A 72,089-nucleotide genomic window follows, 5' to 3' on the forward strand; every position below is an offset into this window, starting at 1 on the left:
CCATTATATAGTATTGAGCATCATGTGGGGCCATTATAAAGTATGGAGCAATGTGTAGCCATTATACAGTATTGAGCATCATGTGTGGTCATTGTACAGTATGGAGCACTGTGTGGCCATTATACAGTATTGAGCATCATGTGTGATCATTGTACAGTATGGAGCATCATGTGTGGCCATTATACAGTATGGAGGATCATGTGTGGCCATTATACAGTGTGGCCATTATACAGTATGGAGCACTGTGTGGCCATTATACAGTATGTAGCATCATGTGTGGCCATTATATAGTATGGAGCATCATGTGTGGCCATTATACAATATGGAGCAGTGTGTGGCCATTATACAGTATAGAGCATCATGTGTTGCCATTATACAATATGGAGCACTACGTGGCCATTATACAGTATGGACCATCATGTGGGGCCATTATTCAGTATGGAGCACTGTGTGGCCATTATACAGTATAGAGCATCATGTGTGGCCATTATACAGTATGGAGCACTGTGTGGCCATATTTTTTTGTTTATAATTACTGTTTATGAAACAGTGTGATCAGCAGTGCTAAATGGGTGTGGTTGGGGCGTGGATATGGGTGTGACTAGTTGTAAAATTGGTGTGGTCAGAGGAGTGGCCTAAAATTTCTCCCTCTTTGCCTTCTTCAAAAGTTGGGAGGTATGCGATGGGGACAGGCGTTGCAGCGTTGAGAATCTCTCCCCCCCATGTGCTCACCCACCTATCCACTCTCTCTCTTTCCACATGTGCTGACTTCTCCCCTCTGTTGCTCTCTTCTTTGACCTGTCTACCCCATGTGCTATCCCCTGTGTCTGCTGTCTTTTTAGGAGGAGCCATGTTGACATTGATATTTGTTTTTAAAGGAGTTTTCTCAAGAACGAAAGTTAATTTTAAAAATTGTCTGTGTCTGATCGTGTACAGGATATACCACAGCTCCTGGGTAGGGGAGGAAGCAAAAGACAATACTGACATTACAGCAGGAGATCGCAGAGGATATATTTTGTGAGGTAAAATATTGTTTAAAAACAGTCAGTGAAATATTTTACCTGAGAAAATGAATCCTCTGTGATCCCCTGCTGTAATGTCAGTATTGTGTTTTGCTTCCTCCCCTGCCAAGGAGATGTGGTATGCTCCGTACAGGGTCAGACACAGACAATTTTTAAAATGAACTTTCGTTTGTGGGAAAACCCCTTTAATGTGCCCGGCTTCCTCTGCCTGTAGACACGGTACACATCTGCTGCCGGGATGAGCCGAATGATTCACTGTGCCTGCGTGGAATTCGCGCAGTAAATCAGACTGCAGCCATGTTTGTGCAGAAAGATAGAGGCAGTCACATCAAAACTGCACATGCACTCCTCCTGTACAAAGATGGCGGTGGTCAGTGAATCATTTGGCTAATCCCGGAGGAGGCGTGTTCGCGATGGTGTTCCGCTGGTGGTACTGCGCAAGAGGCTGCGTACAGTGTATACAGTGTGTGTGTATTGCGTGTGGCATATACAGTGTGTGTGTTGTGCATACGGCATATACAGTGTGTGTGTGTGGTGTATACATCATATACAGTGTGTTTGTGTATGTGTGTGGTGCGTACGGCGTATACAGTGTGAGTATGTGTGTGTGTGTGTGTGGTGGGACGGTGTTTCGCTGGTGGTCCTGTGCAAGAGGCTGGTACCACCAGCAGTTTCCATATTGAGACACCCATCACTTGGGTTTCCCAATCCGCCGCATGGAATTCTGGGATCCGGACACATCTTGACAGAACAGGATGTGAAGACATTACAAGATAAGTATATATTAAGATAAGGCTCCTTTTAAAGTGAACCTCTAAACTATTTTGTATGAAGAACTTTACTTTAAACATGACAGCTGATACATACTGCCTGATCCACTTTAGAAGCTGCTGGAAACCAGTTGGACAGGAGGGCTTCAGAGGCTTCTCCCCGCTCGCTTCCCTGAAAAGACAGATCTCTACCTACGTGAGCGTAAAGTGTTGTGAATTCTGCTCTTGGGCTCCCTCCGGTGGTTGTAAGTGGCACTTTTGTGAGTTCTGCTCTTGGGCTCCCTCCGGTGGTTTTAAGTGGTATGGCTGCTCCTTGGATTTAGCAGTCTGCAGCTGCTTCCACTGATTGTCTTTCTGCTCGGCTATTTATGCCTGGCTCTTCCCTTCAGCCAGTGCCACTTGTCAATGGTTCCTGGTTGGATTCACATCTCTCTTGGATTTCCCTGATATCCTGAACAGTTCAGCAAAGATAAGTCCTTTCTTTGCTCTTTTCTGTCCACACGTTGTGGACTTATTCGTTCTGTGCATTCTATGTTTTGTCCAGCTTATCAGTATGGATTAATCCAGTTAAGCTGGAAGCTCTGGGAAGCAGATTTACCCTCCACACCTTTAGTCAGGTGTGGAGATTTTTGTAAACTCTGTGTGGATTTTTTGTAGTTTTTAATACTGACCGCACAGTATTCCGCCCTGTCCTATCTATCTAGCTAGACTGGCCTCCTGTGCTACATCCTGGTTTCATTCTACGTATGTCTATTCCCTCTCCACTCACAGTCATTACTTGTGGGGGGCTATCTATCCTTTGGAGATTTTCTCTGAGGCAAGATAGTTTTCCTGTTTCTATCTTTAGGGGTAGTTAGTTCTCAGGCTGTGACGAGGTGCCTAGGGAGTGACAGGAGCATCCCACGGCTACTTCTAGTGTTGCGTTGAGCTTAGGGACTGCGGTCAGTACAGGTACCACCTCCTTCAGAGCTCGTCCCATGTTGCTCCTAAACCACCAGATCATAACAGTACAAGTGGCCAAAAATGAATTAAATGCATCTCAAAAGAAGGAAAAAAAAATTCTGAGCTATTTTTTTTTTTGTGCTCTGTTTTGTCTTTTTTTTCCTCTTGATCTCTGGGTGGTTCAGGATTTATGCTCTGGCATGAATGTTCAGGGTTTGTTTTCTCGTGTGGATCAACTTGCTGCAAGAGTACAGAGTATCCAAGATTATGTTGTCCAGACTCCAGCTTTGGAGCCTAAAATTCCTACTCCTGATGTTTTTTGGGGACAGATCCAAGTTTTTGAACTTTAAAAATAACTGCAAATTGTTTTTTGCTTTGAAACCCCGTTCTTCTGGTGATCCCATTCAGCAAGTTAAAATCATATCCTTGCTGCGTGGTGACCCTCAGGACTGGGCATTCTCCCTTGAATCAGGGGATCCGGCATTGCTGAATGTAGACGCATTTTTTCAAGCGCTCGGATTATTGTATGATGAACCTAATTCTGTGGATCATGCAGAAAAAACCCTGTTGGCCCTGTGTCAAGGTCAGGAAGCAGCAGAATTATACTGCCAGAAATTTAGGAAATGGTCTGTGCTCACTAAATGGAATGAGGATGCTCTGGCTGCTATTTTCAGAAAAGGTCTTTCTGAAGCCCTTAAAGATGTTATAGTGGGCTTCCCTACGCCTGCTGGTTTGAGCGAATCTATGTCTCTAGCCATTCAGATTGATCGGCGTCTGCGCGAGCACAAAGCTGTGCACCATATGGCAGTGTCCTCTGAGCAGAGTCCTGAGCCTATGCAATGTGATAGGATTTTGACTAGAACAGAACGGCAGGAATTCAGACGTCAGAATAGGCTGTGTTTTTACTGTGGTGATTCTGCTCATGTTATTTCTGATTGCCCTAAGCGTACTAGGAGGGTCGCTAGGTCTGTTACCATCAGTACTGTACAGCCTAAATTTCTTTTATCTGTGACCCTGATTTGCTCATTGTTGTCCTTTTCTGTCATGGCATTTGTGGATTCAGGCGCTGCCCTGAACTTAATGGACTTAGAATTCGCCAGGCGCTGTGGTTTTTCCTTGCAGCCTTTGCAGAGCCCTATTCCTTTGAGGGGCATTGATGATACACCATTGGCCAAGGATAAACCTCAGTACTGGACGCAGATGACCATGTACATGGCTGCAGCACTTCAGGAAGATTGCCGTTTTCTGGTGTTGCATAACCTGCATGATGTTGTTGTACTGGGTTTTCCATGGTTACAGGAACATAATCCTGTGCTGGATTGGAAAACTATGTCTGTGACTAGTTGGGGTTGTCAAGGGGTACATAGTGACGTTCCTTTAATGTCAATTTCCTCTTCCCCCTCTTCTGAGGTCCCTGAGTTTTTGTCAGATTTCCAGGATGTATTTGATGAGCCCAAGTCCAGTTCCCTTCCTCCACATAGGGACTGTGATTGTGCTATTAACTTGATTCCAGGTTGTAAGTTCCCTAAGGGCCGACTTTTCAATCTGTCTGTGCCAGAGCATGCCGCCATGTGGAGTTACGTTAAGGAATCTTTGGAGAAGGGGCATATTCGGCCGTCTTCGTCACCATTGGGAGCGGGTTTCTTTTTTGTTGCTAAGAAGGATGGCTCCTTGAGACCCTGTATAGATTATCGTCTTCTTAATAAGATCACGGTCAAATTCCAATACCCCTTGCCTTTGCTTTCTGATTTGTTTGCTCAGATTAAGAGGGCTAGTTGGTTACTAAGATTGACCTTCGAGGGGCATATAATCTTGTTCGTATTAAACAGGGTGACGAATGGAAAACTGCATTTAATACGCCCGAAGGCCATTTTGAATACCTCGTGATGCCATTCAGGCTCTCTAATGCTCCATCTGTGTTCCAATCTTTCATGCATGATATTTTCCGCAATTATCTTGATAAATTCATAGTTGTATATTTGGATGATATTTTGATTTTTTCTGATGATTGGGAGTCTCATGTGAAGCAGGTCAGGATGGTATTCCAGATCCTTCGTGATAATGCTTTATTTGTGAAGGGGTCTAAGTGCCTATTCGGAGTTCAGAAGGTCTCTTTTTTGGGTTTTATTTTTTTCTCCCTCGTCTATGGAAATGGATCCTGTTAAGGTCCAAGCTATTCATGACTGGATTCAACCCACATCTGTGAAGAGCCTTCAAACATTTTTGGGCTTTGATAATTTCTTTCGCTATTTCATTGCCAACTTTTCCAGTGTGGTTAAGCCCCTTACTGATTTGACGAAGAAAGGTGCTGATGTGACGAATTGGTCCTCTGCGGCTGTTGAGGCCTTTCGGGAGCTTAAACGCCGATTTACTTCTGCCCCTGTGTTGTGTCAGCTGGATGTTTCTCTTCCTTTTCAGGTTGAGGTTGACGCTTCTGAGATTGGGGCAGGGGCCGTTTTGTCTCAGAGGGATTCTGATGGTTCTTTGATGAAACCGTGTGCTTTTTTTTCCAGAAAGTTTTCGCCTGCGGAACGCAATTATGATGTCGTCAATCGGGAGTTGTTGGCTATGAAGTGGGCATTTGAGGAGTGGCGACATTGGCTTGAGGGAGCTAAGCATCGCGTTGTGGTCTTGACTGATCATAAGAATCTGATTTACCTCGAGTCGGTGATCTAAGAATGTTAAGGCTGATGCCCTCTCTAGGAGTTTTTTGCCTGATTCTCCTGGAGTCCTTGAGCCGGTTGGCATTCTTAAGGAAGGGGTGATTCTTTCTGCCATCTCCCCTGATTTTCGGCTTGGGCTTCGGGAATTTCAGGCTGATAAGCCTGACCGCTGTCCAGTGGGGAAGCTGTTTGTTCCTGATAGATGGACAAGTAAGGTAATTTCTGAGGTTCATTGTTCAGTGTTGGCTGGTCATCCTGGGATTTTTGGTACCAGAGATTTGGTTGCTAGGTCCTTTTGGTGGCCTTCTTTGTCATGGGATGTGCGTGCTTTTGTGCAGTCCTGTGGGACTTGCGCCCGGGCCAAGCCTTGCTGTTCCCGCGCTAGTGGGTTGCTTTTGCCTTTGCCGGTCCCTGAGAGGCCCTGGACGCATATTTCCATGGATTTTATTTCGGATCTTCCTGTTTCCCAGAAGATGTCTGTTATCTGGGATGTTTGTGAACGGTTTTCTAAAATGGTCCATCTGGTACCTTTGCCTAAGTTGCCTTCCTCCTCAGATTTGGTTCCATTGTTTTTTCAGCATGTGGTTCGTTTGCATGGCATTCCGGAGAATATTGTGTCTGACAGAGGTTCTCAGTTTGTCTCTAGGTTTTGGCGGACCTTTTGTGCTAGGATGGGCATTGATTTGTCTTTTTCTTCGGCGTTTCATCCTCAGACTAATGGCCAAACTGAGCGAACTAATCAGACCTTGGAAACCTATTTGAGATGCTTTGTGTCTTCTGATCAGGATGATTGGGTGGCTTTCTTGCCGTTGGCCGAGTTTGCCCTTAATAATAGGGCTAGTTCGGCTACTTTGGTTTCACCTTTCTTTTGTAATTTTGGTTTTCATCCTCGTTTTTCTTCAGGGCAGGTTGAGCCTTCTGATTGTCCTGGTGTGGATTCTGTGGTGGACAGGCTGCAGCAGATTTGGACTCATGTGGTGGACAATTTGACGTTGTCTCAGGAAAAGGCTCAATGCTTTGCTAACCGCCGTCGGTGTGTTGGTCCCCGGCTTCGTGTGGGGGATTTGGTTTGGTTGTCTTCTCGTCATATTCCTATGAAGGTTTCTTCCCCTAAGTTTAAGCCTCGGTTTATTGGTCCTTATAAGATTTCTGAAATTATCAATCCGGTGTCTTTTCGTTTGGCTCTTCCAGCCTCTTTTGCCATTCATAATGTTTTCCATAGATCTTTGTTGCGGAGATATGTGGTGCCCGTTGTTCCCTCGGTTGATCCTCCGGCCCCGGTGTTGGTTGAGGGAGAGTTGGAATATGAGGTTGAGAAAATTTTGGATTCTCGTTTTTCGAGGCGGAGGCTTCAGTATCTTGTCAAGTGGAAGGGTTTTGGCCAGGAGGATAATTCTTGGGTTGTTGCCTCCGATGTCCATGCCGCCGATTTGGTTCGTGCTTTTCACTTGGCTCGTCCTGATCGGCCTGGGAGCTCTGGTAAGGGTTCGGTGACCCCTCCTCAAGGGGGGGTACTGTTGTGAATTCCGCTCTTGGGCTCCCTCCGGTGGTTGTAAGTGGTATGGCTGCTCCTTGAATTTAGCAGTCTGCAGCTGTTTCTACTGATTGTCTTTCTGCTCGGCTATTTATGCCTGGCTCTTCCCTTCAGCCAGTGCCACTTGTCAATGGTTCCTAGTTGGATTCACATCTCTCTTGGATTTCCCTGATATCCTGACCAGTTCAGCAAAGATAAGTCCTTTCTTTGCTCTTTTCTGTCCACACGTTGTGGACTTATTCGTTCTGTGCATTCTATGTTTTGTCCAGCTTATCAGTATGGATTAATCCAGTTAAGCTGGAAGCTCTGGGAAGAAGATTTACCCTCCACACCTTTAGTCAGGTGTGGAGATTTTTGTAAACTCTGTGTGGATTTTTTGTAGTTTTTAATACTGACCGCACAGTATTCCGTCCTGTCCTATCTATCTAGCTAGACTGGCCTCCTGTGCTACATCCTGGTTTCATTCTACGTATGTCTATTCCCTCTCCACTCACAGTCATTACTTGTGGGGGGCTATCTATCCTTTTGGGGATTTTCTCTGAGGCAAGATAGTTTTCCTGTTTCTATCTTTAGGGGTAGTTAGTTCTCAGGCTGTGACGAGGTGCCTAGGGAGTGACAGGAGCATCCCACGGCTACTTCTAGTGTTGTGTTGAGCTTAGGGACTGCGGTCAGTACAGGTACCACCTCCTTCAGAGCTCATCCCATGTTGCTCCTAAACCACCAGATCATAACAGTAAAGGGTCTTAAAAGTATATTTTCCTCCAAAACTCTGTAGAATTACAGAGATGAAAATACTTGGTTGAGATCATACAGCCAGTTTCTGATACATGCTGACTGTAGATCAGGTAGCATATATCAGCTGAGAGGTTTACTTTACTAGAAAGATATGCATACACCAATGCAGGGTAATTATATTTTTCCGAACGTGAACATTTTCTTGAAAATAATGTTTTACATTGTGAACAACTTTCATGGATAAAATCTAAGATAAAAACAAAATTAACAAAAACCCTGCAGTAAATAAATAGCAGTAGTGCATAAAAATAATACAGGGGTACTTGGTTAGCATAATTTGGATCAAAAAAGCGTAATGGCTTTATGAAAAGATATGGGAAGGAATATGTTGGGATGACCCAATACTGAGGTTTTATGTTCATCACATAGATAGATAGTTAGATAGATATGGGATTGATAGATAGATAGATAGATAGATAGATAGATAGATAGATAGATAACATGAGAGAGAAGGCATAAATACAAGGAAGAAATTTGGGTATCAAGGTAATGTCATGCAAGTAATCACTGTACAGGAAAATAATGTTTTTTCTTGTTTTTTAAATACCAGTTTCAATCTTACATGCCAGCTGGATCTCAACAAACTAGTTATTGTTTATATATGAGTTACCTTAGTTTCTAAGAAATAATTTAAAGGCTTTCAATTTCATTTGTATGAATGCTGTTTTTGGCTCTGTTTCTACCAGCTCATGCAAAAGTGTTCTGTTATTCACTCATAACCTAAATATTACAATGTAATAATAATGTAGTTTTTATATAGCACCATCAACTAAAAAACAGTCTTGAGCATTGTGGACTAGTATATTCCACTTTCCAACATATGATGTACTATTCCATCATGCAGGACTGCCACCAGGAATTTTAGGACATTTTTTGGGGCCCTTGAGACTCCGCCCAGGCTCCAGCCCAGTTCTGCCACCACCCCACAAACCTTCCACAGTCCCACCACCCACTCTTGAAAATACTTCACTTCTGTACTTGTTTTCACCAAACACACATTAACAGTTCCCCTTGAACCCACTATCACTATCACATACATAGCCATCAGTTTTTGTTTAAGCCAAAAGTTTTTTTTTTAAGCCTGCCACCACGATAAGTTAGACTAATTTGGCCACTCCCTACTCTACTGTAATAAATATTTTTTAAACTATCCAATACTCTCTTTCAGTATATTTTTATTTATTTTTCTTTAAGGGAATGTGTCACATACATTTTTAAAATACCATAGATATAATACCATATACAAGGAACAAATACTGACCCACCGTGGCCAGACCACATATTACCACCACATAGTGACCAAATAATATTACATATAAGGGATAAATACCACCACACAATGACCAGACTACATATTACCACCACATAGTGCCCGAATAATACCACATACAAGGAACAAATACTGCCACACCATGACCAGACCACATATTACCACCATATAGTGACCGAATAATACCACATACAAGGAACAAATACCGTCACACCATGACCAGACCACATATTACCACCACATAGTGACCGACTACTACAATACCAATCATTAATAAAAAACAACCACAATATTAATATTACCATAAGTGCCATTATACACAAGAGCTCTGTACACAGTATATAGTGTATAGTGTCAGTGTATAGGTAATACAGTGATCACCAGTGACATTACACGCAGGAGATCTGTACATGTCATATAGTGTATAAGTAATTCAGTGATCACCAGTGCCATTATACATATGAGCTCTGGGCTGGATGTCTCACTTGGCATTACTGCACCTGTGCAGCCGCCATCTTTACTTGGGCCCACTGCACAATGATAGTGCATTTGATTTGAGGCCTGGACAGGTAAGCACCTTTGCCTGTTTTTTCTGTGGTGTTTTCTCTAGAATAGTGGAGGTTTTTTCCTTCTGTTGCGGTTTTTGCTGTTAGAGTAGGACTGGCAAGCGTGAGGCCCCGTGACGTGGGTTGCCATCTTATGTATTGTGGCCATAATATTAACTAATGCCTTACATATTTTGATATGTTCTTGTGCACTTTTTTATTTTTACTTTTTGAGGTGCAGTTAGGCCTGATGGCTTTATAAGTTGTGGCCTCTGTTCACACGGGACGCATTACAGTTAGCACAACAAGACAATGATCTCAAACATAAAGTAAAATCTACAATGGAATGGTTCACAAATAAACGTATCCAGGTGTTAGAATGGCCAAGTCAAAGTCCAGACCTCAATCCAATCGAGAATTTGTGGAAAGAGCTGAAAACTGTTCACAAACGATCTCCATCAAACCTCACTGAGCTTGATACATATGCTGGTAATTATTCCCTTTATTTAACTATATATTATCTTGCATGAACTCACAGAGATGTATAGTGATCAAATTATCACTAATTTAATTGCACTATTTTTAATCACTATATATCCGAGATATACGCACTCATTTGGTAGCAATTGATACATATGCTGTTCATTTGTAGAAATCTCTTGATCTTGTGGCAATTACGTATGTCCCGTTCTGTATTCCTGGGTCATTGATTGTATCCATGGATGTAGTCACAATTTTATTGTAAACCATATACTGTATTGTATACTTTTTTTGTAATATCATGAATTCTTATGCGGATGCTAGTGACAGATTTTTCAATAAATAATGTTGTTTTGTAATTTATTATTTTTTGACTCTTTTGTTTTTATTTTTTTATTATTATTATGATTATACATTTTTATAGCGCCATTTATTCCATGGCGCTTTACATGTGAACGGGGCAAATATAGACAAGTACAATAAACATGAGTAAAACAAGGCACACACAAGTACAGGAGGAGAGAGGACCCTGCCCGCGAGGGCTCACAGTCTACAGGAGATGGGTGAGGATACACTAGGAGAGGGTAGAGCTGGTCATGCGGTGGTTCAGTAGACAGGGGATCACTGCAGGTTGTAGGCTTGTCGGAGAGGTGGGTCTTCAGGTTCCTTTTGAAGGTTTCTGAGGTAGGTGAGAGCCTGATGTGTTGGAGTAGAGAGTTCCAGAGTATAGGGGAAGCACGGGAGAAGTATTGGATGCAGTTGTGGGAGGAAGAAATGAGAGAGTAGAGAAGGAGATCATGAGACGATCGAAGGTTGCGTGTAGGTAGGCATCGGGAGACCATGTCACAGATGTATGGAGAAGTCAGGTTGTGAATGGCTTTGTATGTCATTGTTAGTGTTTTGAACTGTAGCCTCTGGGCAATAGGAAGCCAGTGAAGGGCCTGGCAGAGAGGATAGGCTTGGGAGTAATGGGGAGACAGGTGGATTAGTCGGGCAGCACAGTTTAGGATGGATTGGAGTGGTGCCAGAGTGCTAGAGGGGAGGCCAGAGAGAAGGAGGTTGCAGTAGTCGAGGCAGGAGATGATAAGGGCATGTACTAGTGTTTTTGTGGTTTCATGGTCAAGGAATGCACGGATCCAGGAAATGTTTTTGAGTTGGAATCAGAAAAAGGAGGCAAGGGCTTGGATATGTGGCTTGAAAGAGAGGGTAGAGTCAAGGTTCACCCCGGGGCACCAAGCGTGTGAGACCGGGGAAAGTGAGCAGCCATTGACATTGATGGATAGGTCAGGTGGAGGGGTAGAGTGAGGTGGGGGAAAGATGATGAATTCTGTTTTGTCTATGTTCAGTTTTAGAAAATGAGCAGAAAAGAAGGATGAAATAGCAGACAGACATTGTGGGATTTTGGTCAGTAAGGGAGTGAGGTCGGGTCCAGATAGGTAGATCTGCGTGTCATCATCGTAGAGATGATATTGTAAACCGTGGGATTCTATGAGCTGTCCCAGGCTGAAGGTGTAGATGGAGAAGAGTAGGGGTCCTAGAACTGAGCCTTGGGGAACACCGACAGACAGGGGCGAGATGAGGAGGTGGTGTGGGAGAGGGAGACACTGAATGTCCGGTCTGTTAGATATGATGAGATCTAGGATAGGGCCAAGTCTGTGATGCCAAGACATGAGAGAATCTGTAACAGGAGGGAGTGGTCCACAGTGTCGAAGGCAGAAGACAGGTCCAGGAGGAAGAGGACAGAGTAGTGTCGCTTGCTCTTGGCAGTTAGTAGGTCATTAATCACTTTAGTTAGGGAGGTTTCAGTTGAGTGATGTGGTCGGAAACCAGATTGTAACCGGTCAAAGAGGGAGCAGGAGGAGAGGTGGGAGTACAGTTCAAGATGGACATGCTGTTCCAGTAGTTTTGAGGCATAAGGGAGAAGGGATATCGGGCGATAGCTGGACACAGAGGATGGGTCGAGGGAGCGTTTTTTGAGGATAGGTGTGATTGATGCATGTTTGAAGGATGAGGGTAAGACAACGTTTGAAAGTGAGAGGTTGAGGAGTTGTGTTAGTGTTGGGATGAAGACTTCTGCGAGGTTAGGGATGAGGTGGGACAGGAGCGGGTCAAGCGTGCAAGTGGTGAGCTGTGATCTTGACAAAAGGATGGAGAGCTGATCGTCTGTTATGGTGGAGAAGCTGGCTTAAGAACAGGGCTGAGTTCACTCACTGAGCTTGAGCTGTTTGCCAAGGAAGAATGGGCAAGAATTTCAGTCTCTCGATGTAGAAAACTGATAGAGACATACCCCAAGCGACTTGCAGCTGTAAGCGCAGCAAAACGTGGTGCAACAAAGTACTGTATATACTCGAGTATAAGCCGAGATTTTCAGTCCAAAATTTTGGGCTGAAAGTGCCCCTCTCGGCTTATACTCGAGTCACGGTGGGCGGCAGGGTCGGCGGGTGAGGGGGAGAGGGCGCTGAGGCATACTCACCTAGTCCTGGCGATCCTGACGCTGCCCCTGCCTGTCACACTGTATTCGTTGTTCCAGTTCTTCCCCTCTTCAGCGGTCACGTGGGACCGCTCATTAGAGAAATGAATACGCGGCTCCACCTCCCATAGGGGTGGAGCCGCATATTCATTTCTCTAATCAGCGGTGCCGGTGACCGCTGATAGAGGAAGAGGCTGCGGCACCGAAGACCGTGTGACAGGCAGAGGGAGCGGGACGCCGGGAGCAGGTAAGTATGTAATATTCACCTGTCCCCGTTCCACCCGCCGGGCGCCGCTCTGTCTTCGCATCCTCTTGCACTGACTGTTCAGGTCAGAGGGCGCGATGACGCATATAGTGTGCGCGGCGCCCTCTGCCTGATCAGTCAGTGCAGAGAGACGCCGGGACCGGACGCTGGGAGCTGCAAGCAAGAGAGGTGAGTATGGCATTTTTTTTTTTATTGCAGCAGCAGCAATGGCACAGCTTTCTATGGCACAGCTATGGGACAATACCGAACGGCGCAGAGCACTATATGGCAGCTATGGGGCAATAATGAACGGCGCAGAGCACTATATGGCAGCTATGGGGCAATAATGAACGGCGCAGAGCAATATATGGCACATCTATGGGGCAATACTGAACGGCGCAGAGCACTATATGGCAGCTATGGGGCAATAATGAACGGCGCAGAGCACTATATGGCAGCTGTGGGGCAATAATGAACGGTGCAGAGCACTATATGGCACATCTATGGGGCAATACTGAACGGCGCAGAGCACTATATGGCAGCTATGGGGCAATAATGAACGGCGCAGAGCACTATATGGCAGCTATGGGGCAATAATGAACGGCGCAGAGCACTATATGGCACATCTATGGGGCAATACTGAAAGGCGCAGAGCACTATATGGCAGCTATGGGGCAATAATGAACGGCACAGAGCACTATATGGCAGCTATGGGGCAATAATGAACGGCGCAGAGCACTATATGGCACAGCTATGGGGCAATAATGAACTGGGCAGAGCACTATATGGCACAGCTATGGGGCAATAATGAACGGTGCAGAGCACTATATGGCACAGCTATGGGGCAATAATGAACGTCGCAGAGCACTATATGGCACATCTATGGGGCAATAATGAACGGCGCAGAGCACTATATGGCACATCTATGGGGCAATAATGAACAGTGCAGAGCACTATATGGCACAGCTTTATATGGCACATCTATGGGGCAATAATGAATGGTGCAGAGCACTATATGGCACAGCTTTATATGGAACATCTATGGGGCAATAATGAACGGTGCAGAGCACTATATGGCACAGCTTTATATGGCACATCTATGGGGCAATAATGAACGGTGCAGAGGACTATATGGCAGTTTTATATGGCACATCTATGGGGCAATAATGAACGGTGCAGAGCACTATATGGCAGAGCTTTCTATGGCACATCTATGGGGCAATAATGAACAGTATGGAGCATTATATGTGGCACAGCTTTATATGGAGCATCTTATGGGGCAATAATGAACGATATGGAGCATCTATTTTTATTTTTGAAATTCACCGGAAGCTGCTGCATTTCCCACCCTAGGCTTATACTCGAGTCAATAAGTTTTCCCAGTTTTTTGTGGCAAAATTAGGGGGGTCGGCTTATACTCGGGTCGGCTTATACTCGAGTATATACGGTATTAAGATAAAGGGGCCAAATAGTATTGCACGCCCCACTTTTCAGTTTTTGAATTTCCACAAAAATTTAAAATAACCAATACATTTCGTTCAACTTCACAATTGTGTTCCACTTGTTGTTGATTCTTCACCAAAAATTTACATTTGGTATCTTTATGTTTTGAAGCATGATATGTGGGAAAAGGTTGAAAAGTTCCAGGGAGCCGAATACTTTCGCAAGGCACTGTATGTGCCAATGTCATCTGCCGGCCTCTGATTGACTGGTGGCTCCTATTGCAGTGCAGGAAGCAAGTCCTGCATGGCATTAGATTTCAACTGAATGTGTGTATTCAAACGCACGTTCAGTTACTGAACCTGAATCCTGCCCCTGAAGTATCCACTCACTGTATATGAACTATGTATAGTTAAAGCTATATTTTATTATATTGGTAATAGTAGTGGACATTGGAGGCCATTGCTTATTTCATCCACTTACGAGCGTATATGTGTGTGTGTGTGTATATATATATATATATATATATACAGTTGTGCTCAAATAGTTTAAATTTTTGCTTTCTTGGCCTTTTTTTCAGAAAATATGAATGGTAACTAGTGATGAGCGAATATACTCGTTACTCGAGATTTCTCGAGCATGCTCAGGGGTTCAGGGGTCCTCTGAGTATTTTTTAGTGCTCGGAGTTTTAGTTTTTATTGCCGCAGCTGAATGACTTACATTTGTTAGCCAGCATAAGTACATGTGGGGGTCGCCTGGTTGCTAGGGAATCCCCACATGTACTTATGCTGGCTAACAGATGTAAATCATTGAGCTGCAGCGCTAAAAACTAAAACTCCGAGCACTAAAAAATACTCGGAGGACCACCCGATCATGCTCGAGAAATCTTGAGTAACGAGTATATTCGCTCATCACTAATGGTAACACCGAAACTTTTTCTCCACTCACGGGTAGTGGTTGGGTGAAGCCATTTATTGTCAAACTACTGTGTTTTCTTTCTTAAATCATAATGACAACCCAAAACATTCAAATGACCCTGATTAAAAGTTCACATACCCTGGTGATTTGGGCCTGATAACATGCACAGAAGTTGACACAAATGGGTCTGAATAACTACTAAAGGTAACATCCTCACATGTTGGCTTGTAATTCATGTGTGTGCATAAAACCTGAGTATCTGGGATCCAGGCAGACTCTTGCATCTTTCATCCAGCCACTGACGTTTCTGGATTGATATGTATTCAAGCTGTGAGAACGCCGAAATACTTAGAGACCACCCAAGCATGTTCAGACAAACTCGAGTAACGAGCATACTCGCTCATCACTAGATATGTATACTACTTTTTGATCACTTTCCATTTCCTGTAGAAAAGGTGAATAAAATTTATCAAGTTTGGCATTGTATGATTCTTTTGACTTTCATGGTGCTGGTTTAATTGTATTATATTTTATTTGTTTGCACTTTTACAAACATGGTTAAACCAACTATTTTTTATTATTCATATTTTATATTTAATAATCACTCAAAATTGTTTTGAAGGTGTTTAATGTTTGAACATTTTTTTAACATTTTATTGTACTTTTTTAACTTTTTTATTTGTTCAACTGAGGAACTAAAACACGTCATAGATAGGTCACCTGTAAAATACACTCACTGCAAAACTTCAGGATTGCAATATATTGTCCTGTCAAAATTATCTTATTAATCTCTACTTTTGGGACGTAATAGGATTACCAACATGGCAGAGCACTGAGCCTTGATTGCATTGCAGAGAACAATCAAGTGACAGAAGGCAATGATTGATTTTCTCTAACCCAGGCCATTGCAATAACAGTGGCAGACAGATAATACCCCTTGCTTAAATATTGTCCCCTTATAGTACCTCACAGTAATAGAAATCCTTTTTGTGAAACACACATTAATAATGCACACCTATAGCCCCACACATTTTGATAGTGCCATTTTTGTGTGGCACACAGTAATAGTTGTCCCCAAACAGAACTGATGGTCCTTAAGTGCCTTCCTCTCAGTAATGATGCACCTTTGTGTTCTCTACTTCAACCTTTCGTTCTCCACATAGTAATAAAGCCCACCATTATGCTACACACATTATTAGTGCAGCAATACAGTAATAGTGCACCCATATGTGCTCATATTTAGTGATAGTGCTCACATTGTGCCACATACAGTATTTGTGCCCATGCTGTAATGGTGACCTCATTTGTGGCCACACATAATACAGAGAGAAGAGCTTGTGCTGCACCTGAGCTGGTGGTACCTGATACTGATGAACTGATGGTTTTCCTTCTCTTATATGCTCCCCTCAGTGCAGCTCTTATCACCACACTTTCTCTTTCTTGCCATTTGCACACCCTGGGTAAATAGTTATTTTACTGTTCTGTAAATGTGATATGATATGTAACATATGTATAGTCATTTGTAATGTTTTATATTTGATTGCTGCTATTGTTCATAGGGAAAGTTTAGAACCCTAGTTTTGCCATAAAATGGGGTACAGCATAGTTTTAGCTATAGCACTGTGGATAGTTAACTGTAGGTGGGGTCACTGTAGTAAGAGGAAGGGAGCTTCCTGATTAGAGGTAGTAGGATCTGTGTTCCCATAGAGCTCAGATGGGCTTCTAGCCCGAGCAACATAGATACCCCACAACGTTGAGCTTACGTAAAGTGCCTAGCCATCCACAACTAGAGGATCAGCATAGCCCCAGCAACGTTAGCGTCTTCAGCCTTCAGGAACGAAGGCTACATTGAGTGGACACGGCAGGAAAGACGGGCAGGATGCTCAACATGTGATGATAGCATGGGCTGACACCCTCAGAATCAGGGCAAAATATCTGAGGGAACCACTAAATGGGGGAAATCTGGACAGGGAGGACGCTGGGATACCATGTGATACGGTAGGACCCGGGCTCGAGCCGTGTGACAAGGAGAGGAGTGAAGGGAGAGCTGAAGCAACATATAATGTGAAATCTGATGTTAGCGATGTACAGTAACTGATTGGATGTGCTGCGAAGAAGTGAGAGTAAAGTTTTGCACTTTGAGTTGTACCTGGACTGTGTCTCTGTTTATTCACAAGCGCCCGGGGGAGACCCTACGGCCACTTTCACACTACGTCGGACTCGGCCCGTCGCAGTGCGTCGGGCTGAGATTCCGACGCTAGCAGTGAATGCGCCGCACAACGGAGGCAGCAGATGCATTTTTCCAGTGCATCCGCTGCCCCATTCTGAGGTGCGGGGAGGTGGGGGGCGGAGTTCCGGCCACGCATGCTCGGTCGGAAAAAGCGGTCCGTCGGCAGCAAAAACTTTACATATAACATTTTTTGCTCCCGGCGGACCGCCACAACACAGCGCAACCGTCGCACGACGGTTGCGACGTGTGTCAATGTCGCAATGCGTCGCCAATGTTAGTCTATGGGGCAAAAACGCATCCTGCAGACAACTTTGCAGGATGCGTTTTTTCCCCTAAACAACGCATTGCGACGTATTGAAAAAAACGCTAGTGTGAAAGTAGCCTAAGGAACAGAAGAGGGGCCCTCCAGGGCAGAAAATGGAGAGGCAAGTAAGCTGCCAGGGAGATTTGAATTTTATGTGGAGGGAGGCCAGGGCACGCAAAGTCCGAAAAGCTCAGACACGACTACGGCCCTGGCCGACCTCTACACCTGCTCCACTCCAAGCAAGCTGTTCTGTCTCCGCCATCTAATATTGTTACCCTGATTATTTGCTTGCATAATTGCAGTTTCCTCAGTATACAGTATTGATATATTCATGCCTTTATTCATCTGTGATGCTTTGGCTCCCTCTAGCGGCCAGAGTTATGTTGGCAGTTCAATCTTGTTTTTGTATTATCCATGTCTGATTCTCCTCCTCCTTTGCAATGCATTATGGTAGCTCAGCCTCCATTTCCCTCCATTTTTCCTTTCACTTTCTTCGGTTTGCCTTCAAGGAAAGACGCTTCACTTCATCCCCCTTGCGATTGCATTGCCGGTATGTCTTTATGCTTCCTATAGATATTTCTGCTCTATATTAGCTTAGTTTAACCAGTTGTACTCCAAGTTTAGTCACTAGCTTTCTAAATGTTATGCATAATGTATATCATGTGTATTATGTATCTTCTATGCCATGCACTGATTCTATGTATATCATTGTTCACAGTTTCACCGCATCAATATACCACTACGTTTAATAAAGCACAGACTCAACCACAGTCTCCTTATTGGACCCCGGTATAGCGGTTTAGCTGACTGTATAGCTACGTATGAGCCTGCCTCAGCTAGTGAGGACAGAACAGTGAAACGGCAGCCATCCAGCTAGTGGGATTCAAGTCACCGGCTATACAGAGACTGAATACAGCTGCAGCAATCTCTGCACAGCCAAGCACTTTCCCAAGACACCATGTCTCACGAATCACATAGGACAAGATCTGTTACTTCCGTCTCCTCAAAGACAACATCCATCAGCAGCGCGGTCGCCATTGCCCGCGTAAATGCTGAAGCCGCCAAAATACGAGCGAGCTTTGCTGACCAAGAGATGCAACTTAAATTAGAAAAAGCACGCCTAGATGATGAAGAGAGAAGGTTGCGCTTAGAGAGAGACGAGCAAGAGAGAAGGTCACGCTTAGAGAGAGCCGACCAAGAGAGAAGAACGCAGTTAGAGAAGGCACGTGTGGATGCCGCCTTAGAAAGCCTAGCAGCAAAAAGGGAAGCTGCTGCAGCCCTCGCCGAAGCAGAATCGCTAGAAGCCGCGCAAAATCCCAAGCTGCATAGCCAAAGCAGTACGTCGAGTCTGGAGTTTCCACTGCAAGACTCACCACAACGCACATCTCAGTATGTTAATGACCTTCCTGATCCAAACTATAACCCTGAACCAGTACCAAAACCAGAATACGACACCTCCAGCGAATTGAGCGAGAGTCGTCACGAGGCTCAGGACAGAAACAAACTTGAAAATGTGAGGCAAAACAACTCTGCTAATGACTACCTTGCCCCTCATCAGGTAACCAACGTGGATCACCCTGCTGACACACCGTACATCAGGCCGAAGCAATACGACACCGGCTGGCGCCACCATGAGGACACTAACAGGTACGAACGCACCTCACATTACTATCAGGGCGACCCATCACCAGTATACTCTGCTGACAACCGGTTCACGACAGAATTTGCCAAGTTCTTCACACGACGTGAACTGGTTGCCAAGGGACTCATGAAATTCACTGACCGAGCTGAAGGTTACAGAGCTTGGAAAGCTTCTTTCCAAAATGTCATTAGAGACTTGGGGCTACAACACAGGGAAGAGATAGACCTGTTAGTCAAATACCTGGGAGAAGAGTCAGTCAAACACGCAGTAAGGATCAGAGACATTAATATAAACCGCCCTGAGACTGGCCTCAAAGAGATCTGGAAAAGGCTGGATGAGTGTTACGGCTCAGCAGAAGTAATAGAAAGAGCCTTGTTCAAAAGAATCGATGACTTCCCTAAAATATCTAACAAAGGTCTCCAGAAACTTAGAGAGCTAAGCGACTTGCTAAAGGAAGTCCAAGTTGCCAAATACGAGGACGACCTACAGGGACTTGCATTTCTCGACACAGCCAGAGGTGTTAACCCTATAGTCCAGAAGTTGCCCTACAATCTACAGGAGAGGTGGCTCACACATGGTTCCACGTACAAATACAAACACAGCGTTCCATTCCCTCCCTTCTCCGTTTTTGTTGACTTCATACACCAACAAGCAAGAATTAGAAACGATCCCAGCTTTGACTTTGCAATACCATATGCCACACCGTCACCACCTGCAAATCCACGCAGAACATCTGTGGAAGTACACAAGACTTATGTTTCTTCTCCAGGTTCTAATTACAGGTCTGCTGGCTGCTCCCAATCAGAGACAAAGGTGCAGGACCCTGACAAGCAGTGCCCACTTCATCAGAAGCCTCATCCTCTCCTGAAATGCAGAGCCTTCAGAGGAAAATCTATGCCAGATCGCAGAAGCTTCCTGAAAGAAAATGGTATCTGCTACAAGTGCTGCTCGTCCACAGCTCATCTCGCCAAGGATTGCAAAGTCAGTGTAAAATGCACAGAATGTGGCACCACAGATCATAACACCGTTCTACACCCTGGCCCAGCTCCATGGAGTACACAAAACACGCCCGCTGACAGTGAGCATGGCGGGGAGGAAAGGAACACTGATACAGCTACGCCAGAGATCACTTCACAATGCACCGAGGTCTGCAAAGGGACAATAGACAGTAGGTCCTGTTCAAAAATATGCCTCGTCAAAGTATACCCGAAGGGCCATAGAGACCAAGCTGTAAGACTGTATGCTATCTTAGATGACCAAAGTAATCGATCCTTGGCTAGATCAACGTTCTTTGACCTATTCAACATCAAAGGGCCAAGCACTCCCTACTCCTTAAAGACGTGTGCAGGTACTGTGACAACAGCAGGCAGGAAAGCTACTGACTGCCAGATCGAGTCTTTAGACGGACAATTCTGCCTACCACTACCTACGATCATCGAATGTAACCAGATCCCAGACAACAGATCTGAAATCCCTACGCCAGATGTAGCAATCCATCACGCTCACTTAAAACAAATAGCACACCTCATACCGGAACTCGACCATCAGGCCCAGATAATTCTGCTGTTGGGGAGAGATATCCTACAGGTTCATAAAGTGAGACGTCATATCAACGGACTCCACAATGCTCCCTATGCCCAAAGGCTAGACCTAGGATGGGTCATAATTGGCAACGTATGCTTGGGACACATGCACGCCCCATCTTCTGTGACAAGCATGCTGACAAATACATTGGAGAAAGGACGTCCATCTCTGTTTCAACCTTGTAACAATGAGTTCCATGTCAGGGAACTGCCACACAGCATCCAACTACCTGATCATTTAATAGACTTTACTCACGACAGCAGTATAGTGTCGGGAAGCTATGAGGATCAATTAGGGGGCACAGTCTTCCAGAGAACTAAGCAGGACAACCAAGTGGCAATGTCGGTAGAGGACAAGTTGTTCTTAGAGGTAATGGACAAGGGACTCGTTAAAGATGAGACCAACAGCTGGGTCGCACCTCTTCCCTTCAAAACCCACAGACCACGTCTACCGAACAACAGAAATCAGGCATTACAACGTTTCTCCTCTCTCATTCGTAATCTGCAAAAGAAACCAAAGATGAAAGATCACTTTTTCTCCTTCATGTCAAAGATTTTTGAAAACCGTCACGCAGAACTAGCTCCCACTCTCAAAGACTCTGAAGAATGCTGGTTCCTACCCATGTTCGGAGTATACCACCCTAAGAAACCAGGCCAGATCAGAGTCGTGTTTGATTCCAGTGCTAAGTTTAATGATGTCTCCCTGAATGACGTTCTACTGACAGGACCAGACCTCAATGACAAACTACTGGGTGTACTTATGCGCTTCCGTAAGGATTCCATTGCCTTCATCGCTGACATCCAGCAAATGCTCCATTGTTTCCTTGTGAGAGAGAGAGACAGGAACTTCCTAAGATTCTTCTGGTACAGAGACAATGATCCTACTAAAGAAGTCACAGATTATCGCATGAGAGTGCACATCTTTGGCAACAGTCCTTCACCTGCAGTCGCCATTTACGGACTCAAAAGGTCGGCTCAGGAAGGAGAAGCAGAATACGGAGCAGATGTCAGACAATTCATAGAAAAGGACTTTTATGTCGACGACTGTCTAAAAGCCATGCCTTCAAATGAGACTGCCATCAGTCTTCTCAGGAGAGCCCAGGACATGCTTGCCTGCTCGAACCTTAGGCTTCATAAAATAGCCTCAAACAGCCAAGAACTCATGGAAGCGTTCCCATCTCAGGACCTATGTAATGGTCTCAGAGACCTGGACCTTGGGTCAGACCCCGCACCAATGCAACGCAGCCTCGGGCTTCTCTGGAATCTACAATCTGACACTTTCACCTTTCAGGTCAGCCAGGAAGAAAGGCCTTTCACACGTAGAGGCGTCCTGTCTACCATCAACAGTCTGTACGATCCCTTGGGTTTCGCAGCTCCTGTTACTATACAAGGCAAGGCCCTACTAAGAGACTTAACTAGGGAAACATCTGACTGGGATGCACCTCTGCCACCTGATAAGAGGATCCAGTGGGAAGAGTGGAAGAACTCGTTAGCGGCACTCTCCAACCTGCATGTGCCAAGACCATACACCCCTGTGCCATCTACTGAGATACAGAGCCAAAGACATAGTAACATAGTAACATAGTTAGTAAGGCCGAAAAAATACATTTGTCCATCCAGTTCAGCCTATATTCCATCATAATAAATACCCAGATCTACGTCCTTCTACAGAACCTAATAATTGTATGATACAATATTGTTCTGCTCCAGGAAGACATCCAGGCCTCTCTTGAACCCCTCGACTGAGTTCGCCATCACCACCTCCTCAGGCAAGCAATTCCAGATTCTCACTGCCCTAACAGTAAAGAATCCTCTTCTATGTTGGTGGAAAAACCTTCTCTCCTCCAGACGCAAAGAATGCCCCCTTGTGCCCGTCACCTTCCTTGGTATAAACAGATCCTCAGCGAGATATTTGTATTGTCCCCTTATATACTTATACATGGTTATTAGATCGCCCCTCAGTCGTCTTTTTTCTAGACTAAATAATCCTAATTTCGCTAATCTATCTGGGTATTGTAGTTCTCCCATCCCCTTTATTAATTTTGTTGCCCTCCTTTGTACTCTCTCTAGTTCCATTATATCCTTCCTGAGCACCGGTGCCCAAAACTGGACACAGTACTCCATGTGCGGTCTAACTAGGGATTTGTACAGAGGCAGTATAATGCTCTCATCATGTGTATCCAGACCTCTTTTAATGCACCCCATGATCCTGTTTGCCTTGGCAGCTGCTGCCTGGCACTGGCTGCTCCAGGTAAGTTTATCATTAACTAGGATCCCCAAGTCCTTCTCCCTGTCAGATTTACCCAGTGGTTTCCCATTCAGTGTGTAATGGTGACATTGATTCCTTCTTCCCATGTGTATAACCTTACATTTATCATTGTTAAACCTCATCTGCCACCTTTCAGCCCAAGTTTCCAACTTATCCAGATCCATCTGTAGCAGAATACTATCTTCTATTGTATTAACTGCTTTACATAGTTTTGTATCATCTGCAAATATCGATATTTTACTGTGTAAACCTTCTACCAGATCATTAATGAATATGTTGAAGAGAACAGGTCCCAATACTGACCCCTGCGGTACCCCACTGGTCACAGCGACCCAGTTAGAGACTATACCATTTATAACCACCCTCTGCTTTCTATCACTAAGCCAGTTACTAACCCATTTACACACATTTTCCCCCAGACCAAGCATTCTCATTTTGTGTACCAACCTCTTGTGCGGCACGGTATCAAACGCTTTGGAAAAATCGAGATATACCACGTCCAATGACTCACCGTGGTCCAGTCTATAGCTTACCTCTTCATAAAAACTGATTAGATTGGTTTGACAGGAGCGATTTCTCATAAACCCATGCTGATATGGAGTTAAACAGTTATTCTCATTGAGATAATCCAGAATAACATCCCTCAGAAACCCTTCAAATATTTTACCAACAATAGAGGTTAGACTTACTGGCCTATAATTTCCAGGTTCACTTTTAGAGCCCTTTTTGAATATTGGCACCACATTTGCTATGCGCCAGTCCTGCGGAACAGACCCTGTCGCTATAGAGTCACTAAAAATAAGAAATAATGGTTTATCTATTACATTACTTAGTTCTCTTAGTACTCGTGGGTGTATGCCATCCGGACCCGGAGATTTATCTATTTTAATCTTATTTAGCCGGTTTCGCACCTCTTCTTGGGTTAGATTGGTGACCCTTAATATAGGGTTTTCATTGTTTCTTGGGATTTCACCTAGCATTTCATTTTCCACCGTGAATACCGTGGAGAAGAAGGTGTTTAATATGTTAGCTTTTTCCTCGTCATCTACAACCATTCTTTCCTCACTATTTTTTAAGGGGCCTACATTTTCAGTTTTTATTCTTTTACTATTGATATAGTTGAAGAACAGTTTGGGATTAGTTTTACTCTCCTTAGCAATGTGCTTCTCTGTTTCCTTTTTGGCAGCTTTAATTAGTTTTTTAGATAAAGTATTTTTCTCCCTATAGTTTTTTAGAGCTTCAATGGTGCCATCCTGCTTTAGTAGTGCAAATGCTTTCTTTTTACTGTTAATTGCCTGTCTTACTTCTTTGTTTAGCCACATTGGGTTTTTCCTATTTCTAGTCCTTTTATTCCCACAAGGTATAAACCGCTTACACTGCCTATTTAGGATGTTCTTAAACATTTCCCATTTATTATCTGTATTCTCATTTCTGAGGATATTGTCCCAGTCTACCAGATTAAGGGCATCTCTAAGCTGTTCAAACTTTGCCTTCCTAAAGTTCAATGTTTTTGTGACTCCCTGACAAGTCCCCCTAGTGAAAGACAGGTGAAACTGCACAATATTGTGGTCGCTATTTCCTAAATGCCCAACCACCTGCAGATTTGTTATTCTGTCAGGTCTATTAGATAGTATTAGGTCTAAAAGTGCTGCTCCTCTGGTTGGATTCTGCACCAATTGTGAAAGATAATTTTTCTTGGTTATTAGCAGAAACCTGTTGCCTTTATGGGTTTCACAGGTTTCTGTTTCCCAGTTAATATCCGGGTAGTTAAAGTCCCCCATAACCAGGACCTCATTATGGGTTGCAGCTTCATCTATCTGCTTTAGAAGTAGACTTTCCATGCTTTCTGTTATATTTGGGGGTTTGTAACAGACCCCAATGAGAATTTTGTTACCATTTTTCCCTCCATGAATTTCAACCCATATGGACTCGACATCCTCATTCCCTTCGCTAATATCCTCCCTTAAAGTGGACTTTAGACAAGATTTTACATAGAGACAAACCCCTCCTCCTCTCCGATTTTTACGATCCTTTCTAAACAGACTGTAACCCTGTAAGTTAACTGCCCAGTCATAGCTTTCATCTAACCATGTCTCGGTTATTCCCACTATGTCAAAGTTACCTGTAGATATTTCTGCTTCTAGTTCTTCCATCTTGTTTGTCAGGCTTCTGGCGTTTGCGAGCATGCAGTTTAGAGGATTTTGTTTTGTTCCAATCTCCTCACTGTGGATTGTTTTAGAAATGTTCTTACCTCCCTTCTGAGTATGTTTTCCTGGGTCGTCTTTGTTCGAGTCTAATGTTTTTCTTCCCGTCCCCTCTTCTTCTAGGGGACTGTACATATTTGCAGATGCTTCTGTCAAAGCAATTGCTGCTGTTGCCTACCTCAAAACTGTAAACTCCAAATGTCAGTGCCACATTGGTTTCGTCATGGGAAAGGCCAAACTCGCACCACAACCAGAGCACACTATACCCAGGTTAGAGCTTTGTGCCGCAGTCTTAGCCGTTGAGTTAGCGGAGTTCATCGCATCCGAAATGGATATCGACCTGACACAAGCCAAGTTCTACTCAGACAGCAAAGTAGTCCTGGGATATATCCACAACGAAACCAGGCGATTCTACGTTTATGTCAATAACAGAGTGCTACGAATCAGGAGATCAGTTCACCCACAGCAGTGGCATTACATACCCACAGACCAGAATCCCGCAGATCATGCAACTAGAGCAGTTGACGCAAGTCGACTAGGAAGCACAACGTGGCTCTCTGGACCAAAACTATTGTACATGTTTTCCAGACACCTTCGAACTTGTAGGAGAGGACTCAGATGCTGAAATCCACCCTCAGGTGTCTACACTACATACAATGACCTCTGTTATCCAGCTTGGATCTTGCAGGTTCGACAGATTCTCAAGTTGGAAGTCACTTACTCGAGCCATTACCTGCCTGACACATATAGCTCGCTCATTCATGGCTACCAGAACTTGTGGCACAGAAAAATGTAAAGGAGCAGCGAGGCTTACCCACGAAAGCCTAATCACCTTCTTGGCTGAAGCTGCAGCTATAATCAATGCAAGACCCCGGGTTCCAGTTTCTAACGACCCTGAGGAGCCCTTGTTATTGACTCCAGCTACTCTACTTACCCAGAAAACGGGACTGTTCAGTGCCCCTCCAGGAGGATTCGACGCTAAGGACCTCTACAAGCGCCAATGGAGACAGGTACAAAGTCTTGCAATTACTTTCTGGGACAGGTGGCGCAAGCAAAATTTGTCTACCCTGCAGCCATGTACGAAGTGGCAATCTGCTAAACCTAATCTGAACATAGGTGACCTTGTTCTGGTGAAAGACTGTCAGATTCACCGGAACCAGTGGCCACTTGGTCTAGTTACCGCAACGTTCCCGAGCAAGGATGGCAACGTCCGCAAAGTTGAGCTAAGGATGACCAAAGGGAATGAACCTAAGACATTTTCCAGACTGGTATCTGAACTGGTCCTATTGTTGCCTTCGGAAGAAAGGAGTAGTGACATCCGTTGATGCCAGACGGGGAGTGTTCTGTCTCCGCCATCTAATATTGTTACCCTGATTATTTGCTTGCATAATTGCAGTTTCCTCAGTATACAGTATTGATATATTCATGCCTTTATTCATCTGTGATGCTTTGGCTCCCTCTAGCGGCCAGAGTTATGTTGGCAGTTCAATCTTGTTTTTGTATTATCCATGTCTGATTCTCCTCCTCCTTTGCAATGCATTATGGTAGCTCAGCCTCCATTTCCCTCCATTTTTCCTTTCACTTTCTTCGGTTTGCCTTCAAGGAAAGACGCTTCACTTCATCCCCCTTGCGATTGCATTGCCGGTATGTCTTTATGCTTCCTATAGATATTTCTGCTCTATATTAGCTTAGTTTAACCAGTTGTACTCCTAGTTTAGTCACTAGCTTTCTAAATGTTATGCATAATGTATATCATGTGTATTATGTATCTTCTATGCCATGCACTGATTCTATGTATATCATTGTTCACAGTTTCACCGCATCAATATACCACTACGTTTAATAAAGCACAGACTCAACCACAGTCTCCTTATTGGACCCCGGTATAGCGGTTTAGCTGACTGTATAGCTACGTATGAGCCTGCCTCAGCTAGTGAGGACAGAACACAAGCATATATTGCTTCTACAGAGTCCTCCCGTCCAAACAAGCCCCTCCACCAGCATACGCCACATTCCAACATCCCATCCTTGGTTTCTGCTGTTCTCTGAGTCGTCCTGCAGCTGGGGAACAAAATTGAGACTTGAGGTAAGTCAGTCTTCCCCTTTAGCAATCAGCCAAGTAAATGGTGGAGATGATGACTTCCTGCTCCTTCATCAAACTCAACTGCTTCCTTAGCATGTACAGTATGTACTATCTACTATGAAATCAGAAACACTGGCCAGGGTGTCAGGCCGTTTGGCACTGGGTCCCCCCTTTCTCAGCTTATGAGCCCTGTAGCAGCTCCATGGTTTCCCATTGGTGGTATGGCACTGGAGAGAAGGTGAGTAGAGAACGAGAAAGAACATTTCTATAATTAGTGGCAGGTGAGCTATAACTTGGTTATAGGAGATTAATGAGTTTCTTGGTGTTGACAGATTTTCTTTAAATATATTATTATAAATATATTAAGGGAGTATCTGAAAATAGAGTAATATAATCTGACATAACTCAAGAGTTCACTCAGATGAAGTTGAAGGGTTTCTATTATTAAATCTTTACCAATATGACAGTAAACGCATGTTCTACTTAAAATGATATTAAAAAAAATTGAGACTCCCTCAATTACTGTGAGAAAAAACTCTCGATCCTTATTCATGTAGGTAATTAGTTCTGTGGTCAGTCTTTTTGGAAAAAAGGGCTTCACAAATTCATTCTGCAGTGCACAAAAGGTGGAACTGTCGCTACTACTGCCATGTAGTAATACACATGATCACCTAGTGACAGAGGGGCAGAAGTGAGCAGAGAATAATTAGATTTACACCCTGCACTTCTAGCACATAAATAATCTGTTCCTTTCTTCGTCACTAAGTAGTATTATCTATTTCTCTCACAGGGGCCTTGTCTCCTGAGAATTTTATGACAATAAATACACCCACAAGGAAATTCTAACCATCAAATGGATAATCTGTTTTTATACCACAGGTAAAATAAAGGGCAGCGTAGCAAATAAGTGCCAATTTATAAACCAAAATGACTGGTTCTGCGTCTCGTTATAGGTTGAGTAAACATCTATGTCATAACAATTTCAGCGCTGATTGCTAATTATACACTATATGTGACTTACGTGGTTATTGCTAAACTAAAACTACATTTTTGATCAGGGGTCACACCCAGCCTTTCTGTTTTATGCCGCTGGCATTTTGGAATCTCATCAAACATACTATCAATTTACCAATAATAAGGCTTCTATTGTAAACAGGTCTAGTGCTTTGTTTTTTACAATTAACGATGAATTTTGACTGTGTCCCGATTCGGGTGGATACACCATTACAATTAGACAAAGTCAAACAACAGAAAATATTCTATTTTACTTCAGCTATTATTTTCTTCATAGCTGTTTGAAAACTGTTCTGCAGTCATAACACTCAAAGCCTAGACTCATTTAGATGCCAAGGTTTTTGTAGGCATTCGATAAAATATTTTAAGTTACATGTGTGATGTATTATTAGATTTTAGTCTTTTTTTGTGTCTCCTTTTATGGGATCAAGAGCTGGGCTTTTTATAGACGTTACAATGAAAAGTGTAGATCTGTTTTCATAAATGATGTCAAATACATTCTGAACAAAAATTGCAGGAATGCAACATCTACCGCCAAGAAATTGAGCTATAATAGCTGACTTTTACCTTTTTGTTACAGATTCTTAGTATGCTATTAGTAGAAATTTACATTATATACATGCTAAATGACTAATATGTGGACCTGACAACCAGAAGTCTCTTTAATATGAACTTAAAAAGGCATTGCATTAAATTATTTATAGACAACCATAAAACTTATTAACTGTGTACTTATATATTCTCATTACGATAAGTTTACGTGGGAAATTCACAGTTGCAGAAATGGTGCAGCTTTGCAATTTATAAGAGTGTAACTCGGAGTAAATATCCACAGTATAAATTGACAAGCTACAAATGATTAGCTCCACAGATAAGGCTAGGGTCACATTGCGTTAGTGCAATCCGTTTAGCGCTAGCACTAGCGGATTGCGCTAACGCAATGTTTTCTATGGGGCTGCGGTCGGGGTCGCGGTAACGTCCCCGCTCTCGCAGATCCCCGATCTGCGAGAGCGGGGAACGGACCGCGGGAGCGCCTCGGACGCTGCAAGCAGCGTCCGCGGCGCGCCAGGAATCACCGGCGCGTCGCTAGCGCGTGCCGAACATGGCACGCGCTAGTGAAGCGCGTTCCCATTAGCGTGAATGGGCGCGTTAACGGCCGCGTTGCACGGCGTTAATTTCGCCGTGCAACGCTGTCCATTTAACGCGGTCCCATAACGCAATGGGAACCCAGCCTTAGCGTGAATGGGCGCGTTAACGGCCGCGTTGCACGGCGTTAATTTCGCCGTGCAACGCTGTCCGTTTAACGCGGTCCCATAACGCAATGGGAACCCAGCCTAAGTGTCAGCAAAATTTCCGCCCCATTTACAGATCATGCCTTCCTATGTCTTGTATGAGAGTGTCGCTGCCAGACTACTCTGGTGGTATCTTAACTCCCCAAGAACAAAAGGATCAGCTGCTGAAATTAATCTGTCGAGGAGAGCTGGGAGGCTCCTATACACATCCGTATATCGAATTGTTTGGCTGACCACCATATCTGGGATGTAGAGTTACAGCAGTTTGGATTAAAGGAGTTCTTTGATGAAAGCAAGTTATCACAGATCAACAGGTTAGGTAGGTGACAAGATATTCATCCGTGGAATCTAACCATTGGAAACCGCACCGATCGGAAGAATGGACAACTTTTATCCCTAACAGAGCAATTTTATCCTCATTTTAAAATGGAGCTGCAGGTGGGATGTCTGACTGCAGCTCCATTTATCCTCTTTGGGACTTCCAGAAAAAGCCAAGTGCAGCCACTTAGGGAATGAATGGATCAGTGGTCAAGTTGTACATGCCGCTCCATAATAATGAGGATAAAAGTTACACATTCTGCTGATCGGTGCAGGTCCCAGCAGTCAGACCACCACCAATCTATAACTTATCACTTATCATTAGGTCATGTTCACACAGTCATATTTGGTCAGTATTTTACATCAGTGTTTGTAAGTCAAAACCAGGAGAGGAACAATCAGAGGAAAGTATAATCGAAACATGTCACCACTTCTGCATTTTTGACCCACTCCTGGTTTTGGCTTACAAATACTGATGTAAAATACTGACCAAATACTGAACATGGCCTTAGAATAGGTGATTGCTCGTTTTCACTGGAGAACCTCTACAAGTGTTTATTTTTTACTGTGTAAAGGTCACAGCACAGGGAGGGATTAAATATCCAAGTATTTAATGTCTATTAGAAATAAAGAATCTTCCCCTTATTGAAATCAGAGAGAACAAGTGACCTCCATACATAACACAATCCCCTATACCAAGACCAATAATGCTACATACAAGGGAGAAATACCGCCACGCCATGGCCAGACTACACATTATCATCACATAGTGACCGAATAATATCACATACAGGGGATAAATGCCACCACGCCATGATCAGACCACATACAGTGGGGAAAATATATTTGATACACTGCCAATTTAGCAAGTTTTCCCACTTAAAAAGAATCGAGAGGTGTGTAATTTCTATCATAGGTACACTTCAACTGTGAGAGACAGAACCTAAAAAAAACCCAGAGTATCACATTGTCTGATCTTTACATAATGAAATTGTATTTTATTGCATGAAATAAATATTTGATCACCTACCAACCAGCAAGTATTCTGGCTCCCACAGACCTGTTAGTTTTCCTTTAAGAAACTCTCCTACTTGGCACTCATTACCTGTATTAATTTCAACTGTTTGGACTTGTTACCTGTATAAAAGACACCTGTCCACCCATTCAAACATACTCCAACCTTTCCTCCATGGCTAAAACCAAAGAGCGGTCTATTGACCAGGGACAAAATTATAGACCTGCACAAGGCGGGGATGGTCTACAGGGTAATAGGCAAGCAGGTTGGTGAGAAGGCAACAACTGTTGGCACAAGTATTAGAACATGGAAGAAACACAAGATGACTGTCAATTTTCCATGTTCTGGGGCTCCATGCAAGATATCGCCTCGTGAGACAAGGATGATTCTGAGAAAGGTCAGGATTCAGCCCAGAACTACATGGGAGGACCTGGTCAATGACCTGAAAAGAGCTGGGACCACAGTCTCAAACATTACCGTTAGTAACATAAAACATCGTCATGGATTAAAAGCCTGAAGAGCACGCAAGGTCCCCCTGCTCATGTCAGCACATGTCCGGGCCCGTTTGAAGTTTGCAAATGACCATCTGGATGATCCAGAAGAGACATGGGAGAAGGTCAGGTGGTCAGATAAGACCAAAATAGAATGCTTACTCGCCGAGGAAGAAGAATGAGTACAACCCCAAGAACACCATCCCAACCATGAGGCATAATGGGGGAAACATCATACTATGGGGGTGCTTTTCAACAAAGAGGAAATGATGACTACACTGTATTGAACGGAAGATGAATGGGGTCATGTATCACGAGATTTTGGCAAAATGCGGCTTAGTTCGCCTAGAGCCCCTTCGTTTTCTCATTTATTGCATTGCTCCACAGTTTCTCGTTAGAAGGTGATTTTTCCTTCCACATGTTGTAACCAGCTTAACCAGATAAATTGGAAATTGTTCTGAAGAAGGTCCAGTGGGACCAAAAACGTTTAACTGTTGAAACTGTATCTGGGACGTGCAATAAAGTCAATTAACTTCACCTTACAACCGATTTGAGTGCCAAGTTTATTGTATACATTGATTGACGGGTTGGAGACCCTACTTGAGCAGCATATCTCACCATCCAGCAGAGTGCCGTGTTTTGTACATTATTTGTAGTATATTGCTCAATCACGAAGTATATTGCCCAGCCAGGTAGTATATTGCCCAACCACGTAGTATATTGCCCAGCCACGTAGTATATTGCCCAGTGACGTAGTATATTGCCTAGTGACATAGTATATTGCCCAGCAACGTAGTATATTGCCCAACCACGTAGTATATTGCCCAGCCACGTAGTATATTCCACAGTCACGTAGTATATTGCCCAGTGATGTAGTATATTGCCCAGCCACATAGTATATTGCCCAGTTACGTAGTATATTGCCTAGTGACGTAGTATATTGCGCAGCCACGTAGTATATTGCCCAGTTACGTAGTATATTGCCTAGTGACGTAGTATATTGCGCAGCCACGTAGTATATTGCCCAGTCACGTAGTATATTGCCCAGCCATGTAGTATATTGCCCAACCACGTAGTATATTGCCCAGTGATGTAGTATATTGCCCAGCCACGTAGTATATTGGCCAGTTATGGTGCTATATAAATAAATAATAATAATAATATTAATAGTTACGTAGTATATTGCCTAGTGACGTAGTATATTGCGCAGCCACGTAGTATATTGCCCAGTGATGTAGTATATTGCCCAGTTACGTAGTATACAGCACAGAGCCACGTAGTGTATTGCACAGCGACGTAGTATACAGCACAGGGCAACGTAGTATATTGGCCAGTCACATAGTATATTGCCCAGCTACGTAGCATATTGCCCAGCCAGGTTTGTCACAGGTCAAAAAATAAAAAATAAACATATACTCACCTTTCCGAGGGCCCCTTGTAGTCCACGGCAGCTTCCGGTCCCAGGGTTGGTATGAGTGCAGGACCTGTGATGACGTCGCGGTCACATGACCATGACGTCATGGCAGGTCCTTCTCGCGCAGGTGCACAGGGCCTGTGATGACGTTGCGGTCACATGACCATGACGTCATGGCAGGTCCTTCTCCCATACCATCTTTGCCACCAGAACCTGCAACAGAAGATGGTGGCCAGTGCGAGCGACTACGGAGGGTGAGTATAGCAGGTTTTTTTATTATTATTATTATTATTTTAACATTACATTTTTTACTATTGATGCCGCATAGGCAGCGTCAATAGTAAAAAGTTGGGGACACACAGGGTTAATAGCGGTGGTAATGGAGTGCTTTACCCGCGGCATAACGCGGTCTGTTACCACCAGCATTAACCCTGTTTTAGCGGGGACCAAGGGGAGTATGTGGGCGACAGGCACTTACTGCGGGGAGTAAGGAGCGGCCAATTTCTTCCGGACTGTGCCTGTCGCTGATTGGTCGCTGCAGCCATGACAGGCAGCTGCTGAGACCGATCAGCGAATGAATATCCGTGACAGAAAGAAAGAAAGAAGGACAGACGGAAGTGACCCGTAGACAAATATATAGTAGATGTCACTTGTGATTCCTTTATTACCTGTTAGTGTACAGGTAATGCAGTGATCACCAGTGAGCGTATACACATGAGCTCTGTACATAGTGTAATGTCACTGGTGATCACTGCATTACCTGTACCCTATATACTGGGTGGACCATTTATATGGATACACCTAAATAAAATGGGAATGGTTGGTGATATCAACTTCCTGTTTGTGGCACATTAGTATATGGGAGGTGGAAAACTTTTCAAGATGGGTAGTGTCCATGGCGGCCATTTTGAAGTTGGCCATTTTGGATCCAACTTTATTTTTTCCAATGGGAAGAGGGTCATGTGACACATCAAACGACCTCTGATAGGCCCGTGGTCATTCTATATTCAACACAGAGGCCCACCAAGGCCAATTCGCTGCTATATGTAGTGCTACTCTATTTCTACTTCAGATTTTCTTCCACAAGTTTGGTACTCTCATACACGGAGAATTTTCCATCCAAAATTCTATAGCTGGTTCAACCTATGTGAACATGTATTAAAACCTTTCCTGACCACGTCTTTAGGTAGACCACCTCTGATCTGCACTGAATTATTTTAAGGTTGTACATTAAAGAGGTTATTCCATCTTACAGTTCATAAGCTGTTAGGGTGTGTATTGACTAGTGGAGGTCTAACACTTCCAGGACCACCACCAATCTTTAGATCCAAGAGACCACACTGTTGATTTAGCTCTGTGACCACATCTATGTTTTCCCTGTACAGAAACACTGTGTCTGGCTGGCTTGAGGTACTTAATCCCAAAACAGAATAGTGGTGAATATTTATGCTAATTTCTACAGAATTATCAGCAGAAAGAATATCACAGCCAAAGTCATCTCTCCCCCCTCTACAGCCTCCAGTGACTCCTAAGGCTACATTTATACGTCACATTTGGCTTTCATTGCTTATTTACAGTAGTTGTGCATATCAAACTTCTCCATTTGCTAAACATTGAATAAGGTGAAAGACACAACAAAAATCTGCATAATAATGAGCATGCTTTCAAAGTGTTGTGCACCCAGGCACTGCTTTAGGTTAGAAGTTCAGCCACAAACATGAACCTTTATGCACTTTTTACAAATACCGTAATTACATTCGGATGGAAAATTGCATAAGGGTGCTAATGACTGCAATGTGCTAGGTGGAATTTTTAGTATCTACCATATAAGACATGGATGAAGGATCTCATTAACCCCTTAACCCCCGGAGCTTTTTTCAGATTTGCGTTTTCATTTTTTGCTTCCCTTCTTCCCAGAGCCATAACTTATTTATTTTTCTGTCAATATGGCCATGTGAGGGCTTGTTTTTTGTGGGACAAGTTGTACTTTTGAATGACACCATTGGTTTTACCATGTTGTGTCATAGAAAATGGGAAAGAAATTCTAAGTGCGGTGAAATTGCAAAAAAGTGCAATCCCACACTTGTTTTTGTTTGACTTTTTTACTAGGTTCACTAAATGCTAAAACTGACCTGACATTATGATTCTCCAGGTCAGTACGAGTTCATAGACATCAAACATATCTAGGGTCTTTTTTATCTAAGTGGTGAAAAAAATTCCAAACTTTGCTTACAGCAAATGTACAATTTTCCGATACTCGTAGCGTCTCCATTTTTCGTGATCTCGGGTTGGGTGAGGGCTTATTTTTTGGGTGCCGAGCTGAAGTTTTAATGATACCATCATGGTGCAGATGCGATCTTTTGATCGCACGTTATTGTTTTTTAATGCAATGTCGCGGCGACCAAAAAAAGTAATTCTGAAGTTTTGACTTTTTTCTCGCTATACCGTTTAGCAATCAGGGTAAGCCTTTTTTTATTGATAGTTTGGGCGATTCTGAATGCGGCAATACAAAATATGTGAATGTTTGATTTTATCTTTATTGTTTTATGTTGAATGGAGCGAAAGGCTGGTGATTTGAACTTTTATATATTTTTTTATTTTTTAAATATTTTTTAAAACTTTTTTTTAAATTTTGGCATGCTTCAATAGTCTCCATAGGAGACTAGAAGCTGTCACAATCCGATCGGCTCTGCTACATAGAGGCAATGTTCAGGTCGCCTCTATATAGCAGATTTACTCACTTGCTTGGAGTGCTGACCACTGGGTGGCGCTCACAGCAAGCCGGCACTGACCACCATAGAGGTCTCTAGGAGACCTCAGGTTGTCATGCCAACACACCGGTGACCCACGATCAGAGATTGACAGCGGCATTTAACTGGTCAATAGCCACCTGTGGATCGAATTTCCAACCTCAGCTATTGCAGGCACATGTCAGCTGTTCAAAACGTCCACATCAAAGGGAGGGAATTCGACATCGGCATACTATTACGCCCGATTTCAGTAAGGGGTTAAACTAGTCAACTGATACAGATAGGGCCCAATTCATAATTTAAGGTGTTTTTTAATCCACTTTTCTTTTTTTATCCTGTGATATCTGTTTAGGTTTTTTATGCTAAACCTTTGCTTGTCTTGCCATTTTCCAGGACCAGTAACGCTTTCAATTTTTATAGTGCTATGTGATGGTTTATTTTTTGGGGGCCCTGAGCTGATGTTTTTATTGATACCTTTTTGGAGCAGATATGATGCTTTGATCTCTTCTTATTGCAATGTTGCAGCTGCCAAAAAACATAATTCTGGCTTTTTGACTTTTTTTTTCCTGTTATACTGTTTACCGATCAGATTCATTTATTTTATATTTGGATAGAACAGACTTTTATGAATGCAACGACACCCCATATGTGTATTTTTTTTTTTATTGTTTTATTTTTTATCTTCAAAAATGTGAGTTGATTTGAACTTTTGTGGGGTTTTATTTAAAACTTTTTAAAAATGTTTTACTGTATTTAAAAGTTCCCTTAGGGGACTTGAACCTGCGATCGTCTGATTGCTTGTGCTATACATATATTATACACATATACTATATTATATACGTATACTATACTACAGCTCTGGCAACAATTAAGAGACCACTGCAAAATGTTCCGTTTGTCTGATTTTTCTCTTTATAGGTATATTTTTGAGTAAAATGTAAATTGTTCTTTTATTCTATAAACTTCTGGCAACATGTCTCCGAATTTCCAAGCAATAATTTTTGTTTTTTGTTTTCTGACAAAGAAAAATGTTCAAAATTTAAAAAGAAAAAAAAACGTGCTTTCAGATCTCAAATAATGCAAGGAAAACAAGTTCATAATCATTTAGATACAACAATACTAATGTTTTAACTCAGGAAGAGTTCAGAAATCAATATTTTGTGGAATAACCATGATTTATAATCAAAGCTTCCGTGCGTCTTGGCATGCTTTCCACCAGTCTTTCACACTGCTTCTGGCGCAAAAATGTAAGCAGTTCTTCTTTGTTTGATGGCTTGTGACTATCCATCATCCTCTTGATTACATTCCAAAGGTTTTCAATGGGGTTCAGGTCTGGAGATTGGGCTGCCCATGACAAGGTTTTGATCTGGTGGTTTCTCAATTTTTGCCAGAGCTGTATATACGGTACATATTCTATATAGTGAAAATCACGGTCTCCTATGAACGCCAGGTACAGCCTGGCTTTCTCAGGAGGATTCCTATGACAAGCACAAGGATTTTCAGCATACCTCCGGCTGTCATGGCAACCCATCGTCGCTTATTGGAGAGTGGAATGATGCACCTACTTGCAGCCACCATGCTATTTTGATTGAGAATGAGTGAAACAATAGAGTATTCTGTGTAGTAGCTGTCTTGACAGCACAAACAATTTTTATTTTCAGGTAAAAATAATTTTATTTCCAGGAAGTCAGCAGTCAGATCTTGACCACTATAAAATTTATTGGCAATCCTATTGATAGTTAATAGATGTATTAGTAGAAAAAATATTTTTGTCAATGGGGTAGACCGGTGAAAACATCTGTTTATCGGATAGGTGATTACTTGCTGATCTGTGGGTGTCCCACCTCTGGGACAGAATGGGGAACTTTTATCCCCTTTAGAATGGAGCGGCAATGCGCATGCTTGACTGCTTTTCCATTGATTCCCAAAGGGTCTGCTGCAGGCAGCACTTGGCTTATTCCTGTGGTCAGGCTTCTGACCTGCTATTCCATTCTGTAACAGTAATAAAAGTTCCCCATCGAGGAAAACAATTCTGCAGATCAAAGCGATGGAACACACACCAATCATTTGTGGATAGGTGACAACTAGTTTTGACTGGACAACCCCATTAAACCATCGAATGATCTGGATTTCTATATAGCTTGACAACACAATTATTAGAGAACAGATCCTATATAAAAATACTTTAACAGTGAATATGATATAAATTTAATCATAAAATACTGAAAAACTTAATCTACACACTTTGTCTTTTACAGTAAAATGGATAGGATTGGATACATACAGTAATTTGTGGAAATGTAAACCATTGCGTTCTTATCTCTAGTGTCCTCTATATCACAATGAAGTGTTTGTTTACCCACTCACAACATTGAGGGTTTCCAGCATTACATCACTGTCAACGGCTGCAAGAGCTCATGGAGCAGCGAGGATTATTCAGAAAGATAAGTTATTCAATGCCACCCACTACATTCCACACATCATAGCTCCCAGGGCAGAGGATCTCCCATGATACATGGGCTGCAGTAAAAATGAAAGGAAAAAGATATGGTGATGATCATTTGTTAGGTGTGATGAATGAAGAGTAGAGTGTTTATCACTGACTATAAACTATATGGAATATGGAAACTAATATGATGTACCAGGATTCATTATTCGAACCCATCCTCCTGAAAATACTTTGCAATGTAATTTACAATTAGGCATAATAGACCCTATAAACCAGAGGCTTTTCTCCTTGTGTGTCTTTAAAGTGAACCCGTCGGCTGATACATGCTGCCCCAGATCAGGCACTGGCTGTGTTATCTCAACTAGGTATATCTGACTCTGAAACTCTGTAGCTGGAAAACTTAATTTAAGAGCCGCATTGAGATCGCGCTGTAGGCTAGTCAGACAGGTGGGTCCCCGGCGGCTTGTACTACATGCACACACAAGCAGAGACCTGTCAATTCGGGTCAGCGGTGCGGGGAGACACTGCCGGGGACCCACATGTCCAACTAGTCGACCGTGGTCAAACATACCTGGCTGAGATAATACAACTAGTGCCTGATACATGCTGCCCACGTATTAACCACAATGCATCAGGTATCAAGGTCTCTTTAAATCATATGTGCAAAGATTCACCTTTGAATGGCAGACTATGCTTGGGATGACAGCAAAAAATTCAGTTGTCTCACAGTTTGTAGCTTTTTCTATACATTTACTGGGATTATGTTACATCTTCGCCTGAAACTGCTGCTGGGATATTGCTTCTGTCACCAGGCACTGCTACATTCATTCTATGGGCTGTTCTGGTGATGGAGCAAACATCGGGACCTGAAGCTTTCAGTACCTCATGCTCCATCCAGTCACTGAGACTATGGTAGCTGAGACCTGAAGTACCATCCAATCTGTCAGGATGGGTGTGTGCGCTGTCCAACTGGAGTAATCATCTCCCTTCTCTAACCAATTGGACAACTCTACACCCTACTAAAGCTCCCAGCTGACTTTACTAGCCCAGGATCACATCTCTCATTCAGCTCCTCTTTAGCACGTGTTATTCTCATTCTGACCTCAGCCCATTTCTTAACTATTCTTCTGTCTGGCGATTTTGTTCTTTTTCTGCCCTCCTGGTTCTGACCCAGCGACCTGACCATTCGTGCCAGCCCACCCCACTGGCCAGAGACTACACTGATGAATCAACCCAAGATCCCTGTGTAAGTCCATATGCGTGTAGGGATGAGGACTGAAGGCCAATGCACTTCTGGGATCTGGTAAGAGGAGTAGCCAGCACAAAGCCTGCACATGACCATGGTATAGCTATATCTACATTTGCAGTGAATATTCCAACACAAACATTTTAATTCTCTGCATCACTTTTTCTAAGATTGCCTTAGCAATTTTAAAAAAATGTTCGGGCATATTTATAAATTCCAAACTTTTTTCCAAGACTTGAAAAGTATTAGAAAAAAGGGAAAGTGGCTTTATATTTGTGCGTGAGAAAATATCACAAAAGGTTTTCATAGAAAAGATAAACCCGTTGAAGCCCAGTAAACTACAGTATAAGCTTCTTGTTGAAAACTTATTATAGTCTATAGCTTCTTGACCTATAAGGAAGACACTACTAATTATTTTCTTTTATTTCATTACATTTCTATAGCTATCCACCATTCATTCCATTAATTCCCTGTCCCAGAGGGAGCTCACAACTTATATCCTAAAACATACACACGCTAAAGTCAAATTGATAAGAAAAGCCTTTTAAACTATTAGTATTTCTAGGGTGTGATAGGAAGCAAAATGCAACCAACATAAAACTGCATGGAGATGTTGACCTTGGTCAGAATGAAATGGTGAAATGGTCACAGATTTGTCACATACCCTAGATATTTATAAGAAACTCTTAATTGTAAACCTGCGCATGCTTCTGAAAGCTACTAAGGGTATCTGTCAGTACAATCAACCCTCCTAAGCTGTGTAGGTCATAGCAAGTTTATGTAAGGATAAATAAAAAATTTTTTTTATTGTTTTACAACCCCTGGTGAGTGCTGTCAAGATTTTTTCATTGGATTGTTTTGAGACCAGTGGATTCTGGTGCTTTTTTAACTGTTGCTCACAATCAAGAGTGTACTGCGGACATTTTTGCTGCTTTTTATAAGAGCAAAGTGTCAGTCATTACTAGGCTCACACTGGTAATGTTCCCTTTCATATGAAATAAGCTCTGGAGGCAGATTCTCTATGACCTACGTGCCCATGTACGTAGCTTAGGAAGGTAGATCCTACTGACAGATTCTCTTTAAGCAAATAGACATCTGAAAGAGCAAGGGCTCATTTCTAGATTAGCGATGATGATGATGATGATGGAGCTGAAGAATTTGCTAAAGGAAATGTTCATTGCAGGTAAAACTGCGTAAGGAAATTTTATCCTGCACCACGTTGTTTTCTATCAGGAAAACAGTGGTTTTAAAAGGTTTATAAAATGAGAAACAAAGAAATCTGCTTTTCTTTTTCCAGAGACAGCACCACTCAAGGCTGGTCTTACAAATTAGCAATATTCATTAAATCATCTAAAATTTGTGATACCTGTGACAGAAAAGCAGTTCATCGGTAATATAGTAGTATAATTTGTTATTAATCATAACACTGTGTTCACTGCACTGCACCACACTGACATGAAAGGCTGGCCAGATGGGGAAGAAATGGCATAATATAACTCTAATCAGATGAGATTTCAGCAGTAAGTCACTGGGTATAATATTTAAAACTGAACTGTACTTTCAACAAACTATTCATAAATAAGTAGCACAGGCGACTGTAAGAAATGTTTCTATCAAAGAAATCAGCTTCCTTCCCCACTTATCAGACATGTTGTCCCCTCCCCCCTGAACTCCACTGTGAAAAAGCATCTCAAGCTTGTCTTGCTTAGGCCGGGATCACACATACGCGAGATACGGTCGCGTCTCGTAGGTGAAATCCCAGCTCTGGCGCCGGCACTCCAGAGCAGAGCGTGCAGCTGCACAGCAATACATAGAGCTGCATGCTCCGCTCCCAAGTGCCGGCGCCAGAGGAGGGTTTTCACCTACGAGACTCGGCCGTATCTCGCCTATGTGTGATCCCGGCCTAAGAGGAGGACTACAGGTGTCACATTACACTGCCCATTATCCTCTATGGAGAAAGGAGAGGGGGGCGAGGAATGAGCAGCAGGAAAGAGAACAGACAGAGACGACAGAATATGTTGTGCAGAGCTTTTGAACAAGTTTCACATCACATTAGAGGTTGATTTAGATCAACACAACTGAGCTCTGCTGTATAATGTTCTCCATGTTAATGCAGTTTGTGTCTGTGATCTAAAAAGCAAATTAATTTTCTCTTTTATTATATACAACAGTGTCCTTTATTACATAGCATCCTCTCTTATATGGTATGCTCTCTACTTATGTACGGCATTGTCCCTTATTACATGTTGTCCTCTCTTGTTATGTATAGCGCCTTCCCATGATTACATAGTATCATCATTTGCTATGTATAGCTTATTTTCTTATTATATTACCAGCAACAATTCCTGCACAGATGCCCCAAGCTGCCTCTGCCTAAATATGATATGTCCATTAACAGTGCAATTATTGACACAATCATTAGTATCTAGTGTGAAGGAGGCATCAGATCATACAGAAGGTCAAACTGAAAGTGATTGCACAATAGGAGGGTCAGGGCTGGCGTCCCCACCTGACGTCCCTGGGCAAGTGCCGTGGCCCTGGGCTGGATGAATGGGGGAGCCTAGTTACCATCGGGGACACCTGCATGCCATGGGGGCTGTGAGTCAGTACTGACACAGGCGCTGGCAGCAACAACCCTCAAATACTCACCTCTCCCCGTTCTCCGCTGCTCCGGTCTCTTCAGCATGTTATCACACTCTGTGATGTCTCAGGGCAGAGGGCGCAATGATGTCACTACAGCATGCCCTTTGCTGAGTAATGCTGAGAGTCAGAAGATGCTGAGGAGACCGGAGCACCGAGGGGACGAAGAGAAGTGAATACTAGATTATTTATTTGTATGGAGCTTTATATGAGACCCATTATACTGTATGGGCATTATATGGGGCCCATTATACTGTAGAGAGAATTGTATGGGGCTATTCTATACTGTGTGGAGCATTATATGGAGCCATTATACTGTATGGAGCATTATATGGGGCTATTATATACTAAACTAGATGGTGGCCCGATTCTAATGCATCGGGTATTCTAGAATATGTATGTAGTTTATTTATGAAGTTTTCAGAATAATGCAATTTATACACAGGATTCGGCCGGCCGCGACCAATTAGCGAAGCGTGGTACAAATTGTGCACCAATTCACGGGTGGACTGCGACTGTCGCTGATTGTTCGCGGCCGGGCGTGACCAATCAGTGAAGCCAGGGCCGGCTCCAGCTTTTTGAGGGCCCTGGGCGAAAGAGTCTCAGTGTGTCCCCTCTTTAACACATACCACGATTCATGATGCACAGATACAGCAGAGAAATATAGCACAGCCAAGTAGCGTATAACACAGCCCACGTAGTATATAACACAGCCACGTAGTATATAGCACAGCCCATGTAGTATATTGCCCAGCCACATAGTATATAGCACAGCCCACGTAGTAAATAGCACTGCCCACATAGTATATTGCCCAGCCACGTAGTATATAGCACAGCCACGTAGTATATAACACAGCCCATGCAGTATATAGCACAGCCCACATAGTATATTGCCCAGCCACGTAGTATATAGCACAGCCACGTAGTATATAGCACAGCCACGTAGTATATAGCACAGCCCATGTAGTATATAGCACAGGCCATGTAGTAAATAGCACAGACATGTAGTATAATGCCCAGCCACGTAATATATTGCCCAGCGACGTAGTATATTGCCCAGCCACGTAGTATATAGCACATCCACGTAGTATATAGCACAGCCATGTAGTATATAACACAGCCCATGTAGTATATAGCACAGCCACGTAGAATATAGCACAGCCACGTAGTATATAGCACAGCCCACGTAGTATATAGCACAGCCACGTAGTATATTGCACAGCCACGTAGTATATAGCACAGCCCACGTAGTATATAGCACAGCCACGTAGTATATTGCACAGACACGTAGTATATTGCCCAGTGACGTAGTATATTGCCCAGCCACATAGTATATTGCCCAGCCACGTAGTATATTGCCCAGCGACATAGTATATTGCCCAGTCACGTAGTATATTGCCCTGCCCCGTAGTATATTGCCCAGCCACGTAGTATATTGCTCAGCCATGTAGTATATAGCACAGCCCACATAGTATATAGCACAGATATGTAGTATATAACGCAGCCCACACAGTATCTAACACAGCCCACATAGTATATAGCAATGTGCGCACCATATCTCTGTTAAAAAAAGAATTAAAATAAAAAATAGTTATATACTCACCTTCCTTCGGCCCTCTGGAACCAGCTGAGGCATTTACCGATGCTCATCGTGACGCTCCGATCCCAAGAGTGCATTGCGGTCTCGCGAGATGATGACGAAGCGGTCTCGCGAGACCGCTACGTCATCATCTCGCGAGACCGCACTGCATGGACCGGTCACCGGAGCGTCGCGAGGAGCCGGAAAGGCCTGGGCTGGATACGGAAGGTGAGTATATAATGATTTTTTTTATTATTATTTTTAACAACAGATCCTGCGCCAATGTCGCTGATTGGTTGCGTCGGCTGGACGCGTCCAATCAGCGAAGCGGGATTTAAATCCCACGCCAATGTCGCTGATTGGTCACGCCGGACGCGAGCAATCAGTGAAGCATAGGCAGCATCAATGTAAAATGTTCGTCACATAGAGTTAATAGCAGCGTTAACAGACTGCATTACACCGCGTTATGCCGCAGTCGGTTTAACGGACTGCTACAACGCTATGTGGGCGGCGGGCGCTGACTGGGGGGTAGTATAGAGGGGGCACTGACTGCAGGGGAGTAGGAAGCAGCTGGACTGTGCCCGTCGCTCCCAAGAGTGCATTGCGGTCTCGCGAGATGTTGACGTGCATAGGCAACATCAATAGTAAAAAGTTGGTCATGCAGGGTTAATAGCAGCGTTAACGGAGTGCGTTACACCGTGGCATAACGCGGTCCCTTAACGCTGCCATTAACCCTGTGTGAGCGCTGACTGGATGGGAGTATTGTACAGATATGTAATCACTGCACTCGTACTATGAAAGATGCTTGTTGCAGGTGAAAAAGTTTATTGAAGCAATTGTTGCAGTAAAATAAAGCGGTGATGCGATAGGCATAAATGACATTTCGGCCAGCTCGTGGCCTTGATCACATTATCGCCTAGTGGGAAGTTCCTTGTTTACTGCTGCACTACAGTGTTACTAAGGGTATCAGCCAGAGATAAAGGTATAAGGTAGTCTTGCCAACCTATGTTTTTGCTGCTACTCATAAAGATATGACAAACCGATTGTCGCCGTATAATGGAGCACACATGTAGGTATGGCAGTTTAATACTCCTGTTGTAAAAAGTGTACCAGGCCGGTCGTCGTAATATGAGGTGCACGTGTAGGAATGGCAATTTAATTGTAGTACTGTTCAAACTATAATACACCGGATGCCCCCAACATGTGGATAGTGCACGTAGATATAGCTGCCAGTATGCAGACCCAGTCCCAGCACAACTATACGGGTCCTGTGTTCTGGATTCAATAGGAGCAGTGGTGCACAGAGGTTTAGATCCGCAGTCCGCTGGTAGCGTTCGTGGTTGGGGGGCCGGCGTTGGTGGCCAAGTGGTAGATGCAGACACACAGTGTCTTTGCCTAGGAGCGGCACTGTGTGTCTGCATCTACCACTTGGCCACCAACGCCGGCCCCCAACCACGAATGCTACCAGCGGACTGCGAATCTAAACCTCTGAGCACCACTGCTCGTATTGAATCCAGAACACAGGACCCGTATAGTTGTGCTGGGACTGGGTCTGCATACTGGCAGCTATATCTACGTGCACTATCCACATGTTGGGGGCATCCAGTGTATTATAGTTTGAACAGTACTACAATTAAATTGCCATTCCTACACGTGCGCCTCATATTACGACGACCGGCCTGGTACACTTTTTACAACAGGAGTATTAAACTGCCATACCTACATGTGTGCTCCATTATACGGCGACAATCGGTTTGTCATATCTTTATGAGTAGCAGCAAAAACATAGGTTGGCAAGACTACCTTATACCTTTATCTCTGGCTGATACCCTTAGTAACACTATAGTGCAGCAGTAAACAAGGAACTTCCCACTAGGCGATAATGTGATCAAGGCCACGAGCTGGCCGAAACGTCGTTTATGCCTATCGCTTCACCGCTTTATTTTACTGCAACAATTGCTTCAATAAACTTTTTCACCTGCAACAAGCATCTTCCATAGTACGAGTGCAGTGATTACATATCTGTATATTTGATGGGACTACTGGTTCCGTTCACTTGCACCGTCACACCCTGAATAGTCGAGTGCTAGCCTTTCGTACTCTCCATATTGGATGGGAGTATTGAGCGGGCACTGACTGGGGGGAGTAAGGAGCGACCATTTTGCCGCCGGACTGTGCCCGTCGCTGATTGGTCACAGCAAAACAGCCACAGCCACGACCAATCAGCGACTTGGGATTTCCTTGACAAAAAGACAGACAGACAAACAGACAGACAGAAGGACAGACAGAAAGACGGAAGTGACCCTTAGACAATTATAGTAGATGGAGCAATGCATGGGGCCATTGCATACTATATAGATCATTATACGGTGCCCATCATTCTGCATGGAGCAATATATGGGGCCCATTATACTGTATGGAGCATTGTATGGGGCTATTATATACTGCATGGAGCAATATGTGGAGCCTTTATGCTATATGGAGCATTATGTTGGGCTGTTATATACTAAATGGAGCAATATATGGTGCCATTACATACTGTATGGAGCATTATATGGGGCCCATTATTCTGTATGGAGCAATATATGGGGCCATTTTATACTCTATGGAGCGATATATAGGACCATTATATACTGTATGGAGCATTATATGAGACCCATTATACTGTATTGAGCATTATATGGGCCCATTATTCTGTATGGAGCAATATATGGGGCTCATTTTTCTGTATGGCACGTAATATGGGGCCAATATACTGTATGGAGTATTAACTGGGGCCCATTTTACTATATGGAGTATTATATGGGACCCATTATACTGTATGGAGTATTATGTGGGGCCCATTATACTGTATTGAGCAATATGTGGTGCCCATTATACTCTATGGAGTAATATACAGTATGTGGCCAATAATACAGTGTGGAGGACTATGTGGTGCCCATAATACTCTATGGAGGTCTATACTGTTTGATCTAAAATGAAAAGTCTGCATGAAAAGTCTGCAGTCACAGCAGACTTTTCAACTCCTCCAGTGCACGCACTGTGCGCTGCGAGGATTCGCCGATTTCTAAGCTATTGCAACATTTACAATATACAGCTCTAGTAAAAATTAAAAGACTACCACATCAAAACCCTGTCATGGGCAGCCCAATCTCCAGACCTGAACCCCATTGAAAACCTCTGGAATGTAATCAAGAGGATGATGGATAGTCACAAGCCATCAAACAAAGAAGAACTGCTTATATTTTTACACCAGAAGCAGTGTGAAAGACTGGTGGTAAGCATGCCAAGACGCATGAAAGCTGTGATTAAAAAACATGGTTATTCCACAAAATATTGATTTCTGAACTCTTCCTGAGTTAAAACATTAGTTTTGTTGTTTCTAAATGATTATGAACTTGTTTTCTTTGCATTATTTGAGATCTGAAAGCACGGTTTGTCTTTTTTTAATTTTGAACATTTTTCTTTGTCAGAAAAAAAATACAAAAATTATTTCTTGGAAATTCGGAGACATGTTGTCAGAAGTTTATAGAATAAAAGAACAATTTATATTTTAATCAAAAATATACCTATAAAAAAAAAATCAGACAAACAGAACATTTTGCAGTGGTCTCTTAATTTTTTACAGAGCTGTATATCACTCATGTAATGCAAGAAGTAAGAGAAATCTTTGCCACTGTACTATACTTATATTTATCTGCCATATCTGTGCATTATGTAGCATGGTATGTGTTAAAGGGGCCCACTGAGAATAATTTGCCTGGGGCCCACGAAAACCTGGAGCCGACCCTGAGAAGGGTTCAATGTATTTTATGGCAGAGCACAGAGAAATAATTTTCATTTAGCCATAGGTTTAGAGACAGAGTAGAATCTGGCTAAACTATTGATTGATTTTAGGACCAATTTTTAAAACCTCTGTACTAAATATGGCCAGGGAGTGACGTTAGATGTTACCTTAGAATTAAATTTAAGAAAATCCAGATTGATTCCATAGAGCTGTAACAGGTGTTGGCAGAAAGCCTATGGAGGAAAACCTCATTTTTTAATTATGGTAACTGAAGCTTTAATCAAGATTATCCGGTGATGCTTATTATCTGCTATGAAAAACACATATTTGAGTAAAGTGATACTGATCAGGAGCTTTTCCTATAATAATATGCATTAAATAGGATCTGCATTGAAATTTTAAACATTTAAATATTTATTTCTCCATTTCTCATTTTTATAACCATTTTATTTCACTAATTGATTTGCACGGACACTAGCAAGCTTACTCATTTGCGTTAAAACAGAGAAGTGCAATCTGATAAAAAACAATTGGATTCTACTCTAACTAATGCGAATCTATTATGATTCCCTGCTCATCTTCAGTTTTTTTTTCTCAGCTCCTATCGGACTGAGAAAAAAAATCGCAGCATGCTTCGAGTGGCCACGTACAGCTCTAGCAAAAATTAAGAGACCACTGCAAAATTTTCAGTTTGTCTGATTTTCTTCTTTATAGGTATATTTTTGAGTAAAATGTAAATTTTTTTTTATTCTATAAACTACTGACAAAATGTCTCCGAAGTTCCAAGCAATAAATTTCATAATCATTTAGAAACAACAATACTAATGTTTTAACTCAGAAAGAGTTCAGAAATCAATATTTTGTGGAATAACCATGATTTTTAGCTTTCATGCGTCTTGGCATGCTTTCCACCAGTCTATCACACTGCTTTTGGGTGACCTTGATGGCTTGTGACTATCCATCTTCCTCTTGATTACATTCCAGGGGTTTTCAATGGGGTTCAGATCTGGAGATTGGGCTGGCCATGACAGGGATTTGACAAGGTGGCCCTTCATCCACACCTTGATTGACCTAGCTGTGTGGCATGGAGAATTGTCCTGCTGGAAAAAACAGACCTTAGAGTTGGGGAACATTGCCTGAGCAGAAGGAATCAACTGTTTTTCCCGGATAACCTTGTATGATTCATATGTCCTTCGCAAAGATTAACCTGCCCAATTCCAGCCTTGCTGGAGCATCCCCAGATCATCCCCGATCCTCCACCAAATTTCACAGTGGGTGCAAGATACTGTGGCTGGTACGCCTCTCCAGGTCTCCATCTAACAATTAGATGACCAAGTGTTGGGCAAAGCTGAAAATTAAACTCATCAGAGATTACCTTACTCCAGTCGTCTATGGTCCCGTCCTTATGGTCTTTGGCAAACTTCAGCCTGGCTCTCCTTTGCTTCTCATTGATGAAAGGCTTTTTTCTAGCTTTACATGACTTGAGTCATGCCTCTAAGAGCCTGTTACGAACTGTTCTTGTCATGCACTTCACCCCAGCTGCCATTTGCCATTCCTTTTGTACTGTAGGTCACTTGATGTCATCCTGCGGTTGCTGAGTGACATTCGAAAAAGATGACGGTCATCCTGGTCGGTGGAAAGTTGTTTTCGCCCTCTACCAGTCTGTAGCTTTGTTGACACCATTGTCTGCTGCTTGACCTTGCTGTAATGGACTGCCGTCTTAGACATTTTAAGGATGGAGGCAACATGATGTTCACTGTGTCCTTCTGCTAGTAAAGCCAGAATTGAGCCCTTCTTTTCCTCACTCAGGACTTTTCTTTTCAACTCCTTTGGCATGGTTAAAAGTTATTTTTTTATTCGTATTACTTTTGGGATATTACTAGCACTTGCTTTGCCATCCAGCTTGTCCTATTGCAAGAGAATTGTGAACACCACAGCAGTGTTTTTTATTCTTTCCTTTGTTAAATAAGATTTGGTTCAAGTGATCACCTAATCAGAAGCATATTAAGTAGAATGAGGTGTACTCTGGTTGAAATTCAACTGACACTAGAATGGAATGGCTGTCAGACATGTAGAGAAGCTGATTTTTATAAAACTGTGCAGTGGTCTCTTAATTTTTGCCAGAGCTGTATGTTGGACGAGACTCGATAATGCAAGTTAATGGGTGTGAGAAAAAATTACATGGCACACAGGCCATGCATGTGCCATCAGATTTTTATGCACTCAGCTCCTAGAAACCCGACATTTCATCGGCCGAGTGCAGTAAATTCACAATGTGACCTGTCAGAATGGAATAGGTAGAATAGATATAAACATAGAATAGATAGATAGAAAGATGTAAGTGACATATATAATTAGTGCAGTGAGTGTGTAGTTTAATGTTCATGTATTTAGCTAATAATTCAATAAATTAAACAAAAAATGACATGGGGTTCCCCTACTTTTTCCTAACCAGCTAAGGTAAAGATAACTGCTAGGGGCTGATGTTTATAGCCTTAGAAGGGGGGTAATAACCATGGGGCTTTTCAGGCTAGTAATAGCATCTCACAGCTGTCTACTTAAACTTTACAGTTGATGATGTGGGGTCACCCCATATAATTAATGACCAGCAAAGGCTAAGCAGATAGCTGCAGGCTGATGTTAATAGGCTAGGAAGGGGACATGGATATTGGCTCCCTCCCAGACTAAGAACATCAGCCCTCAGCAGCCCCAAAAATGGTGCAGCCATAAGATGCGCCAAATCTGGAGCTCAGCCTCACTGTTTCCACTAGCCCTGGTGCAGTGGTAAGTGGGGGTAATAGGGTTGGGGTTGATGTCGTCTTTGCATTGTCAGCTGCCATCAAGCTCAGGGGTTAGTCATGGACCTGACTAACCCCATAGTCATATTGTAAAAATACACAGCCAGAATAAAGTCCTTTAATTGAAAGAAAGACACAGACTCCTTCATTTTAAATTACCGTAATACTCCCCGCCCATCTTTTTCCCATTTATTACTGTAAAATCACAAAATAATCAACTGCCATATTCCTCCCCTGTCCAAAGACAATCCATTTGTCCAATGAAGAACTTCGGCTCTGCTACTGCCGGCTGGATTGTTGAGTGGTGGCATGATGCGACTGCTCAGCAAGCCTGCCGAAACACACTGAGACAGGAGCGTGAGGTCACCAGAGTTTATAGCTGATGAACCCCGGTCACCTCACTGATGTCACCGCTCACTGTGTGAGAAAGCAAATATAAGAAGTCAGCCTGATTTGATCCACCCTGAAAGTGTAGTATAATGATATGCATCACTTAAAAAAACAAAAAACATGTTGAGCAGCAATGGTACAGTGTACAATAATAGAGTAGGTGATTAGCCTGCTTACCGCTATACAGTCCGGTGAAGTCTTTAGTTGCAACTGCTTGGAAGAAGAGCAAAAAACAACCTGTACTCAGCAAGTGTGTGAGGATGCTAGGAAGAGAAACAAGGAACATGCGGAGTGAAGAGGCAGTGCCAGGCAGTGGTGGGCCTAATCCCTAGACAAGATGTATGCGGCCAAAGGTAGAACAGCGTGTGACATCACATAGTCCACAATTCATGAGTATAGAAGCCCTTTAGGTCCGCAAGTCTAGGTCCATAGTCCTTACGAGTTTTGGAAAATCTCGGTTTCAGAGATATTTTGTGAGTGCTATCTTTTCACGTCCGCACACATCTGACAGGCTGTGCAACTTACCCGTTTGCAGCTGTTTGCCTTCTCTATTGGCTACTCCTTTTGTGCGGTTTTAGTGCAGGTGTCTTTCATTCTGTGTACTTTTCATAAAATGGCGTTATGGTTTCTAATGATTTATATGTTTTGCAAGTAAAGCTATAGGAAAACAAAACACATTATACAATATATACTGTACATCTATATTGTTGGTTATACATAGAGCTATGCATACATTCACCTGTTGCGTTTGTTTGGGGTTTTATAGATGGTAAGGGCACAATATGTGCCCACTATATTATCATAAATGAACTGAAATTCAACTCAAACACTTGCTGTCAACTGGACAGATTCCTGAATTAATACATACAATACATATAGATACAGTCATGGCTGAAAGTGTTGGCAACCTTGAAATTATGTCAGAAAATGAAGTATTATTTCCCAGAAAATTATTGCAATTACTGTTAGGGCAAGCGGAACACACCGAGTAAATGTAGAGGTTTTATTATAATAGATGCGTTTGCAGCCCGGGGTCCACCGTGCAGGAGAACCTGCTGCTAGTAAACGGTGGAACTATATGGCGGTATGAGCTAACTATGTTACTTCACAGAGTAGCCGTGAACTCAAAGCACTGCGCCCTGTTTGACTTCACAGTGGCACAGGCTAACTACCCAACTGAGAGCAGTCAGTGATCATGCATGCACACAAAAACTCCTCGCCGGAGGTGCCAGCATTCTAGGGGCTTATTTCAGCCAGGTCCCTGAATACATTCACACAAAATCTCCTCGCCGGAGGTGCCAGCATTCTAGGGGCTTATTTCAGCCAGGTCCTTGAACACAAACTCACATGACCACACTGGCACAAAGCACATAACATAGAACGATACTAGCGCATGGCTGTGCGGCCATGCGAGCCTTAAATAGTTGCAGCACGTACAGGACCTTCCTAGAAGGACCAATGAGAGGCTGCCACAGAGCGTGAGCACCTACAGGACCTTCCTGAAGGACTAATGGCTTTAGCTGCAGTATCTGATCATGTGACCCTCGCTCTCCAGTGAGAGATCTTACTGTGGGCATGCTCAGAACGAGAAAAGGAGGACTTAAACCCAGAAGCATCTGCTCGCCGCTGCCCAGCACTGACTTCAATGGCAGAAGCAGGAAAAGCAGTAGTAACTCTTTGTACAGTGTCAGACTGAGTGAGAAGCTGGGACTGACGTCTCCGCTGAGCAGGCTCTACTGCGGCAGGAGAAGAATGGGAGACCGCAGCGGAGATGGCCCGAGATTCCCCCTGTGCAGAGGCGGGAACTCGACCCCTAACAATTACATATGTTTTTCTATTTCCTTTATGTGTATTGGAGCAACACAAATTAACAGAGAAAAAAGACAAATTGGACATAATTTGACACAGAACTCTAAAAATGGTCCAGACAAAATTGTTGGCACCTTTCCAAAATTGTGGGTAAGCAACTGTGTTTCTAGCATGAAATGCTTGTTCAAACTCACCTGTAGCAAGTAACAGGTGTGGGCGATATGAAAATCACAACTAAAACCAGAAAAAAAGGAAGAAGTTGACTCAATCTTTGCACTGTGTGTTTGTGTGTGGCACAATAAGCATGGAGAACAGATAAATAATAAGAGAACAGTCTGAGGACTTGAGAACCAAAATTGTTGAGCAATATCAACAATGTCAAGGTTACAAATCCATCTACAGAGATCTTGATGTTCTTTTGTCTATGTTGTGCAACATAATCAAGATGTTTACAACCCATGGCATTGAAGCTAATCTCCCTGGATGTGAATGACAGAGAATAATTGAAGAAAGGTTTTAACACAGGATAGTTTGCATGGTGGATAAGCAGGCTCAATAAAGCTCCAAAGAAATTCAAGCTGTCCTGCAGACTCTGAGTGTATCAGTGTCAGTGCAAACTATCAGTCAACATTTGAATGAATTGAAATGCTATGGCAGGAAACCCATGAGAACCCCACTGCTGGCACACAGATATAAAAAGCTAGACTGCATTTTTCCAAAATGTACATGAATAATCCAAAATCCTTCTAGAAAAGCATCTTATGGGCAGATGAGACCAAATTGCAGCTTTTTGGTAAAGAACATCATTCTGTTTACCGAAAACGGAATGAGGCCTTAAAAGAAAGCAACATAATACCTACAGTCAAATATAGTGGATGTTCAAAGATGTTTTGGGGGTTGTTTTGCTGCCTCTAGCACTGGGTGCCTTTATTATGTACAAGGCAGGAGAAATTTCACTGCACACTCTCATTGGATAGTGATGCAAAGTTTTTATTCAACAATTTGAACACAGTGAAATAGTTGGGGCGTGACGTTTTGGCACGGGAGTGCCTCAGAATACTCAACCAAAAGAGCAGTTCTTTCTCACATACCCTGCAATTTCCCATTGAAAGGGTTCCCTTTACGCTCTACTAAACAATGATACTATGATAAAGACCCATATAGGTTTGAAAGGTCGTGTTACATTTTGTTGTAACTTGCACTTTGTATTTCACTGTGTGCCAGTTGAATAAAAACATTGCATCACTATACAGTGAGAGTGTGCGGTGAAATTTCTCCTGTCTTGATCTTGGGGTCATGCACCCTATTCCACCAGCACTTCACTTAATGAATGAGTGCATTTCAAAACTCCTTATTTTGACTGTTTGCAAGATATCATGAAATCTGAAGATTAACAAAGAATTTTTGGTTGCAATGTAGTGCCCAATGTCAGAAAGTTTGGATTGTATCCTAAGTCATGGGTCTTCCAAATCTAAATCCCATTGAACACCTGTGGAGAAATCTTAAAATTGCCGTTGAGAGAAGGCACCCTTCAAATATGAGAGATCTGGAGCAGTTTACAAAACAAGAGTGGATTAAAATTCCAGTTGAGAGGTGTAAGAAGCAGTTGTCCTGCCCATTTTGGGGGTTTTATGTGAAATTTTGCAACATTTGCCTCTTCTCTCTGTTGTTCCAATACACAAAAAGGAAATAAACGCGTATATCAAAACAGGTGTATTTGCAATAATTTTCTGGGAGAAATACTTCATTTCCTGGACCAATTTCAAGGCTGACCACACTTTCGGCCATGACTGTATATATTTGGTTAACACAAAGTCTTAAGGTGCATTTATCCAGGACAATTACCTGGAATGAGTGTTCTTAGACACGCGCATCCCCAATAATCATGCAGTGTAAACAGTCTGACGGTGACCGGATAACCAAACAAAATAGGTAACATGATCTTTTGGCTTGCTTAAAAAAAATCATTGTTCTCGGCAGCACATCGTCCTGTTCTGCTGAGAACAGCTGTGACCTACTGTATGTGTACAGAATGACCTATTATTGAATGTGTTGTGCACATTGTGCGTGTGGCCATCCTGTCTAAGCAGACTATTAAAAGGAATCTGTCACCAGGTTTTTTGCCAAGTTATATGCATGATGTAGGGGCCAAGACTCTGATTTCAGCGATGTGTCAATTGCTGGTCTGCTTACTGTCATTTTTATACAATTGCGGTTTTATCTGACACCGATCTAGCAGCTCCCTGAATGCTGTGTATAACCACGCCCATGCGTCTAATTGGCTGCTTTGTGAAACACTGTACATTGAAAGAAAACAGTTGACTAGGAGGCACGAGACCTCTAGTCATGTAGTGTTAATCTCCTACTGATAAAACACTGATTTTATCGAAACAGCAACACACAGCCTAGTAAGTGACACATGGCTGGAATCAGTGGCAGTCATGTAACCCCACAAATTTTCTACTTTAAACAATCCCTTACCTTAGGTCTCCATATTAAAAGATATAAATCTCCAGGGTTTCTTTTTCTGTTTTCTTCAGTGTTTATCTACAAATTGTTTCTAGCATGATCCTCAGTAATCAATCGATTATTCGACAGTGAATGTTACTGTCATAAAGAAAAATGTACAGCTGTTAGGGTGGAACATTAAACTTCTTTTGTTCTTCACATTTTACATGGCCTAATATTAGCATAAAGCAAATGACCAATTGTAGTAAATCACCATTTTGTTATAAATTCCACAAATTTTTCCATATGAATCTAATGTAATATGTACTGCAGAAATGTGATGACATTTTCAGTTATTCATCAAAGCTCTCTAGCTCTTTATCTAATGCCAAACACAGCACAGATCTTCAAAACTATGCAACCTTCTAAAAGTGAAGCGTTTCTTAAGCTGGCACTTTTCCTTGTAAGTACTCAGCTATGAGGCTATAATAATTAGCCCCAAGGCAGACTGATGAGAGCATGCTGAGTACTTGAAACGCTTTTGGCCTGTGTACTGTTTGTGTTGGAGGGATGCGCTTTTTCTTCTATCAATGGCCGATACAAAAATGATTTCCAGTATAAATAAGGCTAAAAAAACATAAACACAAATATTTCATAATAAAATTTGTTCTTCCTTGGTGATTAATGTCATCTATTAGGAAGCGAAACCCCTAAATTACTGAATTAGGAGTTCAGATCAATAGCTATTCTAGAGGAAGCCAGGGTGTTTTGTGTATCCAAGGATCTATTATTAACCGAGAATTTCGCAAGAAAGCAACAACTTATAATAGTAATATTGTTTCCTAGCTAGCATGTGTAATACAATTATGTTCCCACGAGATTTGTATAATTTCCATTCTTTGTGATGTTTCAGGATAATAGGAATATGGGCTGAATTCGACACAAGTCAAACAAAGCAATTTATTATGGCCCACAATCTTCTGTAAACCACCAAAACAGACTGCCTAATGGGAAATTTCTGCATTACTGTCCTATCTCATATGCATATTATGTAACACACATTATGTATTAGTCATTGTGTGATATTTCTTCTGGTGCAAGTAATCTATTCTATTCTAAACCAGTTGGTTAGGAGTGAATAAAAGAGTCTACTTATGGTATTACCCAGCAACAATGCTGTTCTTGTCCATTGACTGCATGCGTTTTGTAGTGCAGTCAATGACAGCTAATTAGTAGTGATGAGCGAATATACTCGTTACTCGAGATTTCCCGAGCATGCTCAGGTGTCCTCCGAGTATTTTTTAGTGTTCGGAGATTTTGTTTTCCTCACCTCAGCTGAATGACTTACATCTCTTAGCCAGCTTGATTACATGGGGGGATTCCCTAGCAACCAGGCAACCCCCACATGTACTTATGCTGGCTAACAGATGTAAATCATTCACCTGCGGTGATGAAAACTAAATCTCCGAGCACTAAAAAATACTCAGAGGTAACCCGAGCGTGCTCGGGAAATCTCGAGTAACTAGTATATTCGCTCATCACTACTAATTAGCTGAGGACCCTGCTTAATATTACAGGGTCTAGTTTTTCAGAATTATGTATGAACAGCATATAAAACTCATTCTCTAACATGAAACACTAGGGGACAATTGACAACCAACAATGATTAGTACACCTCTGTCACCTACATAATGACCATAGTTATTGGTACACATAAGAAGAGCTAACTTTACCTACTTTAGCCAAGGGACATCCAATTCTGCGAAGGTTCCAGGGTTAGCCGGATGCAGTTTTTCACCTTAGTCTACCGTGTCATGCCCCATGTATTTGCTCCTGCCCTAACAAGGAAACTACCCAAGTAAGGCTATAATAGTCACCCCAAAAATGGAGGAATTCTTATGTTTGTCTTATGTGTAGTTAAGGTACCAATTAGTGATAAGCGAGAATGCTCGGTATTCGAGTTTCTCAGAGCATGCTCGGGAGGTCTCCGAGTATTTCGACGTGCTCGGAGATATAGTTTGTGTTGACGCAGCTGCATGATTTGCGGCTGTTAGACAGCCTGAGTACATGTGGGGGTTGCCTGTTTGTTAGGGAATACTCACATGTATTCAAGCTGTCTAGCAGCCGCAAATCATGCAGCTGCATCGAACTAAATCTCCGAGTACTCCGAAATACTCGGAAACCACCTGGTCATACGGAGAGAAACTCGAGTAATGAGCATACTCGCTCATCACTAGTACCAATATCTATTTTCCTTATGTAGGTGACATATGTGTACTCATTGTTAGTTGTTAATTGTCCCCTAGTGTTTTATTTTAGAGAAATTAAAAGTTATGCTTTAATAGAGACCATTTCCATGCTGCTTATGCAGTCAAGAACACTTTAAAGGGAATATGTCAGTAGGGTTTACCTTCCTAAGCTTTGTGTATGGGCATGTAGGTCATTGAAAAATGAATACAATGATACCTTGATAATGACAATCCGATTTCTTATTTCTGAGAAATTCACATTTTTCTTAAAATGTAAATAAATTGTTAAGATCTATAGGTTGGACATAAATCTCCCTTAGAATATGCCTACAGAGCTTAAATGAAAGGAGGCGATACCAGCTCTCCTGATCTTACATGTCTCGTGCAGGTAACACTCCCTTCCATTTAATATAAGCTCTGGAGTCAAATTCTTAGGGAGATCTATGTCCTGTCCATAGATCTTAACAGCTCATTTACATGTTAAGGAAAATGTGGATTTTTCAAGAATAAGATTGTAAATACCAAGATGTCACTTTATTTCTATGACCTACATGCCTATATATACAGCTTATGGGGGTTGATCTTACTAACAGATTTAAAGGGAATCTATTAGCTGGTTTTTACTGCTTCATCTGAGAGCAGCATAATGTAGGCAGAGAGACCCTGAATCCAACAATGTATCACTTAGATTACTGGATGCAGCCGTTCTCACACAATCAGAGTCCAAATCAGGCTCTATATATACAATGTCCATAGGCAGTGATCTGCCTATCAAAGGAGGAGGTGTATTGGCCCGGGGCTCACACAACCAGCTAGGCACAGCAATGATAAGCTGCTGGTGCAAAAACAATCATTATAAGCAAACAAACCCTCAGAGATTGATAAGAGAGACATAGCTGAAATCTGTGTTTTAAGCCCTAGCTAATGCTGTCTTCAAATTACATAGCAAAAACCTGCTGACAGATTCCTTTTGAAGGTCATGAACTGCAATGCAAGTCACAGACAATGACACTTTTACAACTTTGTCAAATGATATTAAGGACCCTTAAATAAGGCCATATGTAGATGAGGCTAGACCCTATAGCAAACATTAATGACTTACTCCACTCCCTCAAGCATGAACATTTACCAGCTTTGCACAGAACTAAAGGCAAAATCACTTCTACTCCTATTAATTGTTGTGTCACTTATGATGTACATAAATTAAAAATCATCAAAATAATAATTATTATTATCAATAACATATGTGGTGAAATTGCATAACAAGAGCCACGCCAACATAGCCATAAGCAGGCTTGTTTATTGCATGATGAGAATTTTTTTGAATTGAACTATTTTTTGATCCCTTTAAAAGATTTGTTTAATGTATTATTTTTTAGTAATGGCTGTAATAAGATATGAGAACATGTGTTATTATATAGCACTATTCAAAGTGCAAAATAAGATACCAAAAAAAAAAAAAATACGAATGGTAAGAGTTAAGGTTACATGTACCAGTAAAACTAAGACCTTCAACCGAACAGTTTGCCAAGACAATATTCAACAAATTCCTTTAAATTTCAAGTAGTAGTAGAAAAAAGATGTGGAGTTCGCTGGATGGGCCAAGCAGAATCATTGCAATACGGGAAAGGCAAGGTAGAATAAAAGCAGCAAATGGTATTGGAGCTGGGGTAGCCAATCAAACACAAGGGAACACAAAACACAAGCCAATCAAACACAAGCAGTGAAGTCACAGATTGGCCGTATTTAAACAGAGATAGCAGGATCATGCGACCGCATCCCTGGCTCTGCTACACTAGCCCGGGCCACGTCTGATTTTGTGGACACATACAATGGGGAAAAAAGTATTTAGTCAGCCACCAATTGTGCAAGTTCTCACACTTAAAAAGATGACAGTGGCCGGTAATGACCAAATACTTGTATTCCACCATAATTTGCTAAATATATCTTGCAAAATCAGACATGGTGATTTTCTGGATTTGTTTTCTCATTTTGACTCTCATAGTTGTGGTCTATCTATGATGTCAATTACAGGTCTCTCTCATCTTTTTAAGTGGGAGAACTTGCACAACTGGTGGCTGACTAAATACTTTTTTCCCCACTGTAGTGCCACTCTAAGGATTTTGTGACTTGTCTGAAAATTGCTGTGGTACCACCAGAGTTGCCATGTGGTCCTAGCCTAACTGTGCACTTCTTAATTTCTCCAGTGTAACATGTATGGAGACTACTGAGCTTAGGAGAAGATAAATGACAATCCCTACCTCCTATTTTTGTTATAAGAGGACTGTATTAAAGCAGGAACATTCTTCACTGCAGAAGAAGCTTAGACCTGAAGTATGTGAAAGATATAGAGGCAGGGGTGTAGATGGATGATAATCCCTCAGATTCCAGGGTTGTTTCACACCTGAGGGTAGGGTGGACCATGAGAATTATTTGCGCCTGGCAAGCAATATGTGGGTACCTGTATATGCACCAGTAAGACCTGATTTTCAGCTGTTTGGTTATTGTTCTTTGTTTCCTTGTCTTTGTTATCTTTACGGAGTGTAACATGTTAGGCCGCTTTTATATGTCTTATTATTTTAAGTTTCCCTTTAAGAAATATTTTCATTTGTGTAATTAGAAAATAAGACAATCACAACAATATGTTAAGAAATATACTGAATTATACACTACATGTAATCAAGCGTAGAGCAATATACAGTATTGGGATAAGGTGAAGATCTTGCTTTTCCGAATAGCAGTGCAAACTTATGGCCATGGCCACCCAAAGCTGGAACACATCCATATGATGGAGAAAGGGAGCGAATTAAAAAAAATCTACAACATATACTCTGATCTGCATGGATTTTTTTTTTACTGCATGAGCATTGGGTATTGTTAATGAAAACCTGTCATCATGATAATGCCTGTTAAAATAAATGTATGACAATAATGGCGTCATACTGATTAAAAGGGATTGTCCACTACTAGGACAACCCTTTCTCATTCCCCATGTTTGGCCCATTAGAATTAAAAACATCTATACTTCCTGTTAAGGCGCCATTCTAGTGGTGTCGGCACTCACGTTCAAAGGGCTCACATGAGGTTATTACATCATGTGAGCACTGCGGCCAGTCAGCGATGGCGTCACTGTCCCCACCTTCGGATATATGCATAAATAAGAGGAAATCGGAGCTGCGACTGGCCGCACACAGGGACAGTGAAGCTGGTGCTGATTGGTTGCAGGCCTCACTTGACATAACAAACTCACATGAACCCCAAAAATGCAAGTGCCAACACCGATGGAATGGCGCCAGCACGGGAGGTGAATATGGGTGTTTTTATTTTTAAAAGATTGAACATGGGAAATGAGATGAGGTTGATCAGGTAGTTGTCCCCTCCTTTTAATAGATACCTTCAAATCTGTAGCCTGGTTGTTGTTTAATCATCATTGGAAGTTTTGGTTTCTTAAACTTTTGGTGCACTGGGGCTGGACTGTGAATAGCGTCTTCGGCTTTGCCTCAGCTCCTCTGTTGCTTCTGGTGTCTGTATCTTCTACCTGTTCTAAATTTTGCACCGTCGAAGTCCTAACTGTGGGCAACACATGCACAGATTAATTGTGGTGCATGCGCAGATTGAGCATACGCTGCCACCATCGCAATTTTTCTAAAAACTGATACGAGATTAATCTGCACATGCCTGTGGCTAGGATGGCGCCGGCACAAAATTTAAAACAGAAAGAAGATACATACACCAGAGGCCTCACAATCCACGAAAAATAGTGAACATGTAAATGGCTCCATTCATTGTCATATATAGGAGCGCTATCCATGAAAAATATGGATAGCTCTTGTAAGCATAAAATAAATATCGGAATGAGCTCTAAGTGTCTACAAAAAACAAACCAGACATGCTCAATTTTGATCTGAGTGACATATCAAGCCTGCCAATCAAAATCCGCTAGTCTGCGCAATCTGTGTGTCAAAGTGCTTTTTCTGCTGTTCATTGAATAGATTAAGCTTACTTTTTTTTGTACAAGAAAAACAGATGAAAACTAATGGTAGAAAACAGACACATGGACCAAAAATAGATAAAAATTGGATCAAACTAATTTTTGAAAACTGGTCAGTATTACATAAAAAATGGATGATTGAATGAAGCTTAACACATCCTGCTATGTACTGAGTTCTAAGTGCTAACGTTTCTCCTAGTGGAGAGTGACATACCGGCTCTGGCATGGCAAGGTATGGAGGCTTATTCACTGTGCAATGTTCCTCTTGGAAATTTAATATGCAAATTGCTTCTTCAGAGAGGAAGAGGCCATGAACTCTATAATGCCACCTGTTGGAAGCAGCAATCCTGCTATGTACTGTAACACATTAAGGCTGTAGAAGCCAAATGATCCAAAGTTTTGAAACCTTATTGCAAAGATTTTTACCCCAAAATAGATGCATTTCAATTAGTGATGAACGAATATACTCGTTGCTCGGGTTTTTCCGAGCACTTTCGAGTGTCATCCGAGTATTTGTAAGTGCTCGGAGATTAAGTTTTCATCACCTCAGCTGCATGATTTACAGCTATTAGAAAGACTAAGTACATGTGGGGGTTGCCTGGTTGCTAGGTAATCCTCACATGTAATCAAGCTGGCTAATAGCTGTAAATCGTTCAGCTGCCGCGATGAAAACTTAATCTCCGAACACTAACAAATACTCGGAGACCACCCGAGCGTGCTCGGGAAAACCCAAGCAACGAGTACACTTGCTCATCACTAATTTCAATAAAAAGACCCTAGAGTTGCTTATTTTCTTGGCATGACATTTGATTTTAACTTTCTTTATTACAAATATTTCAATACTTGCATCCATAAATAAATTCCCTTAGAACAAAAAAAACATTGGCAAAGTAGAATTTTTAAGAAATGTCTAAAAGTTCAATGTGTAGTCTAGAGTCTGCACAAGATTGTATTTTTTATAGTATGCATCTTTTTATTTATTTTGAGCAAGTACTCTTTATTGTTAACTGAGACTGGTAATAGCTGGAGCAAACCCAAATTGCTTCAGCTCACCATACAGGCATGTTTTAGGTGATCATGTGAAAAGTCACGCAATGACCACTGGCCTGCTATGAATATAGAAACATAAACATGAAACCATATAACCAGCAGTCTCTGAAAGCCTGAATTGTTGATTATCCCCTTCCAATACCCAGTTCCAGAGACAAAATGGGCTTCACAGCATGCGATTGTTGTTTTCCGGTGACACACAGAAGTTTTGGGGAATAAAACAGCTGTGATTGGCATTAAAAAGGGGGAATAGTACCTCTACAGATAAGCTTAGAGGGGACACAGACTAGTTGCATATGCCCTCATATCATATACAGTGCGTTGTCTTCAATGTCCTTGACCATGGGCTGTTTAGACTGTAAACACAACACATAAGGAGATGGGATCTGAGGGAATGAAATCTCTAACTTTACTAACTTGCTGTTTTGTCCAGGGAACTATAAAGAGCAGGAATGAATATATAGATGATGTTTATTTTGGCCCATTTTTAGAATGTATTTAACTATTTGAAAAGATGGTGGTGTCCCCACCATCTTACTAAGATAAATGCCACAGGAGAGATCAGCACGACTTTGTATGCAGGTGAGTGATGACATCATAGTTATAAATTGCACAAGATTTGATCTTGGGTTATGTAATTACTCAAGTAAGGTGTAGCTGGGCACTTGATGAAGAGTGCATCCATCAGTAATGGTAAAGGAGATAACCAAATCAGAGAAGCTTTGAAGCCAATACTTAAGTATGAGGAGGAGTGCCACACTAGAGTTGGCCAGTAGACCATGAGGTGATGACTACGAAGAATAAAACACAAGACTGTGCAAAGTGCCATTGAAAGGTGACCAACACAGAGTATGGGACCAGAGCTGATGTTGTAAGGACACAGAGACTAATGCAAAGTAATGGAAGTGCTGCCAAGGAATATGTCAGCAGATTGTCAAAATTATCCCTGAAGTACAAACTTATTGTCTTCATCTAAGTCAAACTGTTGCCTTACGTGAGACTGTTGAACACATCAGCTAGTTGAAACATGTAAAACTTTGTAACCATCAAGCCTATTGCCCTCTTGTAACCAGGTAACCACATTTTTTCAGTTGACATCTACATCTTTCCACCATTCCGTAGTGGGAAACAAATTTACCACTGGGCTGGACCACTACTATCTACTTGTTTCCAAAGCATAATGACAATGTTCATTCATTACAAGATTTTTGTGTAATCCTAAAGTCTTAAAATGTCCAATGTGCCCACTTTTCTTGGCATAAGTACAGCCAGGAGAACAAATGACCTACAGAATATTTATGCAATGTGTCTAGCTAGTTCTTGTACATTTTTATATGTAATAACTGGACTGAAAAATATTTCAAATGTAAACTTTCCAATTACCTCCTACAAGTCTTACAAAATCTATAAGTCTTTGTGAATAGTAAAAACAAACTTTGTAAGTGTAATGATGTCATCTGAAATTATTAGGAGATTAAAGAATAAAGAAAGACAAAGATGGATGGTTTATAAAGGAAAGCCAACTGTGGTGCATCACCGAGATGTGAGATATATGTTTGCTTGTGTGGTCAGTGTGGGAGACTCGCCCTGATGTGATAGAATACAGGCAGAAAGTAATAGCTGTCATCCTCTCTCTTATAGAGATGCAAAGCAGAAAGGCACCTTTCTAAAAAACGTGACCCAGGAAAGGAGGACTCTGGTGAAGGAGGTATGCTTCTGTGCAGAGAAGGAAATGTTTATGAGAATGAAACAATAAATCTAGGTCTCTTGTCTTATATGGAGCCCAAACAGGACTAAAAGCAAAGCAATACAAAAAGAAAAACAGCACGCATCCCCTTCCAGATGACTCAGAAAATAATCAGCGATGCCATTTCAATATTTTTTCGTTCTTTGCCTAAGGAACATGCTTGAGGGACCTTCCAGTCCATATTCCTTCGGATAATACTGGTATGTGGGCAAGCAATGTAACGATTTGCACACAATCTACAGGTGGTCATACATTTTTAATTTGGTTAGACCAGCTGCAATATGATGGTCCACACTTCTCAATGGCGTCAAGTACTGGTTTTTACTATTTTAACATGGCCAATTATTTTGTTTTCCTGGAAGATAAACTGCCTCCAGGGGTGATTGGCAACGACTTACAACCCTCTACCCTTATGTTGAGCAAAATGCAAAAGTGCGTGGGGGTTGGCAATTTGGCCAACCACTATTAAAGTGTATGGTTATCTTACCTATTCCAACATTTTTTTTACAATCCGAATGAAATACAGGAAAATCTGCTACATAATTGGAAATGTTGGCCATTTGCACTGCCATACATGCATTTGTCAAAAATATTTGTGAACGCTAACAGCTGAATATTTTTCCTTAATATATTTGGATCTTGAATAGAAACTTTGCAGTTGATATGCCCATTGATAAGGGGTATCATCTGTATAAAAAATATTTTAATGTACATTGTGCGAGCTGAGGTTAATTCCTACAAGATAAAATTGTTACCAGCCTACAAAAAATATGTTTGTGCATTAAAGGATGTGGCGGAGGTAGAGCAGTCAGCTAAACTAAAGGCACCCATACACATTAGACTAATACAAACGCACACATCAAATACTTACCTAATTTGTAATGGTAATAAAAGATATGTCCATTTTTTCTCATCTTATGGAAAACAATTCCCTCCTACCAACCCTGCTGATATTGTTTGGAGGTCTCCTGGATATCCCTGTGTATAGGGACAGATACAGTGGCATGTAAATGTTTGGGCAACCCTGTTGAAAATTACTGTGAACAGTTTGGCAAGTTGAAGGTGAAAGGGATAAAGTTAAAGATGACACATTTCCTTTGCATTCTAAGCACCCAAAAAAATATTATAATTTTTTACATTTTAAAAATTACAAAAACAAAAACTGGGCCAATGCAAAACATTGGGCATACTTGGAGATTTGTGTGCCCAGATAACTTTGACTAAGGTTTCAGACATTAAATAGCCTGTTAGGGTTATGGCTTGTTCACTATCAGGGCTGCCACTAGAAATTTTGGGGCCCCATACTGGCAACATTTTCGGGGCCCCCTTGAGACTCCGCCCAGGCTCCATCCCAGCCCCGCCTCCAAGCTACACCCCTCGAACTGTCCACAGTCCCACCGCTCTCTCTTGGAAAATCTCCACTTCTCACCTATCACACATTGACAGTTCCCATCATCAGATCACACATATAGCCGGCAGCTTTTGTTTTGGCCAAAAGATTTTTTAAGCTGCCACCATAATGCGGTAGACGCTTTTGGCCGGGCCCTACTCTGCTGTAACCTATTAAATATTTGTTAAAATATGCAATACAATTTAGGTATATTTTTATTTATTTTTCAATTTTTAAAATTACCTGTAATACTACATACAAGGAACAAATACCACAGCACTATGACCAGATGACATATTACCACCACAGTGATCGAATAATATAAAATACAAGGAACAAATACCACCACATCATGACCAGACCACATATTACCACCAATGACTGAATACTACAATACTGATCAGTAATAAAAAAAAAACCACAATACTATCACCATCAGTGCCATTATTCACAGGAGATCTGTAATTAGTATGCAGTGTCTGTGTACAGGTAATACAGTGATCACCAGTGACATTATACACAGGAGCTCTGTATGTAATGTATAGGTAATACAGTGATCACTGGTGACATTGTACACAGGAGCTCTGTATATAGTATACAGTGTATAGTGTCAGTGTATAGGTAACACTGACTCACCAGTGACGTCTCTAGGTGAAGTCCTTCATCTTTCATCCAGCACAGACCGCCATCACTTCATCCAGCCAGGACTCGTCTCTGCAGGAAATAACACAGTTATCTCGAGTTCCGCTTGTAGAACACATTACTTAATTTTCCCAGCCTCTACATTACACCACATGAAGAAGGCGACATAGTATCACTCTACACAGTAACAGGACCGCCCCCCATTTAAAACAGTATACTCAAAAAATAAAATAAATACATCACTGCAATAATAATATCCCTTAATTAGCCCCTATGGTAATATTCGCCATCCTGGCCCCCGTGTGTCTCATTCCAGGCTCCAGCCATATGTTCTCCCATCCTGCCCTCATGAGTATCCATTCTGCCCTATATGATCTCCCCATCCTGCCCCATCTGTCTCCATCGTATCCATCCTGCCCCATCTGTCTCCAATCCTGCCCCATCTGTCTCCATTCTGCCCCATCTGTTTCCAATCCTGCCCCATCTGTGTCCAACACTCTGCCCCATCTGTTTCCAATCCTGCCCCATCTGTGTCCAGCACTCTGCCCCATCTGTTTCCAATCCTGCCCCATCTGTGTCCAGCACTCTGCCCCATCTGTTTCCAATCCTGCCCCATCTGTGTCCAGCACTCTGCCCCATCTGTGTCCAGCACTCTGCCCCATCTGTGTCCAGCACTCTGCCCCATCTGTGTCCAATCCTGCCCCATCTGTGTCCAGCACTCTGCCCCATCTGTGTCCAGCATTCTGCCCCATCTGTGTCCAGCACTCTGCCCCATCTTTGTCCAGCACTCTGCCCCATCTGTGTCCAGCACTCTGCCCCATCTGTGTCCAGCACTCTGCCCCATCTGTGTCCAGCACTCTGCCCCATCTGTGTCCAGCACTCTGCCCCATCTGTGTCCAGCACTCTGCCCCATCTGTGTCCAGCACTCTGCCCCATCTGTTTCCTATCCTGCCTCATCTGTGTCCAGCACTCTGCCCCATCTGTGTCCAGCACTCTGCCCCATCTGTGTCCAGCACTCTGCCCCATCTGTGTCCAGCACTCTGCCCCATCTGTGTTCAGCACTCTGCCCCATCTGTGTCCAGCACTCTGCCCCATCTGTGTCCAATCCTGCCCCATCTGTGTCCAGCACTCTGCCCCATCTGTTTCCAGCACTCTGCCCCATCTGTTTCCAATCCTGCCCCATCTGTGTCCAGCACTCTGCCCCATCTGTGTCCAATCCTGCCCCGTGTCCAATCCTGCCCCATCTCTGTCCAGCACTCTGCCCCATCTGTTTCCAGCACTCTGCCCCATCTGTTTCCAATCCTGCCCCATCTGTCTCCATTCTGCCCCATCTGTTTCCAATCCTGCCCCATCTGTGTCCAGCACTCTGCCCCATCTGTTTCCAATCCTGCCCCATCTGTGTCCAGCACTCTGCCCCATCTGTTTCCAATCCTGCCCCATCTGTGTCCAGCACTCTGCCCCATCTGTGTCCAGCACTCTGCCCCATCTGTGTCCAGCACTCTGCCCCATCTGTGTCCAATCCTGCCCCATCTGTGTCCAGCACTCTGCCCCATCTGTGTCCAGCACTCTGCCCCATCTGTGTCCAGCACTCTGCCCCATCTGTGTCCAGCACTCTGCCCCATCTGTGTCCAGCACTCTGCCCCATCTGTTTCCAATCCTGCCTCATCTGTGTCCAGCACTCTGCCCCATCTGTGTCCAGCACTCTGCCCCATCTGTGTCCAGCACTCTGCCTCATCTGTGTCCAGCACTCTGCCCCATCTGTGTTCAGCACTCTGCCCCATCTGTGTCCAGCACTCTGCCCCATCTGTGTCCAGCTTTTTGCCCCTGTGTCCAGCGTTCTTCCCTGGGTCCCCCGGATCGCCACTCTCAAGAAAAAAAAAAGAAGTTCTTCTTACCTGGCCGTGCTCCTGCGGCGGGCGAAGTTCTCTGTCTCCACGCAGCTGCAGCGTGCACTCGCCGGCGACTGACAATGATGTCAGACGCCGGCGACATGCACGCACGCTGCGGCTGACGTCAGCTGCCAGCCTCAGATTGGCTGGCGGCTGTTAACTATTGACGTGCGGGCCTGCGCCCGCACGTCAATAGCTTTAAACAGCTGCAGCGTCGGCGCTAAGGGCCCGGTTAGCCTGCGGCTGCCGGTAGGGGCCCGGTGAGCAGATGAGACGGGGCCCGATGCGGGCCCCCTCTGCCCACCGGGTCCCATACGCCAGTCACAGCCGTCATGCCCTGATGGCGGCCCTGTTCACTATCATCGTTGGGAAAGACCAGACCAGGTGATATAAATTTCTCAGCTTTAAAAAACCCTGCCTCCTCTAACCTTGTGCCAAAAACAGCAGCCATAGGTTCTTCAAAGCAGCTACCTAGCACTCTGAAAATGAAAATGGTGGAGGCCAACAAAACAGGAGAAGGATATAAGAAGACAGCAAAGTATTTTCAAGTTTCCCTTTCCTGAGTTCAAAATGTAATTAAGAAATGGCAATTAACAGTAACAGTGGGGGTCAAGATAAGGTCTGAAAGACCAAGCAAAATTTTAGTGAGAGCTGCTCATAAACAGGCAAATTAGAACCCCGGCTTGACTGAAAGACTTTCAGAAAGATTTAGCAGACTCTGGAGTTGTGGTACATTGTTCTACTGTTCAGAGACACCTGAACGCAAATTTGGCCTTCATGGAACAGTCATCAGAAGAAAACCACTCCTGCATCCATACCATAAAATTTAGAGGCACAAATATGCAAAATAACATCTAAACAAGCCTGAGGTATTTTGGAAACAAGTCGTCTGGACTGATGAAGTTAAAATAGAACTACTTGGCCACAATGATCAAAGTATCTGTGGAGAAAAGAATTTCAGGAAAAGAAAATCTTGCCAACCATTAAGCATGGGAGTGTATAAATCATGCTTTGAGGTTGTGCTGCAGCCAATGGCACGGGGAACATTTCACTGCTAGAAAGAAGAATGGATTCAATGAACTTTCAACAAATTCTTGATGCAAGCGTAACACCATCTGTCAAAAAGCTGAAGTTGAAATGAGGATAGCTCCTACAAATGAATAATGATCCTAAGCACACATAAAAATCCACAACAGACTAACTCACAATAGACTACCTCAAAAGGCACAAGCTGAAGGTTTTACAATGGCCCTCACAGTCTCGTGATGTGAACATCATTGAAAATCTGTGGCTAGACCTCAAAATAGCAGTGCATGCAGAATATCCCAAGGAAGAATGGATGAAAGTCCCTCAAACTAGAATTGAAAGAATCTTGGCTGGCTACAATAAGCGTTTACAAGCTGTGATACTTTGTGAAGGGCGTACTACTAGGTAATAACCATGCAGGGTTCCAAACCTTTAGCATTGGCCTATTTTCCTTTTTGTAATTTTTAAAATGTAAGAGATCAATATCTCTTTGATATTTAGTTACTTAATTAAGTATATAGAAGTCTTTTAATTTTCTTATAGACTGCATTCCTCTTAGAAACTATGTGTTGGGTCGCCTCCTGCGCTCTCTCATCAACTCGCACAGTATCTTCCCTGGACGTCTTTCATTAGGTGCTAATGAGTATATTATTTCCTTTTTCTACAACAGGTACTATTTGTCCAGTTCGGTTTCCATCTCAGGCAGAGATTCTATCTCTATCCCTAGAACCAGACAGACCTTCTTTTATAGATCCCTATCTTTTTTTCACTTCTTAGATACCCTGATTACGTTCTCTTATACTTATTATGTGAAGGGTCCACCTGAAGGCTAATTTAATTCTTAAAAGAAAACCAAAAAAGATGGACACGGCTGCTAAAAATAAGCAATTTTATTGAAGACAAAATTCTAAAAAAGTATATAAATACATAAATACAAACAACAATAAAAACGATGCAAAAGATAGGAAGGAAGCAACGTGTGCGAAACGCGCGTCGGGGCCTTCCTTTTCCACGCACGAGCAGCAGGTTGGTTCACTGCCTTTACTTTTACTCCTAATTTCCATCCTTATTCTCTGCCACCCTATAAGAAAAAATTCTGGCCTTACTTACTATACACTTATATATGGGACTTCCCGAAAAATATCGGTAGATATACGGCTGTGTATAAGGTATACAGGGTTCCTCATGGTATTCGCAGTGCAGTATATTTTGCATATGTACGCTTAGGCTTTGAACCTCCTTATGAATATATGATGCTTTGGAGCCGTACATTGGTGGTGTGGCTATTTCTATGCTCTATTTAACTATTGATATTATCAATATAGTGTTATCAGGTCACCAACTTGGATTTCCTATTTAGCATTTATCAATATATTTATTTATATATATACAGGTATATGTTGTACGGCTCACCTGTTTAGTCTTCTTGTGCGTGGCACTAGTGTTGCCTTTCTTCTATCTTTTGCATCGTTTTTATTGTTGTTTGTATTTATGTATTTATATACTTTTTTAGAATTTTGTCTTCAATAAAATTGCTTATTTTTAGCTCCCGTGTCCATCTTTTTTGGCTTTCTTATATATACATTATGGCGGAGTATTTATATTTACTGCCCCCCTTGTAGGTTTACTAATTTAATTCTTATATTTATCTTTTGGATTAACTGCTCTGTAGGGTACTACTACTTCCCACATTCATCTATGTGTACTAGGTAGGATATGTGGATTTAGGTCTTGCTATATGCATTTTGGAAATATATACGGTAGTTTATATTCACTATTTACTTTGGAATTTGGCTTCTATGCTGTTTGCTCATATGCATGTGGTTTTGCATCATTCTTTGTGACCAGGTTAAAGGTCTTTTTATGATTATGTCACAATATAGGACATTGATTCAACAATCAATTTACTTACCTGAATTGCATTCTGGTCTTGATATGGTATTCATTTTTAGACACCAGTCTTTGAGGTTTTCTTGTGTTTAGCAAGTAACATGCTTATCATACACACAATATTATGACATTATTTCCTTGGTCCTTTGTCATGCATACTGTATTATATAAACCTGCATTTCTCTCATTGCACTTATTTTTTGCATTGGTAACTATATACTATGGGTTGCATATTTGGCATATTGTTGCCCTCTGGGGTTTTGCTTGAGAGCAATGTATGTTGTTTTTAAATGATTTTAATTGTTGTCCTCCCATGCCTCCTCTGGATCTTCCAGATCGTCATTGGTGAACTTCAAAGGGGCCTGGACATGTGCTGGCGTGAGCAGGTGAGCTGTTATGAACAGGTAATTCAGAACCACAATGGACATTGAAGTTCAGAGCACACAAAGTGACCTGACAATTACCAAAAACAAAGGACGAGCTCTGAGACGTGGAAACTCTGCTGACCGCAATCCCTAATCCTAACACACCACACTAGAGGTAGCCGTGGATTGCGCCTAACGCTCCCTATGCAACTCGGCACAGCCTGAGAAACTAACTAACCCTGAAGATAGAAAAATAAGCCTAACTTGCCTCAGAGAAATTCCCCAAAGGAAAAGGCAGCCCCCCACATATAATGACTGTGAGTAAGATGAAAATACAAACACAGAGATGAAATAGATTTAGCAAAGTGATGCCCGACTTACTGAATAGACCGAGGATAGGAAAGATAGCTTTGCGGTCAACACAAAAACCTACAAACAACCACGCAGAGGGGCAAAAAGACCCTCCGCACCGACTAACGGTACGGAGGTGCTCCCTCTGCATCTCAGAGCTTCCAGCAAGCAAGAAAAACCAATAAAGCAAGCTGGACAGAAAAAATAGCAAGCAAAAAATAACACAAGCAAAACTTAGCTTATGCAGGATAGAAAGGCCACAGGAACGATCCAGGAGGAAGCAAGACCAATACTAGAACATTAATAGAAATAGCGCGTGCACTATTAGAAATGGTGCAAAAGGTAGGTTCCCACACCTTAGGTAGGTTCCCCCTCAGACAGATATTTCTCCTTCCATCATGTCGGCTCGTAGTCTGGGGTTACATAAGAAGAGCCGTTTTAGGCCTCCCCATGGGTCCCATGCCATGGAGACCTTCATTGGGTTTGTTCAAACTTCTTTTTACCAATTAAAAGATGATATCAATAGAGGTAAACTTTTTTACCCCCCCAATCTAACCCCTCTTGAACGCCAGGCTCTACGAGGACTTCAGGAGGATAGGAATATAGTCATCAAACTGGCCGACAAAGGCGGGGCCCTAGTGGTCATGAATA

This window comes from Ranitomeya imitator, chromosome 4 (genome assembly GCF_032444005.1).
Source record: "Ranitomeya imitator isolate aRanImi1 chromosome 4, aRanImi1.pri, whole genome shotgun sequence".
NCBI lineage: Eukaryota > Metazoa > Chordata > Amphibia > Anura > Dendrobatidae > Ranitomeya > Ranitomeya imitator.